The sequence below is a fragment of the Phyllostomus discolor genome, chromosome 1 (assembly GCF_004126475.2).
Source record: "Phyllostomus discolor isolate MPI-MPIP mPhyDis1 chromosome 1, mPhyDis1.pri.v3, whole genome shotgun sequence".
NCBI lineage: Eukaryota > Metazoa > Chordata > Mammalia > Chiroptera > Phyllostomidae > Phyllostomus > Phyllostomus discolor.
Genome location: NC_040903.2, coordinates 73,949,153 through 74,021,241, shown reverse-complemented (window position 1 = coordinate 74,021,241; position 72,089 = coordinate 73,949,153). Strand labels below are relative to the sequence as shown.

General features: G+C 42.9%; 1 protein-coding gene and 1 long non-coding RNA gene across 8 annotated transcripts in view; one reads left to right on the top strand and one right to left on the bottom strand.

Annotated features, from left to right (window-relative positions):
- The window catches only part of SEPHS1 (selenophosphate synthetase 1), a 26,164-nt gene extending 18,777 nt beyond the window's left edge, over positions 1 to 7,387 (bottom strand). For 2 of the 7 annotated variants that reach the window (XM_028505385.2, XM_036024840.1), the window contains exons 1-2: positions 6,448 to 6,778; positions 4,073 to 4,342 (exon numbers count right to left, since the gene is read on the bottom strand). In XM_028505385.2, the coding sequence (XP_028361186.1) occupies positions 4,073 to 4,265 (193 nt within the window). In that variant the 5' untranslated portion in view covers positions 4,266 to 4,342; positions 6,448 to 6,778. Of the gene's footprint in view, positions 1 to 4,072; positions 4,343 to 6,447; positions 6,779 to 7,254 lie in introns of those variants that run through there. The other 5 variants (XM_036024830.1, XM_036024845.1, XM_028505384.2 and 2 more) reach the window with 4 other exon arrangements.
- A 25,305-nt stretch (positions 7,388 to 32,692) lies between these two features.
- LOC118500353 lies at positions 32,693 to 71,818 on the top strand. The gene is made up of 2 exons (XR_004902923.1): positions 32,693 to 33,863; positions 69,771 to 71,818. It is a non-coding gene; the product is annotated as an uncharacterized LOC118500353 (long non-coding RNA).
- Positions 71,819 to 72,089: the final 271 nt, after the last annotated feature.

Genomic DNA, 72,089 nt, shown 5'->3' with positions numbered 1-72,089 from the left:
AGTTCCGGAACGAATTAAAAATGAGTAGCACCAAGGTACCACTGTTTAGACAACTAATAGGCTAATTAGGTATACTTCTCTTTTCCTGAAATTAGTTTAGAAACCATCAAAACCAACTCCTATAAATTATACTTCTTTAAAAACCACCTGTAATGCAGGTAACTTCACAAAATCCAATTGGCCTTCCCACCAAGTAGGCTGAGTAGAGTGCTTTCCTATGCCTGTCTCAAAAGGATGTCACCTGCCCTCTGACTTCACCTGTGCAAGTCCATCGGCCACAGGCAGAGAAAAAGGCAGGATGAAGTACAAAAAGAAGCAAGGGGGATGCTACCTTCTCAATTCAGAACTCCAAAGGAAACAAAGATAAATCATACCAAATTACATGAAACAAAGACCTTGTGTACCTTTCATATTTTGCATAAGTAAAATGCTGAGGCACAACTATTTCAGCACCACAGATGTGACATACCCAATAGAGGCCGGGGAATGGGGCACCTTATTTTCCCAGGTCTATTATTACACTAATGCAAAAAATAAAATCAAGTTTAATAAAAAGTCACAGATTCTGTGAAGACAGGCTGATTTCTTTTTACTGTACTAGATGGCAACTCTTGGTGGAAGATCCAGTTAGGGAACAGAGAGTTTAGTTTCAGAATGGCAAGTCTTGCAAATCTGTGACAATGGAATCCACTTTACCAGTGATCAGTTTCATGTGTATTAGCTGAGTGAACATGCAGACTCAGAAATTTCACTTAACAATTGTTCTTTAGCATTTAAGTTGAAATAGAACAAGAACCACATTTATCTCATATTGATTCTCCATAAATTGATCATTCTAACTGGTCATTCTGAGTGTATGACTATTCACTTTGGAATTGAGATAGTTTTTGTTTTGTTTGTTTTCATATAAAGGACTGCAGAAAGACACACTAAAAAAATCACTGAATGTTAGCTTTAAATGTTTCTAATTTGGGTATTCTTAAACTTGAATTACATATATTTGTAAAGCATTTAATTTTTACTTATACCTACTATCAGAGCATTTTAACCGATGACTCTTGAGCATGTTCCTAGGGCTGAAAAGCAGCTCACATTATCCTTATTTCCTCTTTCACAAGCCACTGGCTACACGTGGTACATGTGAAATGTTTATTCCTGATAGAGATGCATGGTGAGTGTAAAATACACACCAGATTTTACATACTAGTATCAAAAAACCCAAACTTCATGTTTTATATGAATTGTTGAAATAATATTTTCTATTGTTAAATGAAACATAATTAACTTTACCTAATTTTTTTTAAATGTGACTATTAGAAAATTTAAAATTACACATATGGCTTACATTTCTTTTGGACAGCATTGGTCCATAGCAATTGGTTTACAAATCACCTACCGAATTTCAAGGAAGAGAGTGTGAGCCTGAGACGAGCCAAGGGCCTGGAAAAACTAGCGTATCAGGATGAGAGAGGGACAATCCAGATAGAGGTCAAGTGGGCACAAAGGGAGATGTCAGAGAGTGAAGGAAGCCTCAAGTACCAATCTGAGCAATGGGGAATTCTAGAAGGTTTTCAGGAAGACTGAAACCATCCATCAAGAAAACCCAAATCGTCATACCATCACCACTGCCAGGAACTATGAACGCTTGACAGCTCTGAAGTATCAGGCAACAGATGTACCAAGTTCTTAGATACACTTACTTTAACATTTGTTTTAGTTAGAATACATTTAATATCTGTACATTTAACAACTGTTATGGTTCGTCCCTCAATTAATAGCATCTTAGAATCCAGGAAATATGACATTCTTTTAGAAAAAAAATTAAAAACATAAGCACATCTGTGTGTATAAACTGAGACATTCTTACACATACATGTGTATTTATACACACAGTGCATATACATACAATAGTTTCTGGTATCGCAATTTACAAAGTATTATTATACCATTGCATAAATCAGGAAACTGAGGCTCAGGAGGGTTAAGAATGTGCACAGTAGCATTAGTGACATGTAAGTGACTGTCAGGATATGACTCTAGATCTGATTCCAAAGTCAAGTCATACCATCAAGACATAACACTTCTGTACATAGTTTTAATACCATGCTTTCTTCAGTGTCTATTTGCTTGTAATCTGGGATCTGTGGCTACCTCTAGTGAATACCATGAAGGCAAATGCCATGGATGTGCATTTTTCTGGAAAAGGGAGACAACTTTCATTTACTTCTCCAAAACCATGTGTGACCAGAATCCATTGCCTTTATGTTTATATCTGCTTTTCCCTGCCTCTTCCCTTGCTGTTGACATCTGTCCCCTTTTGCCACTGCTAACAATTAGAGGTGATGCAGCTCCTCTCCCCACTCTGAATTCGCTTGGACTTAGAAACCAGATGACTGAAGGCAGAGGAACTGGAAGACATGGATTCCAGGTCTTGGCCCTGGCGAAGTGTCATGGTGCTGCTAGAAGGAGCAAATGATCCTACCCATTACCAAAGCGCTTACCAGTGCATGGCATGCCCAAGTACTCAAAAAGGTCAACCGGGGGAAGTTCTAAAGAGGTATTCATAAGGTTTTTATTGCATTGTTTTGCCCCATTCAGTAGCTTGTTTTTCTTGACAAAGCTATTGAAGAGCTTTTTCAGTATACAGATGCTTCTTAACGTTCCTAAGTCAAAAATACATTTAATACATCTAACCTACCAGACATCACAGCTTAGCCCAGCCTACTTTAAATGTGCTCAGAACACTTATATTAGCTATACTTGGGAAAATCATCTAACACAATGAATATATGAACTGACAGAGTATCAGTTGTATCCCTGGTGATTTCCTGGCTGACTGGGACTGCAGCTCATTGCCCAGCATCACAAGAGAGCATCAACCCGCATATCACTAGCCCAGGAGAAAACTGGAATTCAAAATTCCAGGTACAGTTTTTACTGAATGCATACTGCTTCATACCATCATCAAGTCAAAAAATCATGAATTGAACCATCATAAATTGGGAACCATCTGTATTTTTATTTGTTGACATGCTGATATCCAACCCAACTCATTCATGTGGTATTTCTCCACACTCACACATCAGCTAGGTGAGGCTACTTCAGATTGAGTTCCTGGGAGTCCTAAGGCCCCTAGAGTGTGGACTGTGAGCTTTCCTCTCTCCCAATCAAAGCAACTCTGCTTTTATCTGCCTTATGTATCAGGGAAGAAAGGAGTACCCTGGGTTCAAAACCAAGGTTGTATTCATAATAAAATAATGGGTGAAAATAAATAAGAATCTTATGAAAGAAAGCTGATCAAGTCACACATGGTAACTACAAAACATCCAAATTCCTAGAATACCCACCAAACATTCAAACCACAAAATGATCAGTCTTGCATCACATACTGTCAAACCACACAATAAAAGCTAACAAGATCCCAATAGCCTAGAATTTCTTCCTGAGCTCTATGTTTGGGAAAAGGCAAACCACCAGGAATTCATCAGGAATTCAGTAAAGAAAAAAGTATGGCTCTCAATTCCAGATGACATCTGGGGGCAACCACCATTTCAGTCCAGTCTTCTCCCCTTCTGTGTCTGGTATATTCTTCTTCCTCCCCAAAGGAACTTTTCAAACAATGCATATTTAGGAGAAACACCCAAGTCTCACCACTCCCAACCTGATCACTGCTCTCAGTGTACTGCACACTGGTGCTTAAGCACCACCTTTCCTAAGGTGATAGAGGGAATGCAAGCATTTTAAGGAAATGTTTAGGATAAAGGCATAAAGGAGTTTCTGCTTAATCCTCAGCTAACAAGAAAAATCGATATAAAAATGGTTTTACCATAATATAACTGTCTCAATCGTGTACTTAATAGTTTATAAATGGTTACAGCACATTTCTTGATGCTTCTCAAGCACTTCCTCCTCCAGACAAATTACAATAATGTAGTAAGCTACCATTGCTTTGTCCTTCGAATCTTTCTTACAAAAATTTTGTTTAAAGGCAACATGGTTTTTGACTCTTTGACTACACTGCAGCCAAGATATTTTACGCAGGGAAATATAAGAGAAACAATGGTTCACATACCAAGCCTTGGCATAACTGCTCCCAGAAACTGTTCATCTTCTTGGAAGTGGTTCTCTTGTAAGGATTCCAACAATTTCTGCAGGACATCTTGGGGCACTTTGCAGCCAGTACCCTTCAGTTCTGTGAATCTGGTTAGCCGGAAGCTCTTGTCCAATTCATAACTTTCCGGGTTAAAGGACTCCCGTGTAGACATGGTTCTTGGGTGTACACACCTCACAGCTGGGCTCCTCCCCTTTCTCTCCTAGTCTGCTGGTTTCTTTACAGATCAACCTGAGTATCACCAAACACAAACACCATCAAAAGATTTCTCACTAGTGCCCTGAGTGGTATGGCTCAGTGGATTGGGCATTATCCCACAAACCAAAAGGTTGCCAGTTCAATTCTCCATCAGGGCACATGCCTGGGTTGTGGGGCGTGTGAGGGGCAATGAATTGATATTTCTCTCCTTCTCTTCCCCTTTAAAAATAAGTAAAACCTTAAAAAAAGAAAAAGATTTCTCACTAGTACCTACGAAAAAGCAAGTGAATACATGAAAGTGAAAAGTAAATGTGAAGAGGACTGAAGTCAGTAAGTCTACTGGAAAATGATGATTTGGGGCCATTATAGTTCAGTCAGTGATACATAAGCCAAAGAAGTCATTTTAAAGTGACTGTACCATCATAGGCATCCTCTAGGTAAGATCCAATGTTTGTGTTGTTGTAAATGTGGCTCTGAGGGGTAGCCAGACCTCCTCTGAAGAAGGAACTATGGGCCGACTGGTTTACATGACACAGTGCCATCTTGAAAAGTAAATCACAAAGGTTCTTCTAGTGTGAAGCGTTATGAAAAAATGTCTAGTCACTTCATCTGTCAACTCAGAAGCATTGTGATTTAGAAATTAGATGCTTGTTAAAGTGGCTTTTCTGGATATCTTTGTTATCTCACATAGAAAAATAAAACACCTATGGGATACTCTGCAGGAAATAAATGTTGAAAAGGCATTTGGTGAAACTCTTCATGATGTTAAATTCAATTTTAGAAAAATGTTTTTACTGAGCCAGAAGTACACAACACAACCTAAAACTAATAGGTCATCTCACTAAAGTACACAATTTGAAAACTGGAACTGCTGTTTAACAGTCAAGTACATTTTCTTCACGATAGCGGTGTCAAGTTCTCTGTTACTGCAGTGCTAGTTCCTAGAAAGCACACATCTGCTCAGCAAACTAGTACACACACATCACTGACAAAACATGCTACTGTTCATTTCTGTTTCACCACAGAACTAAAATGATAAATTAAGCTGTACTAAATCAGTAGCTTTATAGTACTTGGTAGCAATGGGACAAGTACTTCCGAGTTCCAAACCTTTGGGGCTAAACCAAAAACTCACCATGTGCTCCCAGGGTTTACAAACCTCCACACTGTATTCTAATGGACATAGAATTACAGACACCCCAAGTTTTAGGGTCAGTTTCCCTTATAAAATGTATGCTCAAGAACATAATTCCCAATTATAGAGTTTTCGATCCTTGTGTAGGACATCACTCAAATAAATCTCACAAAGCCAGAGTCTGGGCCGTAATCCAAGCCGTCTTTACGAAAACATGTTGGGGTGAGCAATGATTTCTGTGTGAAAGCTGCAACGGTGCAACATTCCAAGAAAACAACCTGTCCAAATGGACGGCAGCAAAAGAGCAAAAAGCAAGTGACCGCTATGGGAATTTTTGAAGCCACTGGAGAGTTAGTAAAGTCCTATAGGACGTTGACTTGGAGGAGTTTGGAACAAAAGCAAAAGTCCTTTCCTCTCAAAGTCTCATTTAACTCAGCCTCACTCCTACCAGGAAACAAACAAAAACACCTCACTAGGCATCAAGTTCTTTTCCTCCTCTAATCCCTATCCCCCCCCCCCCCCAAAAAAGGCAGGAGGGGAATCTATGGGACTAACTTCCTTTTAAACATCACTTATATCTTCACAAATTTTTAAAGGGAATAATAAAGTTTAAAACACCTCAAACCAAGAAGGCACTCAAGAGTTGTAAAATTCCAAATGGAACAAGGGACACGAATCACACATTCACAGGCTAACATTAAAGAGTTAAATTCTTACATTTTGGGAGGGAAATGAGGAAGGGGGTCTGTTTGGGAGAAAGAGCAATTAACGTGGGGAAGAGGGGGCGAAGGAATGTGCATAATAAGGGGCTGTCATCTCCAACCCAAAAGCCGCCAGTTTACACCTTTAAAACAATTACATGAATATTTAAAGATAACGGTTAACCCTTTCCTTTCCCAGTCACGTTTAATTTTCTCTCAAAGAGATGGCAAAGAGTGCCGCACGGCTAGGGGAGCACAGTAAGTGGCGGTGGAAGAGGGTGCAGCCCCGGCTCGATACCTACCTACCCAAATCCCCTAAGCCCAGGACATCAACAATGGAGGGGACACGGCGACGTGGGCGCAGCGACCAGGCGCTCGCCATGAAGCACACGTCGAAGTCACCAGAGCATGGGGCACGGAACTGCGGGACACCTTAAAGCTTTGGCTGCCGCCTTTAAAGGCCAATCGGGCCTGGGCTCTTTGTGTACCGCGGAGGGCTGGCCGCGGCCTGGGGAGGCAGCGCGGCGCCACAGGACCGGCCATGCCCGCCCGACCGCCCGCTCGTCCTCCCAAGCAGCGGCAGGGGGAACCGCGCGCGGCCCAGTGGCCGCAGCGGGGCGAGTGCGGCAGGACCCCGGCTCGCTGGTCGGCCCGGGGGTCGGAGGGCGCACGCAGCAGACGAGGCCGGGGGAGGGGGGGGGGCGGATGGCGGGAAGGCGCTGGGCCAAAGGGACCGGCCTGGGTTCTCCGCCGCACGCGCCCGCTGGCCGCCGCCGCCGCCACACAAAAATGTCGGCGGGCGAAAAAATTAACCCCTACGTCGCCGCCGCCGCCCTCCCCCTCCACTCCTCCCCCGCCCTCTCTCCCTCCCTCCTTCCCCGGCCCCGCGCGGCGGCGGCGGCGGCGCGGGCGGTGCTTCTTTTTTAAAGCGGCCCCACCAAGCCCTGGCTCGGCCCCTCTGCAGGCAGTGCTGGTGCGCGCCGGCCGTGCGCAACTCCCGGCAGCCCGGGCGGCCGGGAGGGGGATCCGCACTGCCGCCCGGGGCCTGCGGACGAATATTCCCCTTTAAGCCTGGTGTCGCGCCCCCCCTCCCCAAGCCGGGCGCTTACCGGTTCGCTTTGCGCCCTCCGCCTCCTCCCGAAAACGGGCCGCCGCCGCTCCCACAATGCACCGGGCGCGCCGGGCTCCCTTAAGCGTCGCCTGAATAAAAATGCCGCTCCCGGCGGCGCGGAGGGCGGGAGGGCCCGGGCCACGCTGGGCGCCGCGTGGGCTTGGCCCAGCTCCGCGGGCCCCCGCCGGGAAGGAGCCGCCGCGCTCCGCCGTTCGCCGCGCCAAGGGGCCTTTAAGGGCCGTCTACCTCCCTTTAAGAGGCGGTGGGCTTCGGCCCGAGCGGCACGGTGGCTGCGTGCGGCCCGGGAAGGGGGCGGGGGCGCTGTGCAGGCCGGAGCGCGGCAATGATTGGTCTCGGGGGAGGAGTGGGGGGTTGCAAAGCCTAGGAGCGGTGGCATCCGTTCCCTGATGGAAAAAGGATTGATTTCAAAAGTTGCGAGTTGCATTGGCAGCAACCTTTGGCGCTCAGGCCACCTAATTTTCCTCGACCTGTTGGAAAGGCCGGGAATGTTTTCCAAAATCTGGCCGGTCTCAGCGGCGTTACGCTGTGGGACGCTGTACCTGCTCCCCGCGCGCACACGCTGTGTCGTGCTGGAAGACAACGACCCTGGAAACAATTTTTTAAAAAGAGTGGAAGCGGAGGAAAAGGCGTCTTTACGAAGACGGAGGGCTTAAAATCATAAACGGCGTTTTTGACGAATAACGACTTAGTTGACTCTCCCTTCTATTGTTTAGTCTGGCTCAGGAGCCCTTAGTGAATGTGCAAGCGTCCTGCAAAGTTTCTTGCAGGTTTGATGTGCTTGGTAGAAGTCAGAGCTTACGGTTCCTCTGCAGTTACGTTGTTTACTACACACATCCAAGTGAACATGACAACCTGTTTACCTGTTTGAATTGACAACGATAGGTGCGCTTCATTCATCTTGTGAAGTTAACTTTTTTTCCCAGGTTTTCACCTTTCTAATGCATTGCTGACTCAAACGAAGAACAATGGTTTCAGATCTTTAGGGGCTTCCCTTAAAACCCCTAGGGGTTTTAAGGAAGGAATGTGGGGGACCAAACTTCTAGAGTGGTTCAGCATTTTCCGAAAGTATTTTGGGGCAGGAATGTTTTGACTAACAGAAAGGTGTTTTATGTTGCAAGTCAGGTTTTGCAGGTTATGCATATGCCCTTTTCATTCTTAAAATTTCTGCTTGAACAATCGCCCAGGGTTTTCATCTAGGCAAGGATACAGAAGTAATGCAACCTGGAAGACCAGCTGATGCAGGTTCCTCTCTTTTGTGTCCTTTCTCTGTACCCCTACACTATGTTAGCAAAAAAAAAACATGTGTAGCCTGGGTTCTTTGATGTGATTTGTTGGGTTTCTGTACCAATGACACATAACCCTGTGGCTAACAAACCTGGATTTGCCTGTGAATCCCCCATGATGTCTCATGTACACAATCCCCAGGAAACATTCCAAATAACTAGAATCAAGGCAGGAGAAAACATCATTTTCTTCCCCTGATCCTCTTCCTTTTAAAATTGGTTTTGTGAGATATTGTGGGCTTCGGGTTTTGTTTGGTTTTTAGCAAAAATGTCACAACTAGAAAAAAAAGAGTTTTGGGACTAGGAAAGGTGATGCAACAGAGGTGATTAGGGCCTTACGAGAAGATGCATGTGTCATGCTGAGTAGTTCGGTTTTTGTGTCACAGTCAGCAGAGTTTCAGATTTGTCCTTTTACAAGTTTAGTTTGTAAAAAGGCTGTGCCACATCTGGAAGGATGCCGTGACCAAAGGATGCCTCCTCTGATGAGGAGGTAACTGTACTAGTCAAGCATGGAGGCTGGGTTGTTTAAAGTGAAGCTGCAAGGATGCAGAAGAAGGGGATTCCACGTGTGGTTGGTGGAAGAAGCATAAAAAGACCCTCAGATTTCTACTTTGGGGGGACTCGATGTTACTAATTGAGATAGGAATGTGTTTTGGAGTAAGTTTAGCTTTGGAAATGTTAAGTTGCAGGTGCCTGCCAGATAGTCTAGGCAGAAGGCAATTGGTAAAATAAGGTCTGGCTCTCAGGGTGGGCTCTGCATTTGAGATGCAAATGTGGGTGTCATCAGCATGTAAATGGAGCTTGCCTTCTGGAAAAAGGTGAGATTAACCAGGAGTGAGAGTTTGGGAAAAAGTGAGAGACCTTGGACAGAGCCCAGTGGAGCTCTCAAATGGAATAGCTGGGTGAGCCGGAAGCTGATCCTGCTGAGTCTTCGGGAGGCTAGCTAACAATCTCAGAACATTCTCATTCCTATCCTAGCTCCCTGGTTGAAGCTTTCAGCAGCCCCAGAAAAACCAAGTCAAATTCTGCTGAGCAGAGGCTGTAGACTCATAACTAAGCCACAGATGCCTTCCTTCATGTCAAGCCAGTCCTCAATCTTGGGGTCAGATAATATACCAGATCTCTCTTCTCCTTTCCTTTGTCCTAAATGCAAGCTCCTCTCTATCATTTTCCCAGTCGGCCTTCGTTATTCTCCCCAAAGTCTACACCACACTTTACTGTCCTTAATAGCAAGTGCATTTCAAGAAGAAAATGGATGCCCTCAGAGGAAATCCTCCAGCTTTCCCACCCTAGCCCTCTGACCATCAGGGCCAGTGTCACAGAGGGAAGACCATCTCCCTCCGTTTAACTCTCGTCCCTGCTGTATTCCACCTGCCACCCCTCCAATGAAAGCTAACTCTTCTTGTAGATTCACAATGTATTATGTATTTTCCTTCCATGGTGGAGGGAACTAGAGCTTAGACTAATTGAGTAACTTACTCAAGGTTACCATCTTACTTTGGGTCCATCCAAGACACATTTGAAATGAGCACTTGTGGGGAGGGAATTTATTTGGGAGGTGATCTCAGGAAGCACAAGTCAAGAAGCAGACAAAATGAGACGGAGGGAGACAGCCAGAGAGAGTGTAAATGAGTGGGTTTCCACTACGGGCAGGCAGCGGGCTCAACTGGCACCTCTGAGAAACTGCATGCAACCCCTTCTGGTGGGCAGAATAATGGTACCATACTCCACAGAGATGTCTATGTCCCCATCTCTGGAAACTGTGAACGTGTTTTGTTACAAGGTAAAGAGGAATTCAGGTTGGAGATGGAATTGTTTGGAATTATTTAGTTAAAGGACTTTATCCTGGAATATCTGGGAGGGGTCAATGTAATCACAAGGGTACTTAACAGTGGGAGGTAGTGTCAAAAGAGAACCAGAGAGGTGGTAGCCTGAAAAGGATTCAGTCCAATGTTGCTGGCTATGAAGATGGAATGAAAACAGGAGAGTTCTAGAAGCTGGAAAAGGTAAGGAAATGAGATTTCTCTGTAGAACTTCCCAAAAGGAATGCACCCTGCTGACACTTTGATCTTAGCTGACATAACATGTCAGACTTCAAATCCACAAAACTGTCAGATCATAAATGTGTGCTGTTTCAAACTACAGAGTTTGTGGTAATTTGTCACAACAGCAATGGAAAACAAAGACACTCTTCAAGTCATGCCACTGGGAGACAGGGAGGTGGAGGTGTTTATCTGCTGACTCTCATCCTTCAGTGGCTAAAGGTTGCTCCTGGGTGAGGTGAGTCTTCTGTACCTGTCTTTCACTGGACTGGGGAGACTCAGACTTTCTGGCCCACAGAGGCAGCCCTGAGCACCAGGCAGACAGGTGCTGAGATGGGATCCTGTCAGTGGGCTGGAAACTGTTCCTGAAGCTTGGGGTGAACTCAGAAGTGGGCCAGGCCTCCATACTGTCCACAGCCTCTGCCACAGCACCCAGCTGTAAGCAGTCAAGCCAGGATTTAAACTGGCCTAAGTCTACCTGGAGCCCAAATGCCTACCCAGAGGAACTCCCTGAAGCATTTGAGGCCTTTAAGTGTCCCTCTTCCTTTTTAAATTCTCTGGGTTGGATGTTAGCTCTTCTCTCATCCTTCTTCTAACCTCTTTGGCAGCTTCTTCATCTTTTTTGAAATGTCCTCTTTCACTGTCTTTCTCTCCCACTTACACACCCCAGCACTGATGTTCATTAGGTTTGTCTCTGACTTTCTCATGCTCTTCCTACGTTGTATGTTGCACAGGGCTTCTGTAGCCGTGCTGTTCAATAAATACGGTAGCTGCTTCCCAGCGGGGGCTATGGAGTGCTTAGAATGCCTGAACTGAGATGTACTCTCAGTCACAAAAGTGCACTGGATTTTGGACACTTAAAAAAAGAGAAAGTAAACAATCTCAATAATTTTTATATTGATTCATCTTGAAATATAATACTTTAGAAATGTTGGGTTATATAGATTACATTGTTGTTTTTATCTGTGTCTTTTTACTTTTAATATGGCCACTTGAATGTTTGCAGTGACCTAGGCAACTCACTGTGTTTCTACTGGGCAGCCCCACTGTAGAGGGTGCCCCAGGCTCAGACTCAGGCATTCAGGCGCTCACATGTGTGTTCCACAAACATTCCCAATTCAGCCTGCTCCAGACCCAAACAATCATTTTCCTTCCAACACTGCGCTACGCCCCTCACTGCAGCCCCCTGGTCGACATCTCTTCCATTGACTGTCGGGCAAGACGGTCTTCCTCTGCACTGCACATGCTAGAACCCTGACGTTTATCCTTAACTCTTCCCTTTTTCCAGTATTTTCTATTATCAGTCAATTCTCCCTCCTGCATGTTTTCATATTCAGACCCTCCCCTTCACTCTTGTGTTCCTGCCTTTGTTTATTATCTCATCACTAGTTTGTGGTCTTTTTGCTGTGATGTTTACTTGTTTTCATTCAGTCCAAAGCAATTAACTGCCACAGCATTTATCAAAGACAAACCCAGCTGTGTTCTTTTGCTGCTAGAAACGGAGCCAGAGGCACTCACTTATAGGTGTGCACAGATGACTTTAGGAGGTATGTGGAAGAATATTTTATTTTGATACCTGTGTCTTCATTTTAACACACATTGGAAAGACATAACATCTAAGCCCTGTGATTTAATGGATATTCTTGAGGACAAAAAGTGAGTCAGAGAAAATTTTAAAGAAACAATAGCGCAGGCCAAATTTATAGCATTAGTAAAGTAAATAAACTTAAGGCTCCTTAATATGGGTTTAAAGAAATAAACCTTCATGATCCAGCTTCTACTTTTCCTCTCTGATCTCATCTCTAGAATGTCCCTCTTCTAAATCATTAGCCATACAGCCCACACTGAGCCACTTAGAGATCTCCAGGCTCACCTGTTTCTCTGCGTGGTGTCTCTGCAAGCGCAGTTCCTTTGCTTATACCACTTCACCTCTGTGTCTGGCAAATGATGAGTAAACCTATTCAAGATTCCAATCAAGCTCTGGCTGGTGTGGCTCAGTGGATTGAGTACCAGCCTTATATTTCAAGATGAATAAAATCTTCAAAGAAAAAAAAAAAGCCCAAACTAAAAGATTAAAAAAAAAAGATTCCAATCACGAGTCTTCTCTTTTAAATAGTTCTTTAAAAAGAAAAAGTTTTATTTATTTATTTTTAGAAGGGAAGGGAGGGAGAAAGAGAGGGAGAGAACATTGATGGTTGTCCCTCACATGCCCCCCAACTGGGGGCCTGGCCCACAATGCAGATGTGTGACCTGATTGGAAATGAACCAGCGACCTTTCAGTTTGCAGGATGGTGTCCAATCCACTGAGCCATACCGGTCAGGGCTCCAAAGAGTTCTTCGACTCTTCCAGGTGGAAACAACCACCCCATCCATGGTAGGCAGTATAATAGCCCCTGGAGACATCCACATCCTAATCACCTGTGAAAGTATTATATTGCTCAGCACAAAGGACTTTCAGATGTGATGAGGTGTGTATGAAAGGGTAGCTGTCTGCTGGACCAGCACTGAGGCCACAAAGATGCCTGAGATCTTATTTTTTAACCTTCACTCAGAGGCAGCAGTCCAAAATGCTCACTTGGTTCCATTAGGATAAAACTTTCCCAAACACCTCCCTCTGCCATCTTCCTCCATCTCGGCCCAGGCCAGAACTAGGATTCTCTAGGCCACCCCTTGCTTCCTAGCAGGTTACAAGAGTGTTCATTACCTACCACCCTATTACCTGCAGGCCTTAATTTGCAGCCCTGGAATTGTCTGCTAGCAGGGTTTAAGGCTAGGAGGCAAGTGTCAGAACCCTACTGAAAGTAGGTTTCTGTGAAGCAGGCAGAAGTACACAGAACCAAGAGTGCCAAAGGTAATAGGTTCAGAGCCTGGGAAGGCCAGAGAACTAGGACTTTGGCAGGTCAGGTAGGAAAGTGACAAGGCCTGGCTATGTCACAAAGTTGAGGCTGTATTTGGAACTGCTCATCGAGCTGTGGCAGCCAGCATTGTCCTGGTGGGCAGGTTTGGGAAAGGAACAAGACCCCTAAATCAATTTTAGGCTGCATCTAGATCTTTTGGGGGCACTCTGTGTTTTTCCCTAGGCCCTTGTCTAAGCTCATTCTCATAACCACACATCTTTCCCAAGGACTAAGATTCCAGATCATGGTCTGTAGAGAGAAACTGTCTCGTTTTCATACTGTGGAATTTCCGAGTTATTCACGTTCCAATAAAAATGGAAGCGGCTAGAAAGGCCAATGCATTTTGTTTTCTTGAACAACATAAACATGCTTTCTCTCTACTTCTAAGTATCATTTCTTTCCTACCATCACTGTTGCCTACAAAGTTTGGTTAACAGCAAGCCTTTGAACAACTGGAGTTTTCAGGTGCTGTGCTCAGTATTGGGGCCCTGTAAACAGGTCCAAACCCCAGCCAATGAAGGGGAATTGCTATAATACCAAGTGCTAGGTCAAGGTCTCAGGGTTTTTTTTTTCTTTTTTTCTTGAGGGGACTAGGGGAACCTATGAGTCTTTTGAAGTTCTATGCAAAATTGTGCCCACGTATACCTTTCTGGGAATAGAGTTCCTAGTTTTCGGTGGCTCCTCAAAGGGGGACTGTGACCCCAAAAGTGAGTGATAGAGTGGCAAATGCTTTGTGAGGACAATTTGAATTTGGAAGAGAAAATTTGAGATGCAGGGGGTACATTTTTATCCCATTAATTTATTAAAGCTTCAGTAATTTCAATAATCATTTATTTTTAGTAGTAGTGTTTTACTTTGATAAAACCATAGCTTTTTGGCAAGAAAAAAAATCACAAGAAACTTAAGCCATAGCAATTGGCACTTTTGTGTTTGATTTCAGAAGGGTTGAATTAATTTTTCTAAATGAAGGACACTCATTAGTGTTGACCATAGAGACCTGCAGGTCTCTTCTAGGGTGTTCCTCCTCCCCACCAAACCTGGGCTCCCTCTGAGGCCTGCTTCTGGCAACATCCCCAAAATGTGGCTCTGTGGTTGGGCTGAGGTGGCGGCAGAATGAGACTGTTCCAATTCAGCCAAAGCACTAAAGCCAAAGGGTCATGGGCTAATGAAGCTAAACAGAAACACGCCCTCGTGTGGTCAGTCGAGGGCGGTACTCTCCTTTGAGCCACTGTCCAAATTCTGACTGTACCTCCCAAAATATAACCACATTCCACAAGATACCACCATGCTGCAGGATTGACCACAAAAGTGATTAATTTGGTGCTATAAAGAGAAGATTTCATTGTTTCCACCTAGAGAATATCAAAGGCTACAAAATTATCATTTCCCTTTGTCTTTTTGATATATGAAAGAAGCAGGAGGAAAAACACCTGGTTTATTCCTCTTGTTGCGTTTTCACATCCCTTGTTCTTCTTGTCTCCACTGATTAAAATGAGTGAAGTTTTGCACATAATTTTTAAAAATGCAGACTATCCCCTCCCAAATCGTGTGACCTTTATATCCATCCACCCCTGATTACTTATCCAGTTCTCTAACATTCCATGTTCTCTTTTAAGGGAGGCTAGTCTTGCCTTCCAGCCAAAGATCCCGTCCCAACCATTTCCAGCTTCCTGTCCTCCAGAGATTCTGCAATATAATAAATGAAGAGTCTTGAGTAACTTGGTTTGGGTACATTCTTCACATTTTTCTGAATTACATGTAATTGGCTGTCTGCCCCCCAGTGTTGAAGACCTTCTGCACTTGGTCACATTGTAATGAATCATAATTGTTAGAAGCCAAACTCTCCCTTAGTATTTGGTGGTAGGAGAAAAAAGGCAGGAGTGAGGAAGGAAGAGATGCAAAAAAGATAGGTTGGAACGACATGTATATGCAGCTGTATGTTTCAGGCTTATTGTCTATTTCTTGCTCTAATAATTTATTCAATAAAAATTTGTCCCAGAACTAAGCTCAAAGTTAGCTAGAGTTCACTGTTCTCCAAACAAAGGAGCAGCTATTTATTCAGTCTTTGTCTCAAAATACACCATATTCCTTAATATCTCTCCCGGTCAGAGTTCACTTAGGAAAGGATTATAAACGGAGTCTGTCCTTCACAGTGGTACTGCTTTGGTTTGCTGCTGATCCTGTGTAGGCTGAAAACGGCTCAGGAGGGGACCCATTCTCAGAGTGTTCAGACTTGAAACCAGAGAGACAGGGTGCATGATAAAGAATAAGAAATAAGTAACAGCAGAGGCAAAACAGGGTTTATTTGGACTCTCTCAGAGCATCCACATCTGGAACACAGGACGATGTCTAGTCTTGGATGTTATTCAGGTTTGGTCCTCCTTGGCTCAAATTTCTCTGTGTACAGCCAATCCTCTGTCCTTGTTGGGAATCTGTTTTCCTCAAAGAGAGTGAGTGGGAATGCTTCCATTTCTATGCTTGGCAGGCAGATGCAAGCAACACATGGGTGCTTGGACTAGATGAGCATTAAGGTCCTTTTCCCCTGGAGATTCTGGCACTCATTTGTGGGGGACACCCTGACAAGTTGTTGTTGGTGATTTCCTCTGCTTAATCTAGCCTCCAGTAGATTCTACTTTTCTGAATATTGCTCAAACCCATTCATTTTTGTTCTCTACCAGTTCTTTCTAAAGTCATATTTCATTTGCCTGAGTGGCTTGCAATGGTTTCTGCTATGGATTGAAAGTTTGTGACCCCCAAAACTCATATGTTGAAACCTAAGTCCCCAGTGTGATGGTGTTAGGAGAGGGAACTTTAGGAAGGTGATTATGTTTAGCTGAAATCTTGAAGGTGGAGCTCCATGATGGGATTAGTGCCCTTATTAAAAAGGAAGAGACCAGAGCTTGCTCACTCTCTGCCATCTGAAGATGCAGCAAGAAGGCAGCCATCGACAGGTAAAAAGTGGGCTTTACCAGACACCAAGTCTGCCAGTACCTTGATCTTGGACTTCCAGCCTCCAGAACTGAGAAATAAGTATTTGTTTAAGCCACTGGTCTACGGTATTTTGTTGTAGCAGCCTGAGTTGATTAAGACAGTCTCTAAAGTAATTTCTTTACTTTCAGAGTTTTGTCCCAACCCTCTTACACATCTACATATCTCCTCCAACTTCCATCTTGAACACACCCCAGCCTATAAACCTGGAGGGCCCTCCCATTGCTCATGGAGTCAAGGCCCACATCTTTAAACCCAAATGGCTATGCTAGACCAGTGGCAAAGCACTCATTACTGTATTTTGCTGTATGTAATGTGCGCCCATGTTTTTAGCCCAAACTTTCAGGAAAAATAATTTTTTGTTTTAATTTTAATTCATTTTTTATTTATTTACATTTAGATACTTTTTTGTATTAGAAAAGAATTTTAGCATTTATTTTTGAACATATGGTACAAGAAATTTTTTTTAAATATTGCTTTTTTTTAATTAATTAATTTTTTTTTTTGAGAGGGAAGGGAGGGAGAAAGAGAGAGAGAGAGAAATCAATGTGCAATTGCTGGGGGTTGTGGCCTACAACCCAGGCATGTGCTCTGACTGGGAATCAAAGCTGCGACACTTTGGTTCACAGCCCACACTCAATCCACTGAGCTATGCCAGCCAGGGCTTAAAATATTGCTTTTTGCAGTGCCTTTTTTCTTATTGTTCTGCAATTACAGTTGTCCCCATTTTCCCCCCATTACTCTCCCCTACCCTACCCATGCCCACCTCCAACATTCAATCCTCCCCTCCCTGTTGTCTTTGTCCATGGGTCCTTTATATATATTCCTTGATGACCCTTTCCTTTCTTTGCCCCATTATGCCCCTTCCCTCTGGTTACTGTCATTTTGTTCTTTATTTCAATGTCTTGGGTTATATTTTGCTTGCTTATTTATTTTGTTGATTGGTTCCACTTATAGGTGAGATTATATGGTATTTATTTGTCTTTTACCACCTGGCTTATTTCACTTAGCATAATGCTCTCCAGACCCATCCATGCTGTTGTGAAGGGTAGAAGTTCCTTCTTTCTTTCTGCTGCATAGAATTCCATTGTGTAACTGTATCACAGTTTTTTGATCCACTCATTTACTGATGGGCACTTAGGTTGCTTCCAGCACTTGGCTATTGTAAATAGCACTGCTATGAATATTGGGGTGCATAGGTTCTTTTGAATTGGTGTTTCAGGATCCTTAGGGTACAATCCATCCCAGCAGTGGAATTGCCACATCAAAAAGCAGTTCAATTTTTAGTTTTTTGAGGAAATTCCATACTGTTTTCCACATTGGCTGCACCAGTCTGCATTCCCACCAACAGTGCACTAGGGTTCCCTTTTCTCTAGATCCTCACCGGCACTTGTCATTTGTTGATTTGTAGATGATGGCCACTCTGACCAGTGTGAAGTGGTATCTCATTGTGGTTTCAATTTGCATCTCTCTGATGGCTAGTGATGCTGAGCATCTTTTCATATGTCTCTGGGCTCTCTGTATGTTCTCCTTGGAGAAGTGTCTGTTCAGGTCCTTTGCCCATTTTTTAATTGGGTTATTTGTCTTCCTGGAGTAGAGTCATGTGAGTTCTTTATGTATTCTGGAGATCAAACCCTTGTTTGAGGTATCATTGGAAAATATATTTTCCGATATGGTTGGATCTCTTTTCATTTTGCTGATGTTTTCTTTAGCCATGCAGAAGCTTTTTATTTTGATGAGATCCCATTTGTTTATTCTTTCCTTTATGTCTCTTGCTCTAAGAGACATATCGGTGAAAATATTGTTCCATGGAATATCTAAGATTTTTCTACCTATGTCCTCCTCTAGGACTTTTATGATATCATGACTTATATTTAAGCCTTTTATCCATCTTGAGTTTATTTTTGTGTATGGTGGAAGTTGGTGGTCAAGTTTCTTTCTTTCTTTTTTTTTTTTGCATGTACTTATCCAGATCTCCCAATACCAATTGTTGAAGAGGCTATTTTTACTTAATTTTATGCTTCTGCCCCCTTTGTTGAATATTAATTGACCACAGACAAATGAGTTCATTTCTGGGCTCTCTGTTCTGTTCCATTGGTTCATGTGTGTGTTCTTACACCAGTACCAGACTGTTTTGATTACAGTGATCTTGCAGTATAGTTTGATATCAAGTATTGTGATCCCTCCTACTTTGTTCTTCTTTCTCAAAATTACTGAGGCTATTTGAGGTTGTTTATGGTTACATATAAATTTTTGAAATGTTTGTTCTATATCTGTGAAATATGTCATTGGTATTTTAATAGGGATTGCATTGCATCTATAAATTGCTTTGGGTAGTATGGACATTTTGATGATGTTAATTCTTCCAGTCCATGAACACAGTACATGCTTCCATTTATTTGTATCTTCCATAGTTTCTTTCTTCAGTGTTGTGTAGTTTTCTGAGTATAGGTCTTTTACCTCCTTGGTTAGGTTTATTTCTAGGTATTTTATTTTTCTTGTTGCTATAGCAAATAGATTTTTTTCTGATTTCTGTTTCTGATATTTCATTATGTGTGTACAAAAATGCCTTTAATTTCTGAATATTGACTTTATATCCTGCTGTTTTGCCAAATTCACTTATTAGTGAACCTACTTATTAGGTCAAGTAGGTTTTTGGTGGAGTCTCTAGGATTTTCTATGTACACAATTATGTCATCTGCAAACAATGACAGTTTTGCTTCCTCCTTTCCAGTTTGGATGCCTTTTATTTCTTTTTCTTGTCTGATCACTGTGTATAGAGCTTCCAATACTATGTTGAATAGAATTGGTGAAAACAGACATCCTTGTCTTGTTCCTGATCTTAATGGGAAAGCTTTTAGTTTTTGCCCATTGAGTATGATGTTGGCTCTAGGTTTCTCATATATGGCCTTTATTATGTTGAGGAATCCTCCGTCTTTTCCCATTTTGCTGAGTGTTTTTTTTTTATCATAAATGGGTGCTGTACCTTTTCAAATGCTTTTCCCACACCTATTGATATGATCATGTCGTTTCTGTCTTTGCCTTTGTTTTTGTGATGTATTCCATTTATCGATTTGTGCATATTGTACCATCCTTGCATCCCTGGGATGTGGTACAAGCAATTTTATGTAACCAATGATTACAAAACACAAGAGCCCTGGCTGGTATAGCTCAGTGGGTTGAGCATGGGCTGTAAACCAAAAGGTCACTGGTTTGATTCCCAGTCAGGGCATATGCCTGGGTTGCAGGCCAGGTCCCCCTTGGGGCTGCATGCGAGACAACCACATAGTGATGTTTCTCTCCCTCTCTTTCTCCTTCTCTTCTCCTCTCTCAAAAATTAAAAAATAAATAAATAAAATAAATAAAAAATAAGTAAAATAAAATAAAATAAAATAAACAGATACAAAGTATTTCAGGTATTACCCATGTATAATGCACATCCTCATTTCCCCTCAAAAATTTGGGCAAAAGGTGTGCATTATGCATGGCAAAATACAGTAGCTCATAATTATTAATACCAGTGTCAAGACTTTGGCCAACAAAAGGAAATCCTGCCCTTTGCAGTATCTCTTTGAAATTCTGGCATGTGTACAAGGTACTTACTTACATGTCCTACAAACCAAGCCTAGTTGTCACACTGACCCATTACACAGCCAATGCCATGTACTCTTGTCCCCACTCTTGCATGTGAAAAGTGAATGCCCGTGACCCATAGAGGTCAAGAACGGTTAGTTCATCTTCCATTTTTTTTGAGCTTTAAGTTAAAAAACTAGAAGTGCCAAAAAGTACAAACAGAAATAGGTTAATTAAAGTGTGTATATTAGTACATTAGTGTTTTTCACACCCAAATATCAATGCAATGTAATTGTGATAGTGATGAATAACTAGAAGTTTTGTAGAGGAAAAGTAAATCTGTACACTCAGAAAAGAAAGTATATGAGTTTATGTCCTCAAAGCAAGAGGATTTCTTAAAAACAAGATGCCAAAAGCACAAATCAGAAAGGAAATTATCAATAAATTTGGCTATATTAAAACTTCTGTGTAGCCCTGGCTGGTGTAGCTCAGTGGATTGACCGCGGGCTGCGAACCAAAGCGTCACAGGTTCGATTCCCAGTCAGGGTACATGCCTGGGTTGCAGGCCACGGCCCCCAGCAACCGCACATTGATGTTTCTCTTTTTTTTCTCTCTTTCTCCCTCCCTTCCCTCTCTAAAAATAAATAAATAAAATCTTAAAAAAAAACTTCTGTGTAATAAAAAGCTATTAAACCTAGTGAAAAGACAAGCCACAGACTTGGAATAGATATTTGTAACTCATAAGCAACAAAGGAACATTCTGTGGAATATCTAAAAAACTGCAAATCAATAAAACCAATTGGATAGAAAACATGGGAAAGATTTGAACAAGGAATTCATAAAAGAAGACCTTTAAGTTTCTTATAAATAAGGGAAAGGATGTTCAACCTACCAGTGATCAGGAGAATGCAAATTAAAATGAGAGGTCATTTTATATCCACCAGATTGGCAAAAATTAAAAGTCTAGTGAGACCAAATGTCAGGAATGTGAGGAAGTTGAGGCTTTCATGTTTCAGGAGCAGAAGGTATTTTGGATGCTGTCTAGTATAGCTGAAGATGCACATGTCCTCTGACTTAGTCCTCTTCTAGATGGATGTGGGCACACTGAGACATATACAAGAATATTTGTAATAGAATACATTGGAAATAAATGTCCATCAGAAAGGGAGTGGGAAAATAAATTCAGATCATGGAATGATCTATCTAGCAGTTAAAATGATAAAAACTAAATATCAAAGTGAAGAAATCCTAAAACATGATGTTAAGGGTGTTATGGTTTAAAGGGTATGGAGTTTTAATTCAGAAAGATGAAAGAGTTCTGGAGATGAAGGTGGTGATGGTTGCACAGCAATGAATGTATTTATGCCACTAAACCGTATACTTCAAAATGTTTAAAATGGTGAATTTTATGTATCTTTTACCACAATAAACCCATAGAGAACAGAGTATGTACACCATGCAATGCTTTATATGATGCATTCATGACATGTAAAACATTAATATTCCTACATACTGAATATTTATTATTGAATATGTATGCACATATATACATATATATATATATATATATATATATGATAAATGTAAAAAGACAAGAATGAGAAGGAGTCACACCAAATGCAAGACGTGCTGACTTCTAGGAGGGAGAAGAGGAACCTCTGAGATAGGCACTGCATAACTTCTGTGACATTTTTTTGTTTAAAAAAACCTAAAAAATTCATTAAAATTTTAAGACAAAATGGGTGTTTGTTACACTAGACTGTACTGAGGCAGGCACAATCTTCCCCTCCTGTGAATGCATGTAATACAGGACTTTATCTCTCAAGCTACCTGGTGTGCAGTTGTTTAAAAACAGACCTTATCCATATGTTTCTGGAGGGCCCCCATCCCCTATGTCTCAGTTATTTTGTGAGGTGCTGGGTACGCTGTGAGGAACAGAACAGCCAAGGGTTCTACTCTTTGCATTTTCCTCCGAGGGATGATCTTGTACAATGGTTTCAAAGAGTGGTCCCCGGACCAACAGCATCAGGCGTCAGCCTCACCCACACCCAGGAATGTAGTGGAAATGCACATTTTCATCCTTCCCCCCACCCCAGACCTGCTAACTCAAACACTATGGGGTTGGGGTAATCTACTTTCATAAGCCCTCCAGGTGACTTGGGTACAGACTCAAATTTGGAAACCATTGCTTCTGTGTAATGAAGAGAATGCACCCAATCTGAAGTGGGGTGGGGACGGGTGTCTCTCCAATAGTTGCCTGTGTCCTGAGTGTCCAGGGAGGAAGAGAATGCTCTTCGGGATGCTGCGCACAGCCCTTGCGTCATGGTGGCAAGTGCCACCTCTCAATGAGCCCTTTTGTGCTCACTGCCCTGGGGAACCCCTCTCCCTTCCTTATGCACAGACTAGGTTCTGCCTGGTTCCCCAGGTCAGGCTCAGCCTCCATGGACCCTCCCTCCAAGCTGCCCACCCAGATCATATGTCTGTACGCCCCAATTGCAGGAGCGGTCTTTTTCCCAGAAGTACTACAGCTTTCATGGAAAAGTGGGATACAGCAGGGTACCTGGGTACAGGGGTGTCTGTGCTCCCCTGGCTCACAGACGCTCCACCCCAGTTTCTGCCTAGTCAACATACCATACTATCTTTATTTGGCTTTTAATGCCCTCAGTGTCCTGACCCCAACTGCATTCTTCCCTAAAAGCACCTTAGGCTCTGGAAATAATAGCACTTCCCCTTGTTCATAGAAGATACACTTTCCTGTCTCAGAGGCTTGTATTTGATCTTATTTGTATTTCTTCTCTCTAGAATAGTTTCCATATATAACACCCCCACCCCTCAACATACATAGCTTATCATTTCAGATCAGCCTCAAACTCCATTTCCTCCTCTAGGCAGAGGCCATTGCTTCTTTGTTTCTTTGTGTTTGTGGCTTTATCAGCTCTGCAACCTGCCATTTATCTCTCACTTCTGCCTTGTGTTCCAGTTGTTTATCCCTGTGTCTTATTAGGTCATAAACCTCTGATTCAAACATCGTAGTCAAGATGGTTCCTTTTATAATACTGAGCATATTTTCAAATTCAAATGATATAAACATATGTGTTATTTAAAAATGCCTATGACCTGGCCTTGCTTGCTTGGGTTGCTGTAGGTCTAGGGAGTGAGACAGACACCTATAAAGGTGACAGCAGCTATCATCAAGCCAAGGACAGGGTGACGAGGTCGCCGGGAAGAGAGAGCAGCTGATTTTTCTTGTGAGGAGGTGGAGGTGGAAGACTGCATGGAGAAGGTGATACTGGAAGCTGTCAGAGTGAGGAGATCTCAAAACAAGGGAGCGGCAAAGGACCGAACGCTGAGCCGGCCAAAATATCCCTGTTTTGGGGGAGGGGCACAGGGAAGAGAGAAACGCATACAAGGCAAGGAAGAGAAATACGTACAGTTTCACAGAAACTAAGGCAAGAGTATGTTTCTGTAAGAATGGACTTATAAACAGCACCAAAATCAAAGACAGAGGTCCCTGACAAAGGGTCTTCATTACTGCAAGATTTGTGTGGGGACAACAGGAGGTACCTAATCCTGAGAACAAAGGTAACATGGGTGCCTTGCAGACTCTCTCACAGGCATGTAAACCACCTCTTAGAATGTAACGCTAGTTGCTGTTTGAGCTTCCCTACTTGCGTGATTTAGAATGGTGTTTTTCGATTTGGGGACTGCGGATATGTTTGAAAGATTATTCCCCCCTTTAAAAAGAGTCCGGGTGTTAAGTTGAGAAGCAGTGAATTACAATTTTCCTGCCTGTGGGTTTTGTGCACACTCTCATTCTGGCCAGCAGGAGGCAGCAGAACCTAATGCTCCGAGGATGCTCGCAGGAGTCCGCTCTGGCCCAGGGAAGGAGAAGATGCTCAACAGTTCTGTAAGAACTAAACTACTAATAGCCAAATATCTTCAAACATTAACTTCTATGGGGGTGCCAGGCATCACCGCAGAAATCACAGCTGAATATAACACCAACGATTCTCTCTGACTGGGCGGTGCTCTGACTGGGCCCTGAAATCTGAAAAGCTCAAAGCTTTCTCCAGGTGAGTCTTGTTCCCATTTCTGCAAATGGAAACTCTAGTATGTAAATTCACAAGAGACATAAAATGTACAGTGTGGTAAAGATGCCTGGCAGGTGTCCAGTGTGTCGGTGTAACTAAAATTAACATCACAGCAAACTTCCACCTGTAGGTATGAAAAAAATAGAAAAGGGTTTTTCTGGCAGTTTCCATTTCCATATTATGACCTTAATGTTCTAAAATTGTTTAAAATAAGTATATGACTCTTTTGAGTACATTATGACCATCATTTGTCTAGTGCAAACACTGCATATCACTGTTGGCAATGGCTGGAATAGTATGTCTATCTGCTTGCCAGAGGCAGCAAAGCCAGCAAAGTATAGCAGCCCCTCCCTCTAGATGAGTGACCTCAGAGAGGTGGTCCAACCTCTCTGATCTTCCCAGCACCTACGAAATTGGACTGGTCATAATAGTACTAACTTGGTAAGCTTGTTGGTGAGGATGAAACAAGTACCTGGTACAGAGTGGACACAATAGATATTTGGTGTATTTAATTGGCAGCTGGATGTTTGCTCTCTAATCACTTACAGTATTGAATTAGATACCTTCCAAATGTTAATTCTGTGATTCTATGAGATTTGGTGAAATGATAAAATGGATTCTCATTTTTTAAAGAATTTATTTATTTATTTTTAGAGAGAGGGGAAGGGAAGGAGAAAAAGAGGGAGAGAAACATCAATGTGAGCTTGCCTCTTCTGCAACCCCCACTGGGGGTCTGGCCTACAACCCAGGCATGTGCCCCGACTGGGAATCAAACCAGAAACCCTTTGCTTCTCAGGCCTGTGCTCAAGCCACTGAGCTACACCAGCCAGGGCAATATATGCTTGTTTTGTTTTTTGCCAAAACTACTCACAAATTGAATACCCACATGGAAGTTGCTCCTGCTGATCTTGACCATGTTAAAGCTGTCAGAATAATGAGGTACATCCTCAAAGGGCCTCAGCTGCTTTGCTGCTATCAATTATTGGGCTGGCCAAAAATGTCCATTTAGTTTTTTCCATAAAATAAAAGACACATTTTTCATTTTCACCAATAACTTTATTGATTTGGATATTTTGAGTATATTGGCTATTTCCTGCTATTATTGGCTTCTAGTGGGTGGAGGCCAGGGGTGCTGGTAAATACCTTTCAATGCATAAGACATTCCCATGGTGAAGAATTATTTGGCTAAAATGTCAACGGGACCAAGAAACTTCTCAAACCATTTTTGAGATGTTCAATCAGTCGTAGCACCTTCTTCGTACACTGCACAAATCTTTTATTTGCATTTCAGTTGTGTTTTTACCTTTCTTGAAATAATAAAGCAAAATATACTGAAATGTTGTGTATTTTCTTCCATTTTCAATAGTAAAATGGCTGCACAAAAATTTACCAATTTTGATAAGATTTTAAAAAATGAGCCTTGGTATGATAGCTGTCACAATACAATGTAACAAAATCATTTCAAATGAAGTCAAAGACAACTAATCATGGCTAGAGCCATCATATAGAAAAACGAAATGAATTTTTTTGCCAACCCAATAGTTTCTTGGGGAGTCATACTTCTTGGCAGAACACTGAAGCTATTGCCATTCACTAAATAGACTCCAAATAGCTTGCAGGAATTAATGGACTTGATTTGTGTTTGGACCACACAAAGGAGATAAAGTATATGACTAGAACAGGATGTTTTGTGAAAAATCATTGTGTGGTCGTATGTGTCTGGAAACCATGCCTGCTACAGTCTCTTCTTGGTCATAAGGCGCTTTTGTATATTAAAAGCTCAGAGTAGCTCCATCCCATAAAAATAGAAAGCAAGCCACAGATGCAATTTTAAATTTTATAGCAGTCACGTTAAAGTAAAAAAGGGACAGATGAAATTAATTTTAATAATTTATTTAGCTCAATATACCCCAAATGGTATCATTTCAACATGTAACCAATATTTTAAAATTATTTAAAATGTATACTAAATCTTCGAAATACGGTGTGTACTTTACACTTAGAGCACATCTCAGTTTGGATTAGTCACATCTCGAGCACTTAGTTCATTGGACGGCTGAGGCTCAGAGGATCTGTACCCTAGAGGGAACCACAAGTAGAACCTGAAAAGTTATGGAAAGTTACAGAGGAAATAATGAAAAAGAAGATGAATTTAAGTTCGTTTAAAGGCCAAGATCTCAGAAGAGAGCCTGTATGGGAAAAGGCTTAAATGACAATAACTTAAGATTAAAAACTTGTGAGTTAATGGCCACTCACAGCATTTCTCTAAAACCTGGGGCAGAGATCAGCGGGGGCACCTGTTCCAGAGGCCAGGTGTTAGCATCATCTTGTGTTTATACGCTGAATTCTAGTTTTGTCTGGTGTGTATCTGCTTCTGGAGGACTATACGTTGAAGCTGGGAAGTGTTGGGTGATATTTTTAAATTTGAAAATCAGGTATATGAACTGTAACTACTTCTCAAACTCTTTAGCAAGAGACCATTCTTGTTGCTGTCTCATCCTCATTTTCTGTGCCCAAACTTTGATGTGTCTGTGTGCTGACCTTCTCTTCACTCCCTGTCCTGTTTCCCCATGTGTAGTTCCTCTCTGGGCAGCTTTCTTCCTCTAGAGAGAAAAAGTGACAAACTTGAAATACTTGGTTCCTCCTGACCTGCTCAGGAATACTTCCTTTTGCATGCCTCTGTAAACACTTTTTATGACCGTGTTTTAACCCATATGGTTTTTGTTGGTGCTGCATAATTGTTCTATGAGCCTGAATCATAAGTCAAAGACCTTCGCTCAGCTTTTCCCTAGTGGCTGCTCCGGATGGTTGTGTAGGAAGTAAGATGGCAGAAGTTTAATCAGACTAGGAGTCTTTCAGGGGGGTGTCCAGCTTACCTCAAAAGTCATCCAAAGGATGTTTGCTGTTGTTCCTTCTCAAGTATTTCCCTTGGTCCAAAGTCTGTTAACAATTTAAAAGGCAGATCCTCTTCTAGAGTTACCTAATGGGTATCTCCTTTTGTCATGAAAGAAGGTGCGTAAGGAGCCCGGCCAGGTTCAGATACCTGATCCAAGGTGGATCTCCTGAGAATATTCCTTGAGCACTAACTTCCTGAGTTACCTTTTCAAGTGGGCAGTGCCAGGTAACTAAGCCTGCTATCCAATTGCCCCTCTTGGAAGGCAACAGACATCTGCCGGGCTCGAGGAACCTGTTTTATGTAAACTTGCACAGCTTACTCTATCATTTTGAGACTTTTGTGTCGATCCAGGCTTTGAGTTGAGACCACATGCTTTTGATAAATGTTTTGGCAAGTAATCACTTCCTGTAGCCAGGATTTCTCATTATCCTTTCCCTTTCTTAGCTGTGAGAAAAATATATACATATTTTGTTGATGGTGCTTTTTGACAGTTACTTGTCTGTTTTTTTTGGTGACAGAAATAACTTTTAAGGCAAAGAGTATTGATTTTGGTGACTTTTTCTCCTGTGGTTTAGGTTATTTAACTTCTACAGTGGAAGAAGAAAGGTGAGCAGGAAAAATGGCCTGTAAACAGAAAGAGAGAGAGCAGTTTAGGGCAAGGTGCCCCAGTTGCCCTGTCTGGGCCTGTCTGCACTGCCAACTTGGGGCTCCTGAGACTTCCTGCTGTTTTAGTATTACTGTCTCCTCCCAGTTAGCATTTGCCCTCAGAAGCTGATATTTTCGCTCTCAGAAGCTGGGTAATTTATACCTTGGGATTTTTTAAATTTTAATTTTTAGATTTAATACATATCAAAATTTACCCCTGCAAAGTATTTTTCTGGTATATTCTAAAATTGTGCAATGATTACCATTATCCAATTCCAGAACATTTTCCTCACCCCAAAATAAACTTCATGTCCATTAGCAGTCACTCTCCATTCCACTCACGCCCAGCACTAATCTACTTGCTGTCCCTAGAGATTTGCCTGTTCTGGACATTTTCTGTAAAAGGAATCATAGGATATGTGACCATTGTGTTTGGCTTTTTCACTTAGAATAATGTTCTCGAGGTTCATCCCTGTTGTGGTGTGTCAGTACTCTGTCCTTTTCATGCCTCACTAGTGTTCCATGGTCTGGATGCACCTCATTTTGTTTCCTCTTCCATCGGTTGATGGTCATTTGTGTTGTTCCCACCTTTTGGCTATTATGAATAATGCTGTTGTGAACATCCCTCTACAGGTTTTCGTGTGGACATATGTTTTCATTTCTTTGGATCGTGTTTTCACTTTCTCAACAGCTTTCTTGGAAGCATAAAAGTTTTTTGTTTTGATGAAGCCTGACTAATCTATTGGGTTGGCCAAAAAATCCATATGGTTTTTTCCATAAAATGAAAGACACATTTTTCATTTTCACCAATAACTTTACTGATTTGCGTAGTTTTAGTATGTCAGTGCTCTCCCACGTGGTATCACATTGACTGTTCTCAGTTGTCTCACTTTGATCGCTATCACCTTCAACTGGTCTGCTGGACCGTGGAGCATTGTCCAGCAAAAAACCTGTAGCACGAACCTTGCAAACCACTTTTGATATGTTCATTCAGTCATAGCACCTTCTCTACACACTGCACAACTCTTTTTTTGCATTTCAGTTACATTTTTATGTTTCTTGAAATAATAAAGCATAATATGCCAAAAATGTTGCACATTTTCTTCTATTTTGAATATTAAAATGGCTATGTAAAAATGCACACTTTCTAATGCACACTGATATGACAGCTGTCACAATACAATCTAAAAAATTGTTTCAAATGAAGTTAAAGACAACTAAATGCTAATAGAACCATCTTACAGAAAAAAACAAATGAACTTTTTGGCCAACCCAATATTTTTTATTTGGTGCCTCATATTTAGGATATTTTGAAGCTATGTCACCTCTTTCAGTGCACTTATGTTTTAAACCTTAGCTTTAACTATAGGATGGCAGCCTTTGCCTTTGGTTAATAGAATATAAGCATAAGGATTAAGTCAGCAAGGATTTTCAGGGTCAGGAGAATGCTCAAACTATCTGTATGTTAGAGAGCACTAGGTCACATGTCAGCACCAAGATGAGTGCCTCAGTGTGTGTGTGTGTGTGTGTGTGTGTACCTATGTGTACATGCAAAGAGGCATTGCTTGAGGGTCTGAGGAATATGCTGTGGGACTGAAAAGAAAGTGGACTACAGACTAGAATTGAAATGAAAATGGAGAGTGAAAACACTACTTTTTGTACCTGTGTAGTTAACCCTATTTCCAATTCTTCCTGTCCAAACTGGAGATGATGCCCCTAAACACAGTCTCCTGTCCCTCCCTCAAATTTGTCAAGTTAATTCTTCTCCCTGTCCCTCCTGTCAGAGTCCTTCCCATCCTCCCAGACCTGTCTCCAGTACAGCCCCTACAGAGGGACACTGAAGCCAAGACCCTCAATAGGGCCACATTCACACTTTTATTTGCATGTTTACATCCTGCTGTGTGCACTTCTGTGCCCACACGCTCCTTGAGAATGCCAGGTTTGGAGGGCTGAGTCATGTTTCTCTGCTGCTTCTGTTGGGCAGCAGGCCTTGAACACTGTGGACTCTCAGTTAATACCAGTGGCCTGGACCTGAACATCATCTGCCGACTTCCTCTTAGCTTAGAGCCACTTTGTTTAACATTTTGTGAGTCATATAAACTTGATAGTTTTATCAAATATGACTTTAACCATTATAGCCTTCTGGTTATTTTAAAATCACACACATGCATATATGCATGCACATGTGCACACATGTATATGCACACACAAATGCTTTTAAGTCATGGCAACAGTTTTAGATCATACACCACTTGGAGGCATTAAAGACCAAAATTAGAACAGATGGTTACGAGGGGACCAATATAATAACCATGTACTGGAGAGAAAAGGGCTGGTTAAGTATAGCCACAATGAGCAAACAGAATTCATCATTTGACTTGTAGTAGGCACTCAATAAGTGGTTATCACAGATATGATCTCAAGGACCAAGTCAAAGTAGTGGAAAGAGGACCAGCCTGAATTTGGAAGGCCAGGGTTCTAGCTTGATTGAATGACCCCAGTGGGGTGTATTCTGTCCAGCCCTCACATTGCTCATTGATAAAGAGATATGGGTATTGGCATGTACCCATGCATCAGACATGTAGATTGCAGGCCAAATAAGATCCATCAGACATAGGGATGTACTCTCATTCCCTCTGTCCATCTGTCTCTCTGTTATTTCAACTGATGTAAAATTCATGCAACATAAAACTAACCATTTTGAAGTGGACAATTCAGTGCCAGTTAGTACATTCTCAGTATAGAGCTAACACCATCTCTATCTCATTCCAAAGCATTTCCATCACCCCCAACAGAAACCCCACACCCATTAAGCTGTTATTCCCCATTTCCTTCTCCTCAGCCCCTGGCAACCACGTATCTGCCAGCCTTCTCTGTAGTCTAGATGTTTCCTATAAATGAAATCATACAATGAGTGGCCTTTTGTATATGGCTTCTTTTCACCTAGCATAATATTTCAAAGTTCATGTTGTGGGCTATATTGGTACCACATTCCTTTTCATGACAGAATAATATTCTATTGTATTGTCTTCCTAATATTTTTAAAGCAAAATTAAAGTTAATTACTTGCTATCTGGAAATTAATAGACCAACAGTCTCTGCTAGCCTTTTACAGTGTTGTGTAACCACAGCCTGATGGACGAATGTTACTGCAACAGGATCGGACCTATTAATAACAGTAGTCACAGCCATTGCTAATTCATTTGATAATGTAAGCTGTTCCAATTTAATTCCACTCAAATAATGCCATGGAATTTGGGCACTATGAAGGATCACTGGCAGAAGAAAATAGGTGTGAATAAATTCTCTGACTTTGTTTTGAGGCATGTCCTGTACCACCATTTTGAACTGTCAGTCAACATAAAATCAGTAAAAACAGTCACACGGGCTTCACACTGTTCTGGTGGGGAAAAAATACTCCCTTCCCTACGGCTATTCCATCTCTGAAAATTGTGATTCTGCAGGTCCTTGGTTTACTTATGCCTAAAAGTGCTCAAATTTCCTCACAACAGAGTGTTTGGGGAAAATCCTAATTGTGTGAGACCAGTCAGCTGGAGCATCAGCTCAGAAGCACCCCTTGGGGAAATGAGGATGGGCTTGCTTAGATTCTGAGGAATATTTGCAACTAATACAGGAGAGCGTCACAAAAGAAAACTTAGGTTAAATCCAGGACTCGAGGTCTCTAATGCAACTGGTGCAGGTTCTAGTCACTGGCTGCAAGAGCTGAACTTCCTTTGGGTCTCTCCTTGCTTCAATTTCTTTCATTTTCTTGTGCAGGAATAATAGGAAAAATCAGGGAGAAGAAACCAAGGGCCCCACAGTGAAGATAAGGAGCAGAACAGAACTTCAATGGTAGATATGTGAATGAACAGGAGAGGGAAGAAAACAGATTACAGAACTGCACACGGTCATTGAATTGAGTCATTTGGAGATCAGGATCAAGAAGGGTGAGGATATGCCTTTCAAAGCTGAAGCTTACTCCACACTGGTGGAGTCATTGAAGGGGATTGGGACATACCATTCCAAAGTGTGCCACTTTGGCATAAGGATCATTTTGAGCTGAAGGCACCTGAGGATCAGCAGATTCAGGAAGAGTTCTTTGAACCTCCCCCTGCTTTATCGACCTAAAAGCAGGGCCTATATTTCCCTTTGTGACAGTGTCCCTCTTTCCTGTACCAGGAAGAGGCGGCGACTCATGTCACTGGAGACAGTGAGCCAGCACTGAGGTTAGTCTGCATCCAGGCCTTACTAAAATAACCCTCATCTCCGATTAGCTCCCCACATATCCTAGTGACCTCCCCACAGTTATTATCTCTTAGAGCCCAAATCCCCTTTCCTTTGTTAAAATGACATATAAATATGCCCCCAGTCTAATCACCTCTTTGAGTTTCACTCCTTTTCTATGAATTCCTGTGCTTATAAAATATTAATAACAATTGTATGCTTTTTCTGCTGTTAATCTTTTTTTTTTTTTAATTTGCAGGCCTCCATGTACAGAACTTAAGAGGGTAGAGGAAATGTTTTTTTTCCCTGACACCATGTGTCTACAACATGGGTGGAAGACCAGAGGGGTGCTCTGCATTTTGCCCTTGGAGACCAGGGCGCGTCCTCACAATGTGCTTCAGTGCCTTAGCATTGTGGGAATTTGCCAAGGCTGTTTTTGTGATGACTGTTCACTTGCATTGTTTGGGAAATACCTGTTGACTTGGCATGCTAACAGGAGTTAGTAGAGAACAGCCTTTTTTTCTAGTGAATTTTAGTCATAGACTCAGAATAGAAAATGGAGAAGAGGCAGTCCGATGTTCAGGTGGGACTTGGGGGAAGGGAAGAAAAGCTGTGCTTACTGAGAAGAGTTGGAGGTCCAAAGAGGTGCTGTTATTATTTTCTCCCCTTTTCCTAAAGAATAAAGGAAGCTCACCAACAAAGGAAAGAGGAAGTTATTGATTTGAAGAGAACTGATGGCCCAGTCATTTAGAAAGGATGTTTTATCATCTGAAAAATATTCCAAGGCAGGAATTTTGCTTAGAGAATTGAGAGTACAGAATCTTTCAACTGTAATCCCAAAAGACACATTAGTGAAACTTAGTTTTCCAGAATAAGTGTGTTACTAAGCCTTTGGAGAAGGACAATACTGACACATCTTAAAAAATATTTAGGGATAGAAATGGGAGCCTCTGATTTAATTTTTCAATTGCATTTCACCAACCAGGACAAAAACCAAATACTTTTACATCTTCGGTGCGAAATAACATGTTTGCAGAAGATGCTGTTTTAGTGTAGCTAACAAGCAGCTATGATGCCAGCCAAAATAAAACTGTGAGCCAGACTGAGGTGGGGACAGAGGATTGTGCAGTTGCACATGGCAAGGAGATGGAATAGTCCTTCTACCTCTGAGAGCAAAGCCAGGTTACCAGAGCCTCGGTAGCAACACAGCCTGTAAATACAGGTTGATGGAGCATTTAAACTTGGGGCTCCCGCAACCGACTGTCTAAGTGCGTAGGCTGCAAGAAGTCCTTCCTTGAAGTGGGGAAATAATCTCTGTGTACCCTGCGGGATTAAAGGGCATTTTAGTTTGCCCGGGATCAGAATAGAAGAGATGGGGGAGGTGGGGAGATAGCTCACACACTGCAGATCAAAGAGCAAGAAAGAAACAACACTGGATTATGAGTACAGACAACTGGATTATGGGTCCAGACGTAAAAGGAGAAGTTTGGTTAGCAAAAAGAAAGGAGAGGACTGGGAAAAGAAAAACACAGTGTGACATGTCATTGTGTTCCACAGTGAGAAAGGACCAAGAATCAGTGAAAACTGGTTATTCTTATTCTCCCTAGGCAGAAGTTCCAGTCAAGCCAAGGAATCCAAGGCTGATTGCCAAAGACCGGAGGTAAAAGACTCAAGAAGAGTTCAGAAGTTCAGGAAAATAAAAGAGGATTATCATTCAAGGGCCTGTGAGCCAGAGAAAAGGTGAAGTGGCAGAAGCCCTGGGAGAGGCTGGGGGTGGGGCAACTGTGGGAGGCACCGAGGGCGTGGGAGGGGAGAGGAGCCTCAGGAGGGTGAGCTCCACACAGAGGGGCAGATAGGGAGACAGCGAGGGACCTGAGTGAACAGAGAGGTGGGCCAGCCTTTCTTCTGACAAAGCACCTAATCAACCAAATGAGCTCCTACGAACAGGTAAGAGAGGACAGTGGAGGACAGTTTTAGGGCAGGCTCTATTGTTACACCTTCAAAGAGAAATTCCTGCCAAGGCATTTCAATTTTTTGGTCAAAAACACTTAAATGCAGTACACACACATACACACACTTGAATTTTAAAGAAAACCATGCCAGCTTTGAAAAGGAGAGAGATCTGGGTGTGAGGAAGGAAGGCAGAGAGGTGGGGAGGTAGCAGGGAGTGCCCCCTTCCCAGGGAGTGCAGGGTGATAGGAGATAATGAAAAAGATGAAGAGGTAATAAGAAATGTGGTGAAGGCAGGGCAAATTAGAGAACTAAATTACTGCCCAGAACAGGAGACAAATCTACAGGAACATACTGTCAGCCAGGGCGAAGGAGGAAAATCTGTGGAAATGATGAATATAAAAGAGCAAATGAAGACCAACACACACTAAGGAGCAAGTATCAGGAGCACAGGCAAGGCAGGTCCTGATTAAAGCCTGCAGCATGAAGGGCGGTTGAGGGAAGGGAAGGGAGTCAAAATGTTGCCTAAAATGAGGATAAATAAAACTAATGAAAAGAATTCTTAAAAGATACAATTTTTAGTATGCTCAGAGTTTTAGACTTTGTTAAGATGTTACAGATGGGACAGGGTATTTAGATTTAAAGGCCAAAATTAGAGCTTGAAAGGTTAAAGAAAAAGATAAAAAATGCATTTCTTGTTCAGATAGTCTTACTGTTGATTTAAAAGAGCTTTTCAATATTTTTTAAAGGATTTTGATACATTTTAGAAAATTGAAATGACAGCAAAAAGCAGATTCAGGGATCATTTTTTAAAAATGTATATTTATTCTGTTTCTCTCTATCTCTCTATACACACACACACAAAATCACATATTCTTTTCCCAAACATTGGCAGCCTTCATTTTTCAGTATGCATTTCTTATGAGTAACATTTTACATGCCCACAAAACCACTATCATGCTTAAGAAAACTAATTCCATAATATCTATAGGCAGTCATATTTAAATATCAGCAAAGCCAAGAATGTTTTTATTGTAGCTGATTGTTTTTTTAAAGTAAGAATTACATTTGGTTCTAATTAAGTTTCACCCATTGCATTTGTTTTATTTCTTGGGAGTCTATAGTCTTTTTAGCCCAACTTTATCATTTTTGACAAGATAAAAATACTGTTGGGGTAAGCTCATTTACCCAATGCCATTGCAAGGAACAGGTGCCCCCATTTTACTAATGTAGGATTTTATAGGTTAAGATAGCTTTAATATTTAGGATAATGAAAAAATGGTAGGGTCAAGAAGTCATCGTCATGCAGGAATGACTACTCCTCTCGTAGCAATACGGAGCGCCCCGAGTGAGTCTGAGAGTATACTAGACCTTTGCATCCCTGTGATACTTATGCCTTTGGGAGCCTCCGCAGTGCCTGTCTCAGAGGGGAAGCTCGCAGCAGTTAGCCAGTCTGCCCCAGGTCGGGCGGCTGGCTGAGGCCCCAGAGGGACTCTGCTGGGCCTTTTTACCACCTCATTGCCCTGATACTCAGGTGCACGCACACATGCTGTCTCTGAGTATATTTTCAGATATTATATTTGTAAACTGTTTGTAACTTTTAGAAGGAAGTTTTAAAAACAGATGGTACACTCTTACCTTGAAGTAGTTCTAGTGGTTGGCACCAAGAGGAAATCAGATGCCACTTTGGAGAAAATACAAAGGCAAGGTAAAATCTTTAGCCTTTGGTGTTTTGGCCAACCAACTGATGGGAGTCCTAGACCATATTTTGAAACTAAAAAGAGACTGTAGACCACTTAGTGTCTTTTTTAAAAATATATTTTATTGATTATGCTATTACAGTTGTCCCATTTCCCCCTTCACTCCCCTCCACCCTGTACACCCTCTCCCACCCACATTCCCCCCCTTTAGTTCATGTCCATGTGTCATACTTATGAGTTCTTTAGCTTCTACATTTCCCGTACTATTTTTGCCCTCCCCCTGTCTATTTTCTACCTACATTCTATGCTACTTATTCTCTGTACCTTTCCCCCCTCTCTCCTCCTCCCACCCCCCTGTTGCTAACCCTCCATGTGACCTCCATTTCTGTGGTTCTGTTCTTGTTCTAGTTGTTTGCTTAGTTTCTTTTGGTTTTGCTTTAGGTGTGGTTGTTAATTATGAGTTTGCTGTCCTTTTACTATACATGTCTTTTCTTTATCTTCTTTTCTTAGATAAGTCCCTTTAGCATTTCATAAAATAAAGGCTTGGTGATGATGAATTCCTTTAACTTGACCTTATCTGAGAAGCACTTTATCTGCCCTTCCATTCCAAATGAAAGCTTTGCTGGACAGAGCAATCTTGGATGTAGGTCCTTGCCTTTCATGACTTGGAATACTTCTTTCCAGCCCCTTCTTGCCTGTAAGGTCTCTTTTGAGAAATCAGCTGACAGTCTGATGGGAACTCCTTTGTAGGTGACTGTCCCCTTATCTCTTGCTGCTTCTAGGATTCTCTCCTTCATTTTTACCTTGGCTAATGTAATTATGATGTGCCTTGGTGTGTTTCTTCTTGGGTCCAACTTCTTTGGGGCTCTCTGAGCTTCCTGGATTTCTTGGAAGACTATTTCCTTTGCCAGATTGGGGAAGTTCTCCTTTATTATTTGTTCAAATACGTGCTCAATCTGTTGCTTTTCCTCTTCCCCTTCTGGTATCCCTATAATTCGGATGTTGGAACATTTAAAGATGTCCTGGATACTCTTAAGTTTCTCCTCATTTTTTTGAATTCTTATTTCATCATGCTTTCCTGCTTGGTTGATTCTATCTTCCTTCTGGTCCACTGTATTATTTTGAGACCCAGTTTCCTTCCCTTCACTATTGGCTCTCCTCCGTGTATATTCCTTCATCTCTTTTATGGTAACCTGCATCTTTTCATCTAATTTGCACCCAAAATCAATCAATTCCGTGAGCTTTCTGATCACCAGTGTTTGCACTGTGTATCTGATAGATTGGCTATTTCTTGGTTGCTCAAAAGGATGAGTCTTGGGGGACTGATCTGTTCTTCTGTTGGAAACATATCTCTCCCTGTCTCTCCTTTTTTTTTCTTTTTTTCCGGTCTGGTCACTCTTGTTACGGTGGGCAGCAGAGCCTTAGGTGTTCACCGGGGCTGGGCACCCCAGTCGCTAGATTGTGACATTATATGTGGGGGCTGGGGTGGGAGCTGGGACGGGAGGGAACAATGGTGGTAGTTCTGTTCTCTTGGGATCTCAGTCCCTTCTCTGGGATCCTGGGCTGCGAGCTCTGCCCTGGTCCACAATCACCGCCTCACTGGGTCCACCAGCCGCAGCTTGCATACTCAGGGTCCACTGCTGCGTTCCTGCATGCCCCGGATGGCTTACGTGCCAAGTTCGTGCCAAGTTTTCCCCGACCTCTGTGCACCACCAACCCGTGCCTGCCCGGCTGCTCCTCTCTGCCCCTCCTACCAGTCTGGATGAACGGGTCTACTTCAACTTCTTGGCTGTCTGACTTCCATTCAGATAAATCCTCTGTCCGTTCTGGGTGTTATTCTGGCTCTAAATTGTTGTTGTTCTAATCTTGGTTGTACGTGGAGGTATGGTACGTCCACCTATTCCTCCATCTTGCTGGAAGTCTGACCACTTAGTGTCTTAATGGTACAATCAAGGACAACTATGAAAGTGAGAAATACTGATTGTGTTACCAAGTGAACCTAGATTAAGAGTAGAATTAATAAAAGTGGATCTTTCTTTCTGCTTTATTATTATTTTTTTTTTGTAAACTACGTGAAGCTGCCAGAAAGGTTGGGGTAGATACTATACTTTATTTACCTTTGCGGTCCCAGGGCTAGTGCATAATTCAGAATGTACACACTGTTCAGATGATACATTATTCCCTGGGTGCATTCTCTGTGCCAGGGGCTGTGCTGGTCCTTGCCCTGAGGCAAGAATCAGATGGACAGGCGGTTTCCACTCTGCTGGGTAAGCCTGAGGGAAGATGGGGGGAAGTACCTAGTGTCCAGAGCCTGAAGGAGGGTCACCTGACACAGTCTGGGGAGGAATAGGAAAGGCTTCCAGGAGGAGGTGCCATTTTAGTGACACTGAGTGGAGTAGCATTTCAAGCATGCTAAACTGAATGGGACAATTTTCTTTTAAGTGGCCTAAAGCTACAGGGAAAACTAAAGTATTTACACAGACCTGTTTAAATTGGCAAATGATGTCAATGGTTTGGAGCTGTAAAAATATGATGGCAGTAGTAGCCTTTATGTAAGAAACAGTGACTGGGACAGGGAGGAATACCCTTTTACACATTTTGAATTATCTACTAAATTTTTTGAGTAATTAAAAATGAATGTATGAGGGGGAACCCCCCCCCAAAAAAAACCCCATAATTTATATATAAAAATTGTGTATGCTTACATATCAAACTTCAGTCACTTTCAAAGCACTCTCCATTTGATGCAGTATACCTGGGTAAATACCTCCCACTGACCTGCCAACAGCAATCAAGATTCAACTACAAGAGGAAGGTGTACTCAACCCACATGAAGGGTGCACCTCCAGTACCCAGCTTGGGTGATAGGGGAGGCTGTGCCATTGGACCCTACAGGACATTGACTACATTAGGCCACACTACCAAGACAGGGAGTCAAAGCAGCTCTACCTAATACATAGAAACAAACACAGGTAGACTGCCAAAATGAGGAGACAAAGAAACATGGCCCAAATGAAAGAACAGATCAACTTTCCAGAGAAAGAACTAAACAAAATGGAGACAAGAAATCTATCAGATGCAGACTTCAAAACATTGGTTATAAGGATGCTCGAGGAACTTAGTGAGGACCTCAGCAGCATGAAAAAGATCCAGTCAGAAATGAAGGATACACTAAATGAAATAAAGAACAACTTATAGGGAAAGAATGGTAGAGTGGATGAAATCAAGAATCAAAATAATGATTTGGAATATAAGGAAGCAAAAAAAAAAAAAAACCAATCAGAACAACAAGAAGAAAAAGAAATAAAAAAAACCCCAAGGTAGACTAAGGAGCACCTGGGACAACTTCAAACATACCAATATTCACATCATAGGGGTGCCAGAAGGAGAAGAGAAAGCAAGAAATTGGAAATCTATTTGAAAAAACAATGAAAGAAAACTTCTCTGTTTGGTGAAAGAAATAGACATGCAAGTCCAGGAAGCACAGGGAGTCCCAAACAAGACGAACAGAAAGAGGCCCACTCCAAGACACATCATAATTAAAATGCCAAAGGTTAAAGACAAAGAATCTTAAAAGCAGCAAGAGAAAAAAGTAGTTACCTACAGAGGAGCTCCCATAAGACTGTCATAAGCTGATTTCTCAAAAGAAATTTTGCAGGCTAGAAGGGACTGGTAAGAAACGTTAAAAGTGATGGAAAGCAGGGACCAACAGCCAAGATTGCTCTACCCTGCAAAGCTATCATTTAGAATGTAAAGGCAGATAAAGAGCTTCCTGGACAAGAAAATACTAAAGGAACTCATCATTACCAAGCCATTATTACATGAAATGTTAAAGGTAGTTATTTAAGAAGAAGAAAATCAAAACTATAAACAAAATGGCAATAAATACATATCTACCAACAACAGAATCTAAAAAATAAACTAAGCAAACAAGAAAAACAGACAGCATCATCGATATGGAGAGGGTTTTGATGGTTGCCACATGGGAGAGGGATATAGGGGAATGGGTGAAGAGGTGAGGGGATTAAGAAGTACAAATAAGGGATTAAGAGTTATAGAATAGCTATAGGGCTGTAAAGTACAGTATTGGAAATGGCTTAGCCAAAGAACTTATACCCATGACCCATGGACATGAACAGTGGTGCAGGGATTGCATGAAGGAGTGTGGGTTGCTGGGTAGAGGGGGGCAACGGGGAAAAAGCTAGGACAACTGTAATAGCATAATCAATAAAATACAATTTTTTAAAAAAGAGTCTTCAAAAAAATTCACTGAAGCTGAATGTAGCCTCTCATAATAACACCAGCTGGTACACTGATATAACTGGGTTCCTAGAACACTCACCTAGCTGGGGAAGCTGGTACTACAATGGTCCTCTCCAGAGGATAATCCCAGACTTTTTTTTGTGTCCCCCCCTTGAAGGTAACAGACAGGGAAGGCCATAAACACCTCATCCTTCAATTTACAAAACTTGAGGATGCTATGAAATTGACATTTATCTAAAGGAAAGAACTGTGCTTTCCAATCAGTGGTCACTCTGTGGGCTGTTAAGAAAGAGGAAATGGAAATTAATGGATTCATTTAAAAATCTTGGCAATTTTTAAAAGAAAACTTCTAGAAACAGAAATGGAGGAAAAATCTGGGGGAAAAAAGAGGAGAAAAGAACACTGAAGGAAATATGGTAAATGCATCACTGAAACAATATTTTCAATCCTTAGTTTTATATGCTTGGTGCACTTCACAATGTAAAACAAACAAAGGGTAATTTTGATGAGGAATTTCTGTTAAGGCCACATGTCTAATAAGTTTATAAGATAACATTCACATGTGAATTTTTTAATGGAACTATTTATTTTTACTTCAAAATATTTGTGTTAGGGAGACACATTAAAAATAGTATAAGTCTTTTTCTGACCTAGTGTGAAATATGAAGGTGCTCTGTAGCATCCAGTGGCTGCACCTGGAGAAGCAGAGGGGTTTGAAGGGGACTTTTCAGCTGTCAGGATGAGATGATGGACAGGAAAGGATTGAGATATGAGAGTGAGAGCTGGTGAGGAAGTCCTGGTGCTGGAGACGTTCTTGCTCACTGCAGACTGGTAGTTTATCCCATTCATGATTTATCATGAACTTAGACCTGAATTGCCTCACATGGCTATTGCTGTGCTAAAGACAGATTTAGAAAGAATAGAATAGGTGAGGCAACAAATTGCAGCAAGTTCACAGAACATTTTTTAGCACTTACTATATTTGAACATACTAAAAGATATTGACAATGGCAATGCCAACTCCCACTTTACCGCAGTTGATGGTGGGTAGAGCCATTGAGCTTTCACTCTGGATTGGCTTTGTTTGCATCTATGAAAAGTCTTCTGTTGAAAAACTTCTGTGTTATGTTTCAGCCCACATTTCTCAACCATCTTGCTAAAGTTCTGACCCAGTATGTTTAATAGTTTTGTTCTGATTTACTGGTTTAGAAAAAAATTTACTTAATCTTACATTAACACAAGTGTGCCTTAAAAAGATTCATTTGTTATCAGTGTGTAGGTTGTATTAGGAAGGTGGACAGGGAGGTGAGGAAGGAAGTTTAAAGAGACTGTAATTGCCAGTAGTTGTGTAGTCAACAATGATAGTTGGCCATGTAAGATGATACAGGCAGGTGGAGAAGATTGAGGTGAGGGAAAACTTAAAAATAGAGCAGCTAGCAGGCCATTGCCAGTCTTGGTGTTGAGGCAGAAACTAGACTAAGTGTGGTTGAGGAAAGAGCAGGTGGGGAGAAGATGGAGACAACAGGCAAAATCTTCTCTATCAATCAGATTGATATGAAGAGAAGGGAAGAGATAGGATGGTGGTGTGGGAAGAGAAGGATTTTTTTGGATTGGGTAGTTTGAAGACAGTTGTAAAAAGAGAAGGAATTAATACGTTGGGAAAAACAAGATATGAGCAGAGAGGAAATAACTGATGGAGTAGAATCCTAGGGAGTTTGGAAGGGGACACCATTAACAGCACAAGCACGGAGGGGAAGGAATCCTGAAAGGAAGAAGGATCTTTGTTTTTGAGAAGAGAAGAAAGATGACAATATAGATGGAGAGTCACAAATATATTAATATGTAGTGAAAGTGTGTTGAAATAGGTCACTTCAGATACTCTCAAATTTTTTAAAGCAAGGCAAATCTGAGGATGAGGAACAGAGTGAGCAGGAGAGTCCATTAACCACACCTTCCAATGTCTTAATTGTGTACGTGCTTTTTGGTGCCCTCACACCCTTCACTGCCCACTGTGTCTAGTCTGGTGAACCCTACCTCTGGGTAAATCCAGTGACTGTTTATGTTTATCTGTGCACACACCAGCAGCTGCATGACACTAAAGAGAAAAGCACATAGTTATGCCAGGCATACATTTTAAAGGCTTCTAGTCCTAGCTGGAATATCAGTATAACCATCCATTCTTTATGGCCCATTCCCCAAAGCTTTGGAACCCATCGAGAGAAGAATGAACCTGTAGTTGAGTCAAGTGGAGACCTACTTTTCAAATCATGAGTGTTTCAGATATTCTTCTCAAGGCTCTTGGTAATAGAATACTTTTTAAAATTAATAAAAACAATGCTTTAGAGGCCCTGGCCAAGTTGCTCAGTTGGTTAGAGCATCGTCTTGATAGCCAGAGGTTGTAGATTCGATCTCAGTTCAGGGCACATACAAGAATCAACCAATGAATGCATAAATAAGTGGAAAACAAATCAATGTCTCTCTCTCTCTCTCTCTCTCTCTCTCTCTCTCTCTCTCTCTCTCTCTCTCTCCCCCCCCCTCTAAAAATCAATAAATAACATTTTTAAAAAGCAGTGCTTTAAAAACAAAATTTATATATTTTTTCTAGGAAAAAAAGACTAGAAGATGATACACTAAGTATTTATTTATCTAACAAATATATACTGAACACTATTCCCAGTGTTTGGGAGACAAATTCCCTGCATTCATGGACTTTAATCTATACTGAGGGAGACAGACAATAAGTAATAATAATAATAATAGTAATGCAGAACTATAAACAAAAATAAGACAGTAAGAGTACAAAGGATGTTGGAGAAGGAAGAGTGCTTATCTCAAGACAGTAGTATTACAGATGATTTATATCTTTTTCTTTGTGTATTTCTTTTATTTTCCAAATTATTTATAGTAAATATGCCTTCCTTCTGTAAAAAAATAAAATTGTTTTGGAGAAGTGTCCTATTAAGTGGCAAGGACAGATTGGCAGACTTCCTTTACTTTCTACCTTGTTCTTTTTTGACAAGGTTGTCTTTGGTGTGGTGTTTACTGATCCAGCGTATGTGAGGTATAATTTTCATGGGAGGACAGGAAGGAAAAAGGGCAGGTGAATTTACCACTTTTTCTTTATTTACCTTCCCCTGTAAGCAAAGTGTAAGAAATGAAAGGCTGACCAGCCAGCTCTTGGGAAGAAATAATTTGGCAGCTGCAATCCCAGCTGGTCCCACTGCTCCTTGGTTATGTGTCTCACCACAGCAAAAGAGGGCACCTCTTGGATTGTCAGAAGAACCATTGACTCGACCACAGGCTACTGGTTGACAGTCCCTGCCAGCAGAGCCCTTGTACCTGCCTGTGTTACTTACCCCTGAAGGACATCTGCAGCCTCTGGCTTGGAGCTCAAGTAACTGAGCCTGTCGCACCTGTCCGTAACTTGATTAGCAGTTATCAAGTTCATGGAGCAAAGTCATGTAAGGATGATAAATGAATAAGGAGCCACTTTGGAATTCAGCATAGGGAACCTTAGGGATTAAAACCAACTGTAGGCTGGTGTTTTTAGAGAAACACCACCTGGATATGCCAAGGAATAAGGATCATGGTGTTAGGAGAGATGTTGGAGAAAGATGCTAGAGCCGTACATGAAAGTTCTGTAGATTCTTAGAATTTAATGTTGTTGTAACTCTAGATATCACTTACTAGGAAGTACAGATGCCCTTGGGATATCCTAGGTTTTTTTCAATGTTTTAGGATACTGTCCAGAACGTTATCTGCACATTTAATAGATGATCAAATAGAAAGCTTTTCATTCCATAATTAGAAGAACAAAAAATGTAAAATCTGTGCTATGGGTGTCAAGCTTGATAAGACCTGGTTCCAGCCCAGAAGACATCAGTGTGATACGGATTGGGCCTGATGCTTCAGGAGTACAGAGAAGGAGCAAGATGTGGGAGGCAGCAAACACAAGATTGTGGTGTCTAAATACAGTCCCACTTGTGTCACACAGGTGTAATTTTCACAAATTATATAATTCATATGTGCATGAATTTGCAGGGTTGTTCTCACAACTTTTTATAAAAGGACATCACTGTTTTACAGCCCAAGTCACTCAATGAATTCCAATCTGATCACACAGTAGTCTAACACAGAGTGGGCCCCTCCTGCCAGCTGTCAGCACTTGTACCCACGCTGCAGGGCTCTTTGATGTGGAGCTCCAGAAGTCATGTGGATCAAGTGGAAGGTGACTCAGTGCATCATGCTTACTGAACTATAATAATATAATAAGGTTTTACATCCATGTATCAGTTTCCTATGGCTGATGTAACACATTGCACTACCTTAGTAGCTTAAAACAAGTCAAGTTATTATCTTATGGTTCTGGAGGTCAGAAGTCCAAAAGGAGGCTTAGAGCTAGAATTGAGACGTTAGCAGGGTAGCATTCCTCCTGGAAGTGCCAGAGGAGAATGTTTCCTTATTTTTCTCAGTTTCTAGAAGCTGTCTGCATTTCTCAGCTCTTGGCCTCTTCCCCCATCTTCACAGTGTGTTACTCCACTCTGCTTTCACCCTCTCATCTCTTGTTTCTGACTCTGAACTCCTGTCTCCCTCTTTTTTCAATCGTCGTAATATATATATATATATATATATATATATATATATATATAACATAAATGTTGTCAGTTACTTTTTAAAGTGTACAATTTAATGGTATTAATTACATTTACAATGTTGTGCGATCATCATCACCATTTTGTCATAAAATATATATAACAAAATTTGTCACTTAATCATTTTTAAAATGTGTAATTCATTGGCATTAAATACATTCACAATGCTGTACAACCATCAACACTATTTCCAAAACCTTTCATCGCCCGAGCATAAATTCAGTACCCATTAACAGTAAGTCCCCCTTCCCTGACTCCCAGCTGACAGTGACCTCGAATCTGTTTGCTGTCTATATGAGTTTGCCTGTGGCACCTATGTCATGTAAATGGAATCTTAGACTATGTCTTTCTGTGTTCGGTTATTTTACCTTATGGTATTATTTTCAAGGTCCACCCATGTTGTAGTATATATTAGAACTTAGTTCCTTTTATAGCTAAATAATATTTCATTAAATGTTTATGGCACATTTTGTTTATTCGTCTGTTGCAGATACTTGGGTTGTTTCTGTTTTTTGGCTATTGTGAAGAATGCTACAATGAATGTTGAAATACAGTATCTGTTTAAGTTCATGCTTTCAATTCTTTTGGGTATAAACATAAGAGTGGAATTGTGGGATTATTTTGTAATTCTGTGTTTAGCTTTTTGAGGAATTGCCTAACTGTTTTCCCTAGTGGCAGCATCATTTTATATTTCCACCACCAATATACTTGGGTTCCCATTTCTTTAAATTCTTGCCAACATTTATTACTGCCTGCCTGTCTGATCATAGTTATTCTAGGGGATATGAGGTGGTTTCTCATTGCAGTTTTGATTTTCCTAATGGCTAATGATGTTGAGCATCCTCACTTGTTGGATATTGGTGTATCTTCTTTGGAGAAATGTCTACTCAAGCCCTTTGTCCATTTTTCAGTGGGGTTATTTCTTTTTTTTTTTGTTAAGTTGTAGTTCTTTATATATTCTTTGGATATTAATTTTTTATCAGACATAAGATTTACAGATTTTTTTCTCTCCCATTCTTGGGTTGTTTTTTCATTCTCTTGATAGAGTCCTTTGAGTACAGCAGCTTTGCCTCCCTCTTTTAACAATCCTTGTTGTTATACCCAATAATCCAGGATAATCCTTGCATCTCCTGATTCTTAATTTAATCACATCTGCAAAGTCTGTTTCATGGCCATTTAAGGTAATATATTCCCAGTTCCAATGATAGGATGTGGACATCTTTAGGGAGCCATTATTCTGTCTGCCACAATCCATTTCAAAATATGTCAACAAGGTCAGAAAGTTTGAATGTGTTTAGGCAAAAAGGTAAAAGCAAGCAGCTTTGAAAGAAAGCATCCTGCCCTGTGTACAGCTTTCGTTAGGGTTTCTGCCCTGAATCCCCCCTTTCTCTGCCAGGAATAAGGGCCACTTAACTTCCCTTTTCATTCTGAAAATGGGTCTAGTTGTGATTCCTCTCTTCCTCATATGTGTCTTAAGGATAAGAGATAAATAGACCCAGTTTGGTGCTTTTTGTCATCTGCACGAACCAGAAGTCCCAAATATAAAATCCAAGTGGGAGACTGTTGGGAAAATGGGAGCACAGTGAATGCATACATATAAGCCCCCCCTGCAAAAAAAAATAAGGCTTATGTTTGGATCTGTATCAGAAGAAAAAATAACAGATCTGTAAAGATTAGTGAGACCATGTCTCTGACAACCTTGGACCTCTTCAGAGGAGAGGTGCTTCATAAATATAAGCGCTTCTAGGCTACTTTTTACTCTTTTTCCCTACCAGTGGCTGTATTGTCTTTTTATTTCCCATATCTTTCACAGCACCCTGCACCTACTGGTAGTAAGAATTGTGCTTGGGTGGAAAAGTGGGCAGGGGTGAAGATACCCTGGTAATAATATAGGACCAAATGTTAGGTCAGCATCAGGGAAAGAGCCTGACAGATTATTTCCTGATCTACAAAGTCACAGAACCTGGAAAGACAGCTATTTTCCAAAAGCCTTAAAAAGAAATGTGTGTACGTTGGACATAGCCATTTTGCTTATAGGAACCTGACCTAAAGAAATCATCAGAAATGCAGACAAGGATATATGTTAAGGTGTTTGCTGGCTTTGCTTGTAATTGTTAAATACTGGAAGCAACCTAAAGATCCAACAACTGGAAATGGTTAAGTAAATGGTGGCATGAAACACCATGTGGTACTATGCATGGTAGTTCAACATGTCAGTGAATAATTTTTTAGGATATTAGGAAATAAGTATGATAAAAAGTAGCAGAAAAAAAGAAAGCCTCCAATTTCAATATAAAGGGTGTTCTCACTTGTCATTTCTGCCTGGTGGCATCCGGTGATGCCAGTTTGGCCTTCCTGCAAAGGCTGTGTTCTCTTGCTTGCTCTCTTGCTATTTGTTGCAGATGATGGGAGTATGTTGGGGTAGTTGTCTTGCTTTTGGGGATGGACTGTAGAGCTGAAGTATTAAAAAAAATAGGAGAAACCATAGCTAACCACTGCTGAAATTTGTACTACTGTAAATGTTGTTTTTGAAATTTTGTTTAAAAGCTGTGAGAGTAAAGATGAAGATTTCAAAAACAATGCAGTTTATCTGCCTCCTTTGCTAAAAATTTAGCTATTGGATTGGCCAAAATGTTCTCTGAGTTTTTTTTTTTTTTCAGTAAAATGAAAGACACATTTTCATTTTCACCAATAACTTTATTGGTTTGGATACCTTGAGTCTGTCAGCTGTCTTCCATGTGGTACAATGTTGATTGTTCTCAGTGCCTCAACAATTAATGTCTTGGTTTGATCACTATTGACCTCAGCTGGCCTACCTGACCATGGAGCATCATCCAGTGAGAAATCTCCAGCATGAAACTTTGCAAACCACTTTTGACATGTTTGATCAGTTACAGCACCTTCTCCATACACTGTACAAATCTTTTTTTGTGTTTCAGTTGCATTTTTACCTTTCTGGAAATAACGAAGCATAATATGCCAAAAATGCTGCTTATTTTCTCCCATTTCAACATTAAAATGGCCAGCTCTAACTTTGCTTCATAAATAAGAACTTCTGACTTTTTGGCTATTGACTTTTAACAAGTAGCCAGGTATTTCTCCAGAAAAAGTGGATTTATTTGGTAACAACAAAGAATTGCAATTTGGAACATGTGGTCTAATGGCGGAACATGTGGTCTAATGGCGGAACATGTGGTCTAATAGCGGAACATGTGGTCTAATAGCAAACCATGCACAACTCCAGAAACAGGATACTTTGTGGGCTTGGAAGGGGCTGTTGTAAACACAGAGGCCATTGGAAGAAACTAGAAATTCAAAGTATAGAGGCTTCTCATTGGCTGAGCTGATACTGGGCAAGGAGGAATCTTTTCTTCCTCCTCCCACTGATGTATTGGAGCAGTGTCACTTCCTGTCCAAGATGCAGGTATGTCTGTTCCTGCTGAGGTTGGTTCCTGCTGAGGTCAGCGTTGTATGCTGAGTGAATGCGAGTTCTCTCTTCTAGCTCCCAACCATGAGCATTCTGTGGATGAATGTTCACGTGGTCCAGCCACCTCATTGTTCCCAGCTGCAGGCCTGGCATTTCCAAGGCAGTGGCACTGCATCTGTCTGAGAGGTTTCATTGAAAACATAACACAAGAACCTAAAAAATAGCACAGTAATTGCCCTTCTCCAACATCAAGGAACTGCAAATCTACGCCCCAGCTCCCCCATCTGGGGATTGGGGTGCTGTCCTCCTGGCCTTGTGGGCTGGCTGCATCCAGGCTGGATGCTCCTAAAGGCCAGGAATGAGTCTTCGGACAATCCTGGCCTTTTCATTCACAGCAGGAGACTGTGGTATGTATTTCCAGGGCTATGGTGGTGGTGGTCCTCTGGTCACAGAGCAATTTCTCCAGTGATGATAAAATGAGATCACCCATAACTGTCCCCCCTCCCATCTCTCCTCGCTGGCTGACTTAGCCCCTCTGCAGTGCCAGGCCTTGCCGGGAGCCATGTTGGAATATGGTGAGAGGCCAGGACCTTGCTGCTTGTGCCCTGTAATTCAGCCTTCAATTTAAAAAAGGTCATTTTTTAATGCGAAACATGCATTCTTGTAGTGTATGATGTAATTTCTATTGACAAATAGTACAGTATGTTTAAAAAAATAAAAAGGTTGGGCTCTGGTACCAGACCCCCTGAGTCCAAATGCTGGCCTAGCCAGTTAGAAGCTGTGTGAGCTTAGACCTGCTACTTAATTTCTCTGGTCTGGTCACTTGTTTCCTTGTTTGGAAAATGGGATTGATAGTATTTGTACTTTAAAGATTGTTAAGAGGGTTATATGAATTTTAAACAAGGAAAGGACTTAGAATGGTGCTGGGCATATAGGAAGTGTTCAATAAATAATAATTTTTATTGTGGTAAAATACATATAATATATTTTGCAATTTTAAACATTTAAATGTATAGTTCAGTGGCATTAAGTACATTCATATTGTGATAAAACCATCCCCACCATCCATCCCCCGAGCTTTTACCATTTCCCAGACTGAAACTCTATACCTGTTAAGCAGTGATTCCCCATCATCCTCTCCTCCAAGCTTCTAGCAACCACCAGTCTATGAATTTGATTATCTTAGGTTCTTCATATGAGGAAATCACAGAATATTTGTTTTTGTTTTGTTTTTTTGTGACTGGCTGATTTCACTTAGCATAACATCCTCAGAGTTCATCCATGTTGTAGCCTGTGTCAGAATTTCCTTCCTTTTTAAGGCTGAATAACAGTCCATTGCACATATATATCATGTTTTGTCCATCCCTCCATCAACAGACATGTGAGTTGTTTCCACATTTCAGCTACCGTAAATAATGCTGCTATGCACACGAATGCACAAAACCTGTTCAAGTTTTACTTTCACTTTTTTTGGTGTATACCCAGAAGTGAGATTGTTAGATCATATGGTAATTCTGTGTTTAATTTTTGAGGAACTGTCATACTGCTTTTCACAGCAGCTGCAGCATTGTTCTCTTGGCTTTAAATACTTGCTACAGGCTGATGAATTGCAGCTTTATACCTACGACTTTATACCCTGTCTGAGCTGTATATAGGTGTATACAATGGCCTTCTTGGTCTTGTCGATTAGATGTTTCACAGGCCTTATGAGATTAAACATGTCCCATAGTGAACTGTTCTCCCACCCCTACTTCTCTCCCTTTTTGGTAAATGGCATTCTAAGCACCTAGTTGCTTAAGCTGGAAAACCTCAAGCAGAGTCAGCTACACAATTTGCCAGGTCCAGGGCAAAATGACAATGTGGAGCCCCAGCCAAGATCAGGGAAGGTTCACTGCCCCAACCCGCCATGGGCAGGCCACCCCAAAGGGACTGGAGCCTCTGTGCTGGGATGTGTTCACTACCCGGACCCAGGGTGCCCCTCCCTGAGGTCACTGCCAGCTCAGGGTGAGGAAAGCTTTTGCACTGGTCACAGGTCCATGAAGCTGGCTATGCCCGCAGCTTTCACATTCACGTCATCAGCAAGACCTGTGAGTTCTAGCTCTAAAGTAAATCTCAACTCTTTCCTTCTCTGTACAGCAAGCCCCCATCACCTCTCTCTACTATAAAAACCACCCAATTGGTCTCTTTCACTCATACTTGCCCCCTCCCACTTCTTTCCACACAAAAGCAGGAGTAATTGTTTCCACAAATAAATCAGTCCATGCTTACTACCCAGTTTTAAGATACTCATGCGCTCCTCTCTGAGGCCTACAAGACGTGTGGCCCCAGCTTCCTTCCCTGACACGCTTCTTCCCTCTGTCCTCTCTTCTTCTCTGGGCATGGTGTCCTGCTTTCTGCACCGTGAAGATGCCCAGCCTTTGATTAACATTATTAACAAAGTTTTTCATTCTGGGCACCATTGTCATTTTGGGTAATCCTTTGCATAGGGGTTTATCCCGTGCACTGTAGGATGTTTAGCAGCATCCCTGGCATCTACCATTAGATGCCAGTAGCACCTGCTCTGAACCATCACACGTGACCACCAAAATGTCTGCAGACACTTCCAAATGTTTGCTGGGGGTAACTCCTCCCTGTTCTTTGGGACACATCCTTGGAGCCTTAGGAGACTGGTCCTTCCCTCTGGTAGATTGTTGCCCCCACACACCCTCTACCACCTTCCTGCTTCTAGCACTTTCTTGTCTTTCAGGTATAATTTAAATGTCAATTTCTTCAAGAGGCCTTCCCTGACCAATCAGTATAAAGTAGCTACTCAGCCATATTCTTGTCTATTTTAACCTGCTTTATAAACACCAGTCTGTGATATCCCTTTTGTTTGTTTGTATGTTTGTTTGTTTTTCTTTTAATTATTTTTTCCCGTTACCACTTATCCCCTTACATCCTCTTCCACCTCCACCCGTCCCCTCTCCCTAATTATTTATTTGTTTATTTTACCCTTGCCCCTACCAGGATGCAAGCTCTTTGAGGGCAGTAATTTCCATAGTTTTGTTGAGTACTGTATTCCTAATGTTACAGGGGGCATCTGGTCGGATCACTAGGCAGAAGGGAGAGAACACCAAGGCAGGTCAGGAAGTATGAAAGGCAGTGGGACTGAAATCACAGCCAGCACATGGTAGATTTCCATACCCCTGGGTAAAAAAAAAAAAAAAGAAAAAAGAAAAACTAGCATGGATCATGACACGGCAGGAGGATGCATGGGCTGGAAAGGTTGTAGCCTATGTGTGCTGTGGGGGTTCTCATAGTGGCAGAGGAGGGACAGAGGTGTTATGCAGGCTGACAAGCATGACAGGTGCTCACTGGGGTTGGCGGGGAATTTGGATGTTAAAGTCCCAATGCCATGTATGGGATTATAGATCCAGACTTTTAAAGGGAGGGTGTGTGGAGACTTGCCCCTGTTTTCCTTCTCCTTGCTCACCTGGTCAGAGGGGTGGAGCACTTGTGGGACCCTGCTGGCCCTGGAGACTGCGTGGTCTAACAGGAATCCCAGGTTCCTGCTGGTGCAAGAAGCAGCGGCCTCAGAGGGGGCTGGTACTGTGCTGTGTGTTCCTGCTCAGGTGGGTACACAGACTACACGGTTAAGCTGTAGGCTGGAGGGATGGGAGGCAGGCGCTGGGCTGGTGGGCAGGAGGGGAGAAAAGGGCAGCACACCACAAATAGGACTCTGGTGAGTGTGCAGACTCTAGAAAGGTGCATGAACCCGGACTGTGACCAGGAACCTGATAAGTCTAGTGTTCCCAAAGGACATAGTTTTAAATGGGAAAGAAACTCAGGGCACAGCCTAGGACTGGTCTGGCCTGGCAAAGGGTGGTAGGGTTATTTTTCTTTGGGAGTTTTAAAGGGAATGGGCTCTAAGGCAGAATCCTGCCACTCTTTCAAAATTACGTAGCTTGGAATAAATGATCTCTTTCCCTTTTCACCAAACTTCTGCCTCCAGAGTTTGCCTGTTGGGCAGCAGTAGAATCCCACTTGCTCTTCAGTAATGCTAACACCTAGAATGGACCTGGTACATAGTAGGTGCTCATCACATATTTGGTGAATGAATGAATTCATAATATTTTGAACCCCGTATCTTGTTTCTGTGTCCTTATTAGGTCATTGTCATTAATTTCTAGTTCTTCCTCTTCTTTCCTTTTTATGGCCTCCAATTGCCCCTCCTTAGCCCCATCTGCTCCCTTTTGCCTTTTTTCTCTCCATCATTCCACAAGTGGTATTTCCCTACATTAATTTGATTTAACATCTTTTATAACAGAAACACAGGCTAGACATACCTGACACAGATAAAGTTTTGGTGACGTGGGACCCGAGTAGCAGGGTCTGATGGTCTGGGCTCTTTGCACTACACAGAACAGGAGGGTCTCCCAGGAAAGAGTCCCAGGATTGACCGGAACCAGAGAGGACAGCCCTGGTGGGAGTCCGGCAGAACCTCTCACTCTGTCTCTTGTCTTTCCTCTGCTCTGAGGGTTGGCATCATTCTTCTCTCTTATTACAGAACAGTCCCTTACACCTCTCAGTTCATTGGGAAAAATGTTGCTGCTAACAACACCTCCATGGGTTTTATTGAAGAAATGAGGCAGATTGAGCTAAAATGTCTTTATCTCAAAGTCCAACCACTGGGGGGAGGACTCCTTGGTTCACTTAGGGAGGAAACTGTCATTATTGAGTGCCTGCCATGTGCCAGGAGCTCTTTAGGTAAAGAGCATACAATGGAGGGCAAAACAGACAAAATGCTGCTGTTACAAAACTCACACTCTGTGACACCACACTGACTATAGGTAATGACTAAGCACCTACCAACAACCAGGCCCTAACCTTGTGCCAAGGGCACAACAGTGAGCAAAACACACATACAATTGCACAGAGCGATTAATTAATTCATTTAGGCAATAGTCTAGATTGCTACATGAATATATAGCAGGAGGGACTTAATCTGGTTTGAGGGACTGAGGAACTTTTTTAAAATGAGAATTACATGAACAGTGTTAGATTTACAGGGGTGTTGTGAAGATAGTACAGAGAATTCCCCCAAATTCCACACCCTGTTTCCCTTATTATTAATATCTGTTGCAATAAATGAAGCAATATTGATATATTATTATTAACTAAAGTCCTACTTTATTCAGATTTCCATAGTTTGTAGCTGAGATCCCATATCATAGTTGTTCCCTAGGGCTCCTCTTGGCAGTGGAAGTTTCTTGGACTTCCCTTGTTTTCAGTGACCTTGGCTGTTTTGAGGAGTACTGGTTGAGTGTGCTGTATTATGTGCTTGTACTGGAATATTTCTCATGATTGGACTAGGGTGAGGGTTTCTGAGAGGAAGAGCATAGAGGTAAAGTGCCATTTTTATCACATCGTTTCAAGGGTGCGTACACACCATCAACATGACTTGTCATTGTTGATGTTGACCTCGATCACCTGGTCAATGCAGTTTTTGTCAGGGTTCTCCAGTGTGAAGGTACTTCCCCTCTCCTTTTCCACACTACCATGCAGCCCGAGTGTGAGGGTTGTGTGTGTGTTATGCTTCACCTCCTTGGCAGTGCGTTTTGTTTTTAAGAGCTTAATTGAGGAATAATTTACACACCACAAAATTCACCTGTTTTAAATGAAGAGTTTGATGAGTTTAGTAAATTTATATTCTTGTGCTTAAGGAAACGGGTCTTTGAGGTAATAACCAAAGGATGAGGAGGACTTTAATTAGCAAAGAAAAGGAATGTTTCCAGGCAGAGGTGACTGCATGCACAGACCCTGAAGGGAGCGTGGTACATTTAGGAAACTTGGGTTAATCCTGAATCACCTAGAAAAGGTAGAACATGTCACCATTCTTCATTTAATATGCTTCATAAGTATTTTCTTCAAAACATTTTAAAGCCAACAGCATTTTATTGGCTAAGGGTAAAAATTCCAGTTCTGTGAAACACTGGGCTGTCTAGAACAATCCCTCCCTGATGTTTTATTCAAGGCTTTGCTATAACAATAAGTAATTGTTAAGATAGTAAAATTCAGAATGATCTCTGAGGGGGAATAAAATTGTAATAAAATTTCCTCCTTTTTCAGGTCTTGTTTAAACAAGAATATAAAGTATGTGCACTATTTCCTTTCTGAGAAGTCCAGATTTATTTCCCTTTGGAATAAACATACCACAGCAAAGTGAGAATGAAAAGGTAATTCAGAGGTAGAAGAAGGGAAAGAAACTAACTTAGAAATAAGTCCTCATACCAACTTAGAATCTGAAAAAATCCAGTTAGCATTTCCACGTATGAAGTATCCAAGAGGTGCTGTCAGGACTTCTGTGGACACTGAAAACCCCTGGCATGTATGAGTGCCACATTAGTCAGGACTGGCAGGGCCATGGTGAGTGACAAAGAAACCCCACAATACATCAGTCATTGTCTAGTGTGGGTCAAGTTACTCTTGCTGGTGGCTCTTCTCCAATAATTGATTCCGGGGTTAAGGCTCCATCTGTCTTGAAATGGTTTCATCTTAGTCATGTGGCCTTAAAAGTTTGCCATAGAAGAGGAAGAGAGAATGTGGATGATGACATAGGCATGTGGATCATGTCTGGATGGGGTGTACATCACTGCTGCCCACATCTCCTTAGTCAGAACCCAGCTAGTGAGCCCAACCTAAGTGCAAGGGAGTCTGGGAAATGTAGTCTTCTTGTGTATGCAGGAAGAAGAATAGGGGATTTGGTGAGCATATAGTATTGTCTTTGCCACAAGCTCTTAATTTTTTTATGTGATGCTTTTCAAATTATAAAATAATACATGCTGCTGTTAACAAGTGAAATGGGTATATAAAGGTGAAACTAATCACTCCCTACCACCGGTCTCCCCTCACTTCTCCTTCCTGTGTATCCTGCCACACCTTTCTTCTTGCCCAAATAACTGTATTCCATGTATATGTATGATTCCAAAGAAATGGACTCAAAGACAGTTTTGAGTTAGAAGTCTTCATGATAATGCTTCTGAAGTTGCTGAGAAACACATGAATGACATGTTCACCCAAGGGGTACCTCATGTTGACAGAACAGCAATAGAATTTTGCAGAAATTTAAAATTCAGTGCTTTTGTTTATTTTTCCTGGCTGACCGCAGGTCTCTGGCGTTCAAATCTGCCTCCGGGAAGCCTCTCTGGTCTCCCCTTGTCACTGTTAGGGGCTCCACCTCTGACTGGTGGAACCAGAAGGAGCTCTGGCATTGGAAAGGTCTGGGTTCAGATCCTGGCTCTGCCTCCTACAATCTCTGTGACTTTGGACAAGTGATAAACTTTTCCAAGCCGAGATCTAATACCTATAGCTTGTGTTATTTGCAGTACTACAAGATAAAATCTGCTCTTATTCTGCCAGGTTGCTCGCTCTCTATGACATCTTCATGTCTACAACTACAGACTAAGGCAGCTGGAATTTAAAATGTGTACAGTGTGACTGAAAAGCTGGGGTCATCCTCTACAAAACACAGTGCCACACGTTGGGGAGGAAAGGAAGAGAAAATACAGACTTGCAGGTGTTTGGGCTGAATGGGGTTTGGAGAAATAACTTTGGAAGGAGAGATGTGTGGGGAAACAAAGACTGGGAGATGTGGAAGTTATTAAAAACATGTTGAGACTGGTGAGGCCATTTTGCTATCCGTTTTCCTCCCCGTTAGTTATGCGTAGCTCCTGTCCATAGGAGCAGAGCCCTGCTGTGGCGGACTGCTTCTGTTAATGACCCGATGGAACAGAAGGTTCCATGGAGGTGTCCCCAGAGGTGTCCCCAGAAGTGTCCCCAGAAGAAGGGACGGGGCTTGTTCTGTGCTTTAAGGCTGTTTTTCAGTTTAACGTAGCAGCAGTCTAAGGGTAGAGGAGCCCCATTAGGGGCAAGCAGCAAATTCTGCCAATGTTGAGAGGGTGGTGGAAAGAAAGAGCTACAAGCAAAAAATTAAAAACAGAAATATGCTGTTGAAGAACTCAGCAAAATGAGGACTGAAGACAGGGACCCAAACGTGAAGACTTGGGTATCGACACAAACGGCCCAAAGAAAAAAACTGTAAAAGGCCCTTCAGTAACTGTTTGGTCAAAAACAAAACAAAAACAAAAACAAAACCCAGAAACCGTTTCAGGTGTTTCAAACAAGGAGGGATTTAATACAGGGGTTTAAGTCATAATGCTGGTGGAAGGGCTGGGAGAGCAAAAAGGCAGACAGTGGTGTCGCCAGAGACCAGAAATGCAGGAAGCTGGGGATGTCTTCCTGGACTTTACAAACTTTTTATCACCTGATGCTTTAAGAACAGCTCTATGGCTTCTCTGGCCTTTGTGCTGCCAATAAGTAGGGGTTAAATTATAACCCACGGTGCTCAAGGCCATGACACTGGTAATGTACTAATAGGCTGGGAGAAGTGGCCCATGGTGTCTAAAAACTTTGACCTATCAGTGGCCGTTTACACAAACGGGCTGATAAGTCACACCCTTGGTTTTGCCTTTATCTGACTCAGGTCAGGGGTGTGTTTGTACGACCAGCTAATATTCGAGTAAACCGAGGGGTCAAGTGGGCTGCCCTGTTAGCTGTTTCAGGGGGAGAGTGGATCTATGCTCCATCTGACAGCCAGTCTGACAGCAGTGTTGATGCCCATTTTCATGAGCTGTGGGTTCCGTAAATTTTTGGAAGGAAACAATTTGGGGGATCATGAAGGTGTAGTGAGGGGGTTATTTTGGTTTCTAGCACACTGTGGCGTTCTCTCTCCAGGATTTGCCATGCTATAGTTTGTCTGTCAGGCTCCTCCCTCTTCCCCCCTCCTTTCTGAGTTGTCCTTTCCTCTGTTGTGCCCCTGGATCTGCCCTCCTAGCACTGGCACTCCAGGCCTTGGCTGGGTGAGCTGCTCTTGAATACTGGCTTATTTCTCCCACGTCAGCTGTTGTCGTGGATGCTCTGGTGTTGCCAGGGAACCGAAAGAGGACCCAGCTGCTCTCCCCATTGATAATAGCTCATTTGACAGAGTCAGTGTTCCTGTGACAAGGTACTAAATGATGAAGTTTTCTGTTCTTCAGCCACTTCTTGCTACTCTGGAGTAGGCAGATTGAGCATTTTCGCAGTGATGTGTATATCTCCTCATGGGTCACCTAAGAACAGTGACATTCTAGGCAGCTTCTTAAGGAATATGTTCAGGAAGCCTGGGGTGACTTCTCCTGAGTGTGATCACTGGGAATGCCAAGACACAGGAGTCCCTGCCAGGCCAGTGAAAGGAACATGGTGTCCCCCCTGCTCTGTGATTACAGTTTGCAAAGCATCTCACACCGTAATGCACATTAATTTGGTCCTCACACACATTATTTTTCACAGATGACAAAACAGAAACTGGAAAGTTAGGGAACTTATGCCTGGTCACATAAGGAAGAGCTGGGCCAGGAATCAAGCCAAGATCTTCAGACTCTGACCTATAGGCCCTTCTCCCTGTACTGGGAAAGGGACTAGTCTACAACGATGTAGTGAGTGTGGGTGTTTACAGCACATTTGTCCTTTGCAAGGCCATTCAAAAGACAAATTTACCCTTGGTGCCTGGGGAGGAAGGAAAGGAAGAAGATGGGATAGAAGATGGAGAGGTTTAAATGTGCCCACATGCTGACCATGAATTGTGCTTTTCCCAAGCCTCTGTTTCACTGGCTTCACTGCCCTGAGAACATTCAGGGAGACTTGTATTGTAGGTAGGTAAGTTTGGACTATTGTCAATCTGTTCTTTTATCTAAGCATTTTGCATCATTACAGTGAAAGAATCTTGTTCATTTTAATGTGTAATTTATTTATCTCTCTCAGTAAAGATTGAGAAAAATAGCCTGATGAAAAAAGCATGGGCTTTGGAGAAATGATAATAGCTCACTTTTACTGAGCTCTGGCTATGTAGTAGGGACACACCTAAGTGCCTGCGTACTAAGTCATTGAATCCTCGTAATGACCCTGCAAGATACATGCCATCATTGTCTTATTGCACAGATAGGGAAATAAAGATATAGAGAGACGAAATAATTTGGCCAAGGTCACACAGCTAAAAGTAGCAGAATCAGGGTTTGAACTCAGGCAGTGGGATTCCAGAGCCCAAGTTGTCAATGACTCCTTTGTAGTGTCAGGAGATCACTCAGAGTCTTTGAGCTTCAGGATCCTCAAATGGTCAATTAAAAGGACACCTGTAAAGCCCCTGACACACAGTAAATACTCAGACATTGGCTGTCATTATTGTTGATAAGCCTACTGTGATCATGCTTGATGCCTGCCCAATGGTTCCTCTGAGTTAAAACTGAGGTGTGGATCCTGACAGTGTGTAGAGAAATAAGCATCTTGGCCTCATTACTAAGTAGCTCTGTGAAGTTGGGGAAGTCACTTAATTTCCCTGCACGTGTCTCTCATCTGTAAAGTGGAGAGAATACTAATAATACTTCTCTAATTGGGCTGTCATGATATCGGTGAGATCATGTGACCATGCCTGACACATGATCCAGTATGTCCAGTAAATGTTAGCTTTTTTAAAAAACATTTTATTTATTTTATTTTTAGACAGAGGGGAAGGGAAGGAAAAAGAGAGGGAGAGAAACATCAATGTGTGGTTGCATCTTGTGCGCCCCCTACCAGGGACCTGACCCACAACCCAGGCTTGTGCCCTGACTGGGAATCGAATAGGTGACCCTCTGGTTTGCAGGCTGGCACTCAATCCACTGAGCCATACCAGCCAGGACAGTAAATGTTAGCTTTTATTATTAAGGGTACATTTTTGCAAAGGAAGCCTCTTGTGAATGGTGGAGATTTGAAAGCAGGGACTGGTGGTGAGGACCCCTTCCATTGGGGGAGCTATTTCAGCACATTTCCCAAAGGTAGTGTCTTTTGACTTAAAAAATATATGTACAGAAAAAGCAGATTTGTTGTGTGTATAAATTGAAAGAATGGTTTGCGCCTTAATCCCCTAAACCCTTTAGCAAAGGTAGTTGGAGCATGTGTGGTTTTATGCTCCCATCTCCCCAAGCAGGCTCGTCCCTCTGACGCTAGAATTCATGTATGCTCAAGAGGACAAGGGAAGGAGGACTGAAAATATGTTGGTATTTCTCTGCTGTGACACCCCCAGGCCCTACCCTTCTAGTGTGTCAGCCACAGCAGACCAAACTTAAGTCTCCAGGATTCAGGCCTCATCTGGGTTTGCCTGGAGGGCTGGTGAGGCCTAGCACCAACCCTGAAGTGCAATTTGTAACACAGCAAGGCTGCTCACCATCCTCCTAGACATTTCTCAAGAATTTAGGAGTGCTTGGGGCCCTACACAATGGCCTGACACTGGCAAGGCGTGGGGGGTGACTCAGGCTTCTCTCCCCTTTAGTGAGAACATATCAGCAGATGGGCCGTATCTGCGTCCAGGCCATTGCAGAGCAGCCCCTGCTTTGCTGCACATGGATGAGTAGGCCACAGGACTGGCGTGGGGTATCTTCCTGGAGCCACCAGGCCTTCAGAGGTTGGGGCAGCACATATCCTTGTAGAGAGCCAGGGTTCAAGTTGGAGAGAGTACTGCATGCCACATGGTTGTGAGAGGCTCACCAGTACCCATGAAGTGCCCCCTGAGATGTCCAGAAATGATGACAGAGGATTTGAGGTGGCTAGGGAGTCCTACAATATAGGTAGGATGGGAGCCAGAGGACTACGTATGACTTTAATGAGAAATGTCTTGTTTGGGCTGTGTCCCTGGCAGCAAGCACAGTCCCCACCCCCACCCCCAAGGAGTGGCCACCCAGAGGCAGAAGAGCCTAAGGCCATTAGTGAGTGGGAGCAGCAGGCTGTGGCTTCAGGGCTCTGAGAGCTCACCTTGTGGGGCCTATACTTGGTTTGTCTCCCCAGAAAGACATTCTTGCTGCTCAGTAAACCCCAGATGAAGGGATGGCAACCTAAGGCGTGGGTGGCAAAGGTGGCAAGTGGTCTGACATCGTTAGGTTTCTTGGGGCAGGGCTAGGCCTTGCTCGCCTTCTATTGTCTTCCTGTTACAGGGTGCAACCAAGCGGGGGGGACCCCAAATGGGCATTTGAAATGGGGTCCAGAACTCAAGGTGTCCAGGAGATTTTAAGATGTCTTCACCCCTTCCCCCACAGGTGTGAGTTGGGGGAAGAGGCACACAGAGCAAGAACATGCAGGGCAGCTTTGCAGCTAATCCATGGCATGGTCATTTAACATACCTATAGCCTTTGGCTGGTCACTTAGATATGCTAAATAGCTATGGCCATGCTCAAGGCCAGGGGGATGGAAAAGGACCTCCCCCCAAGATGGGACTGGGGGGCAGGTTCCCTGAGTTATAGCACCTGCGTGGGAGCTTGGAGAAGATTGGCTCCATGACATGGGGTCACACCTGCCCAGACCCATGCTGGTGACCAGAAAACCTGGAGAAGACAGCAAATTGAGGGCAAGTGTGCCTGAGTGTAGGAGGAGTCGGAAATGGGGCTGCAGAGGAAGATTGGCATGGGGATTTAAACCCATACACGGCAGCATTTGAGGAGAGAACCACGCAAATTTGGCAGAGTGGGGACTCTCCCTTCCCATAGCTTTGTAGGGAGGGAGAAGCATGTGGTTTTGGTTGAGCGGAGACTCCCGTGGCCCTGGGAAAGAGGACCACATGCCTTTGCCAGAGTGGGGACCCTTGCATCTTTAGAAGGGGGAACCACCACCTGGTTTTAGCAGAGATCCTGGCGACTCAGCTGAGGGTGCCAGGAACCCAGGGAGGTCTCCCAGGCGAGGTGGAGTACTAACTGGGAATAACCAGAGGACTGCCTGAGCCATGGACTTCTATTTCCTTTCCTGAGATACAGTACTCTGGACTGGGCAAAGGGGGAAGGAAGGAAGGACTGTGTCTGTTTGTGGGTGTTTTAAGAGACTTTAGGATTTTTGATAATGACATTAGGTCACTACTTTAAGTTTGTATAGCATTAAATAAACATTTCCTTTCCTTTTCACAAATCTCTGGCATTGAGAGACGTCTTTCCTCTGGCAGCGGACATGACAGACCTGGGGGCTTTTTTCTCAGTAATACTATATCGTCCCAGGCCCCCCTTGTTTGTTCTGTAACATTCCCATCCCTCATCGGCACCATGTGGGTTATGTTGCTGCTTGTATTGGACAGACAAGGTCAGACATCCTTCCTGGCTACTGGTTGGTCCCCAGAGTTGTCTCTGTCCCCCTCTCTCCTCCCATCTTTGTCCCCTCTAGTGCTTTCCTGGGGGACTCCATGATGTCCCACCTAACAGCCACTGAGCAGAGAGTGAAAAGAAGGCCCAGTGAGGGAGAAACAGAAGGAGTGGGAGGTCATGTGCACAGTGAATGCCAGGTGAGGAAACTCAGCCAGTGACTGACTGCTCACCTCACTATCGGCCTCGGGCCTTGGGGTGGAACGCTGCCGCTCTGCTGCCCTGGCTGCCCGCGTCTGTTCTGTAAGCAGTATCAGAGGGCGAGCGTTTCATCACCAAAGGAAGAGGTAAGAAGAAAAACATCCCATAAACATCGTCACTGCCAGGGCTGACACTGGGAAATCTTTTGAACTTTGAATCTGGATCCTGGACTTGACCTTTGAAGGCCAGGGAGGGCACTGGTGGCAGCAGGAAGTCGAAGGCTTCAGGTTTGTACCATCCTTGCTGAGCAGCGAGTCGATTCTGGACGTTGGGCACTGTCAGCAGGCCCTCGGTGCCCCGGAGCAGTCCCAGGCCCTCCAGGGTGGGGCACGCTGCCTGAACCCGAGGGCCTCTGTCCCCTCATCAGGGCTGGCAGTGCGCAGAGCCCCAAGCTCGGGAGGACCCTGTACTTGGTCAGTGTTCTGCTGCCACCTGCTTGATATTTTTAATTTTTCTTATTTAATTCTTTCTTGGCACAGCAAAATATGTGTAACATATTATTTTACCATAATGAAAAATGAAACCTACATCATACAATTTGCCATTTTAATGTATACAACTCAGTGGCATTAATTATATTCACAATATTGTGCTACCATCACCACTGTTTCCAAAACTTTTTCCTCACTCCAAGTAAAAACTCTAAACCTATTAAGCAATAACTCTCCATTTCTTTCTTCCCTCAGCCTCTGGTAACCTCTATTGTACTCTCTGTCTGTGAATTTGCCTGTTCTGGATAGTTAATATAAATGGAATCATATTGCACGATATTTACCATTTGTGTTAGGTTTACTTCTCTTAGCACAGTGTTTTCAAGGTTCATCCACGTTGTGTCATGGGTCAGAACTTCATTCTTTTTTATGGATGAATAACTATCCATTGTACGTATAGACCAGTTTTCGTTTACCCATTCCTCCATTGGTGGACACTCTTGAACTGTTTCCATCTTTCAGCCATTGGGAATGATGTTGCAATAAGCGCAGGTATGCAAATCTCTAACCAACTCCCTGTTTTCAGTTCTTTTGGGTATATACCTAGGAGTTGTATTGCTGGGTCACATGATGATTCTATGTTTAGCTTTTTGAGGAACTGCCAAACTCTAAAATTCTTAGTGCTGGAACAAGGGGCCCTGCATTTTCATTTTGCACTGGGCTCTGCCAAGTTACGTAGCTGACCCCTCCTGTCCCTCAGGGCTGTTGTCAGAGAACATCAAGGTCTGAGGCGTATCTGAATTACCTTTGGTGCACCAGCCCTGTATAAGCAGAAATTAGCCACCACACCTATCCTAGAGCCCACTCAGGTTTCCATCCTCCTGTGGGCAAACATGGCTTGCTTATCAGTACCTGTCACAGTGTGGAAGGAGAGTGGTTTGTTAAAGGTATAATGACTGAGGACTGACACCATCAATGCCCACATAGCTCACTTGTTTGCACTAACGTGACCACTACCACGTGGTCTTCCCTAATGTGACTTCATTACGCTGTCTTTGCCACCATGGTTTTACTATCACAGAAATTCTTGTCCAGGAAGAAAAAAGTTGCAAATAACTTTATTGTTTCAGGAACTTCCCCAAAACCCACTTAAAACTGTTTAACTCTTTAACAGATAGCATCAAATGACTTTTTCCTCAACTTGCTCAGCTCAAAATCCTGAATGATTGTATCATGAGCTTTACCCAGTCCGAATCCACCTCACTCTGAAACACCTACCTTAAAGCAGATGAATATCCTGACTTTGGAGACACTGTCAAGATTGCCAAGTAGTAACCTCTCTTGTTGCCAAGAGCTTTGTCTTATCAACAGGGTGTCTTGGTGGTATTTTTTGGAGCCTGATTTAATAGGCTGCAATATTACCTTCTACACTATGCAGTTGCTCCACTCCATCCAATATCTCTCCATCCATCTGATGATTTGTTGAGAGCCTACTATGTGTGAGGCACTCCTACACACTAGTTCCGTGATGACAGAGACAGACACAGCCCTTGTTTTTATAGAGCTTCCCCTCTCCTCCACTCTCACATCACATTCCTGTGGCTAGAGAAAGTGGAGACTAAGAGTCATTTTCAACTTGAATTCATTTGAAAATGGAGCTTCCCATAGCAAACAAGCTGGGTCCCTGTTTTTTGTTTTTGTTTTTAATCCTCACCTGAGGATCTGTTTATTGATTTGAGATAGCAAGGGGGGGGGGGGAGAGAGAGAGAGAGAGAGAGGGAGGGAAACATCGATGTGAGAGAGAAATATGGATATAAGAGAGAAACACTGATTGGTTACCTCTCATACACACCCCAACCATGGATCAAACCTGCAACTTCGGAACATGTTCTAACCTGGAATCAAACCTGCAACCTTTTGGTGTACAGGTGAAGCTCCAACCAACTCAGCCACCTGGTCAGGGTGGGTCCTTGCTTTTCAAATCTGGATTCTGGAACATGGTTGGGGAGGAAAAACTTTTCCTCTACCCTCCTAGGTTCAGTGCTTGGGGGTGTGCAAATTTAATCAACAAAAAACAGATAAATAGGAGAAAAGGAATACATTATTAATATTAATATTTTCCTTGCATGAGAGTTCATACAAAAGGAGTGTAACTCAAAGAGGCAGTTAGATTTGACTTGGTGGCTTATATGCCATCTTTAACAAAGAAAAGTAGGTTTGGGCTTCAAGGATGATATATTGCGGAGAAGTGATGAGAATATATATGGGGAACTAACAAGATAAGGATTAATTTAGTAAGATCTGTTTATGAAACTCATCTTAATGACTCCTCTCTTCCTGGTACAGGAGAGAGAAGACACTTTCACAAGGGAAATTCATGCCCTGCTTTTAGGTAGAAAAGAGGAGGGAAGAGAACTCTTTTTGCATCTGTTGATTCTCAGTTGCCTTCACTTTAAAATAATCCTTATGCCAAAATGGCATATTTTGGGGTGGTATGTCCTGATCCTCTTCCACTTGATCTTTAGAAGGCCAGGTAGCAAGATGATCTTAGAAAGCCAGGTAGCAATGAGTGTGTCAGTCAGAATGAGGACTTGACTTGTCAGTGCTGTGCTTCCTTATCTCTAAGGTGCTTCTTGTGTCCTGGTGCCACCCTGCCTAGTCAGTACGGGGATGTGTTGACCTGAGCCTCCCCAGCGTAGCTGCTTTTAAGCCCAGCGCCCAGTGATGATGACCCACCATCACAGCATAGGCGAGTCCCCAGAGGGGTATTTCCAGGATCCGTGATCAATGGGGGAAGCAAGGAGCCCTACCCGAGGCTTCACCAAGAGGCAGAACCTGCCAAACCAGTTTGTAAACCTGCTTTGGTCACCCAGGGGTAACTGCTGTGCATCTGGATGAACACAAGTCAGGATGCTCGAACAATTCTCTCAATGTTTGGGTTGCTTTTAGCTTAAAAAGGGCTTTTACTTTTCTTCCCTTTTTATCTTTTTTTCGTCTGGTTCTTAAATATGCTGCAGCCCAGGGTATTTATCTTGGGAGCTTCAGATGGCTCACACTCCCCTCCCCCACTCCCTCCTGTGGCTCCTTCCCCATCTGATTACATCTTTCCTTAGTAATGGGGTTTTGACCGGCCTTTTGTGTAAAGCTAAGACACAATGGGACAAGAATATTCGCTCTTATTTTTATCGCTGTGTTTTATTTTCTACCTTGTTTTTGTAAGTGTGCCTGTTTCTGATTTTGCTCCTGGCCAGGAAAGGGGCCTGGGATTCAGGGAGAAGATTAGATGGCCTGGTGTGGCGATTGGTCTTTAAAAGAAAGAAGCAGAAGTTGATCACATGCCGAAGCTCAGGGCCAATGCAGAACTGCCTCCCAAGAGGCCAATCAATTTCAATTAAGGAGATTAAAAGCCCCAAGCACAGAGAGGCCCTGTCACGGGTTTCTGAATGCCGGCTCCTCCAGCAGCCTGAAAACAGACAGTGGGCCCCGAAGTGCTGGACCTTGTCCTCTGGGCCAATGTCAAGTGAGGGAGTGAATGCAAAGAAGAAGCTGGCTGAAGGGGTTCAGCAATGTTTCACGGGGCCCTACTGGCATTTGGGGAAGGACTGACCTATCAGTGTCCTCACCCCCTGTAAGTCTACAGACCCAAGTCACTAGGCCAACTCAACCCAGCCTGATGGCCCTACACACTTCCTTGGGGCAAAACCGGAGGCCTGGCGACTGCCTCTGACCTGCTCTCTAAGGGTGGGACAAGGCTTCTGTGGCCCCTGGCTGGATAGCTGGTCCTCCTAGTCTGTACCTTCCTATTCCTGGGGCATCACCAAGCAGTTCCAGGTCCCCACTGACCCTAATTACTGAGGCTTCCTAGAGCCCAGGCTACCACAGGGCAAGGGTTGGGTCATAGCAGGAGACCTGGTGGAGGAGAGGGGCTGTGGTATCACACAGGCCCGGGGCTGAGCCTGAGCCACCATGTGACCTCTCTGTGCTTGTTTTTTTTTAAGACTACTTGACTCACCAGGGCATCCAGTCTCCACCCAGGCAACCAAGTGAGCCTCACTTTCCATGTTTATAAAAAGGGAGCTACCACCTGCCTCACAGGTGTTGCCAGGCTCACAGGAACTGCTGTGTGTACATAAAGTGTAAAGCATGTGACATCCCCTAGCCACTCCCCTCTGCCAGTAGCCATGCCAATGACAGTGGCATTGGGAAGACAGAGTGCTTAAATTATACTCAGTTCCTCAGATCTGGTGACTTTATTGTTCAATAGCCAATAGATTAATGATATTGAGAGGAATGTACTTGTCCACTGTAGCTGCTATGTAAGTATCGAGGATGTGTTGCAGGGGGCAGGAGAATGGGGTCATCAGAGGAGGAGGCTGCAGGGATGCAGGGGAGGGGCAGGGTGGGAGGGAGGGAGGAAGGCACTCCAGGAAGGGGAGTAGCAGGAGGCTGATGGAAACCACAGGTACTTGTTGGACAGGAGGAAATGGGCCTGGTGGAGGCCAGACACAGCTTTGTGGACAGGAGCAACTTCAAAGACAAGTGTAGGGATTCTTGGAAAACTTCAGGAAGCTGAAGCCATTGTTCACCTTGCCTGACCTTGGGGCGGGGGGAGGGCAGGTAGATGAGGTCCTCCCCAGGGACTGGCTATTTCTCAGGGTGCCTCTTCTTTCTCTCTGTAGCTTATCTTGTGGCTACTTTTCTATTAACAGGACCATCTGGAGAATGAAGAAGGCAGAGGGAGAGGCTTGATTCCGGCCATCTGGCTGCTTGTTTGGTTACCTGTGGGACAGGAGGGACACGGATGGAAGTGACTGCATTAAGAAGTGTGGGGTCACATAGCTCCAAATCCTATGGGGGGAGGCAGCAGGGTGGTTCATGGATTTGCCCAAGGTCACCTTAGTTAGTAGCAGAGCCAGGCTCCTGCTGTCCTACTGTACCCCCAGCCTTTTGGACATACCACTTCCCCCAATGTAACTGAGAAGGAAGGACTAGAGCTGCAGGCTGAGGTTTGTTGTGATGAGCTGGGATGGCTGTTCAACTTTGAAAGCATCTGGATCTTTTTCTGAAATAACAACGAATGGATTGCATTATAGAAAAATGATCTTTTCTTTATTACAAATTTATTTTACAACTGTGGAAAAATGGAATTTATCATTTATATTGAAGAAGATATAAAGATATATAGAGTTTAAATTGTGAAGGAAGGAGGTAGAAGAGTATCCAAAAGGAACCTCCCCTGGAGGGGGGCCCAGCTTTGTGGGAGGAAAGGGGCCGTGAGCTCCAGTCCTTCCTTCCCGAGATAGAAAGTTGTGGGCTGGCCAGGCACAAGGAGGCACATCAGAAGGTGGGAGGAGAATGTGGTGTGTTGTGCCCTGGGACCTACTTTTAAGCACAGCACCTTGGAGGAGCAGGTTTGTATCCTGGGGAACTGGCTTTGTCTTGTCATGTCATGGGAACCAAGGCCAATTTTGACAAAGACCCAGGGGAAGAAATGCTGCCAGCAGAGTAGCACCAGACAGTAGGAGGCTTTCCCTGAGCCATGGCTCCTTGAGCTGTCAGAAGCAGACAGAACCAGGGTGTCAGTCCTTTTGGGCTGCCATAACGGAATACCACAGATGGAGGGGCCTCAACAACAGACAGATGGAGGCTGGAAGTCTGAGATCAAGGAGCTGGCTGATTCCATTCTGGCAGAGGACTCTATTCCTGGCTTGCGGGCAGGCACCTTCTCACTGTGGTCTTTTTTCTTCTTCATATAATGACACTAATCCCATCATGAGGGTCTTCCCTTCATGACCTTGAGATGGTATAGTAAGAAGCTAGGACAATTTCTTGACATGTGGAATAGGGAAACTGATTCAGAGAGCTGAGCAAACTGGCCCAGCAAATTTACAACCAGGTATAGAAGGTCACCTCAGAGATAACATCCAGACCTCAGTTGTATTAATATTTCTCTGGGCTCCAGGCCCAGAGAAGCAGCAGAACCAGGTGGGTGATGCCAGGACAGCTACAATGACTAATGACCCCCTGCCCTGGCACTGACCAATCAGTTGAGACTGTGACCCTGACAGAGCACACCTGGAAAGCTGATGAATAATCTGCTGACACCCTTCCCTGACACCTCTCCTAAGATTCCTGCCTTCAAGGGAGAAATACAAACTCAAGACAAAGACCTAGCATGGGCTTTCCCTCTGGGGAGCAGCCTCCATCACTCCCTTTCCCCTCTTTTTCTCTCACTTCTTCTCCCACAGGCATGCATCTCCTAAATGCTAAGGGTCCCTGCCAAACTTGCAATCAGGGAAGTAATGGGCAGTGGCAACTTGTCTCAGGCTCATCCCCTGAACCTGTCCTCAAGGTCCCTTTTCTCTGACTTCCCAGTGAGCTAAGGTAGTCCAGCCTGGGCTCTCCTGTTGCTCCTTCTATGCTAAGCCCAGCTTTCACAGATGTACCCTCATAGTCACCTGGGCGCATACTGTGAAGTCTTTCCTACATGAAGCCATGAACCCATACACTACTGGCTGGCTCTAGGCAGACCTGCCCAGAGCCAGGCTCTCTATTCGGTAACAACCTCATTGAAACTTAAATTCCTCCCAAAGATCCTACCTCAAAATTCCAACACACTGAAGGCTGAGGCTTTGACATATATGCTGGGGTGGGGGTGGACAAACACCCATAGTGCTGGAGCTCTGTGCCTCTCCATTATCTTCCTGTCTCCTCAGGTAGTTTACAATGGGCAGTGCTTCTCAAACTATCTGTGGTGAAGAACCTGTTTGTTCTTATTTGTAATGGGGTACGATGTGTGATGAGAAAAGTGAAATTACTATGTGAAAAAAGACTTATGAAATGCAAACTCATTTTTTATTATTATTATTGGTTTCCACCAAGATAGCATTGATGTTAAATTGATATGGATGCTTCTGAATGCTCACCCCTACCTCTGTATTCATCTTGTCATGGAGCTGTGACCAAGCCTTCGAGGGCCTCCTGCATGGACCACCCTTTGGGTGGCATGTTCCGGAGCCCCATGGAAAGCACTCAGCCTCTACAGTGATGGGACTCTGAAGCTTCCAGAGATAAGATGTCATGGGCACTAGAGATGTTCCCAGATGCCCAGATGCTTGAAACCATGGATATACCAAACTTTATATACGAGGTCTGTCCAGAAGGTTTCCAGCCATGTAATTTGAAAAATAAAATATTTACTGAAGAAGATACAAGCTAAAAAAAAACATTGTACAAAGGATAATGACACCTCAGTCCCCTTCAAAGTAGGCACCTTGGGACCTCACACAGTTCTCCCAATGGCCATCAGCTGCCCCCCATTGTATTTTCCTGAATCTCATTGGTAATCTGAAATCTCTTCCCTTTCAAAGGTGATTTTAGTTTTAGGAAAAGCCAGAAGTCACAGGGTGCCAAATCTGGGTTGTAGCAGGGCTGAGTCATCTGGGTGATTTGATGTTTCACCAAAAAAAACTGTGCACGAGACATGATACATTAGTGAGTGTGTTGTTATGATGAAGCTGCCAATCATCAGTTGCCTGTAGCTGCAGCCTTCTGAATCTTCTGAATAATTTCTGTGGAGGAATGTTCAAGTTTAACACAAAATCTGATGCAGATTCATTGCTCTACTTGCTCAGTCATTTTGAATGTGATGACCACACAGTACACATGCTCACTCAACAGTATCTACCACCTCCCACTGACCAGTGCAGTGAAGTCATCATTGTTCACACATGCACATTCCAGTCCACTCTCTTTGGTTGCCAGGTTGCACTGATATTGTGCAAACTGTTCTTGTTATATTAACAATGGCTGGACTCTTCCTACATAGACCTTGTATACTATGTTTTTGCCTGTATATATGTACCTATGATAAATTTAATTTATAAATTAGGCACAGTGAGAGGCTAACTACTAATCATTAAATAGAACAATAATAACAATATACTGTAATAAATGTTATATGAATGAGATCTATCTCCCTCTCTCTCTCTCTCTGTCTTTCAGGTAACAGACCTGATCACTGAGATGTTACTAAGTATCTCACCAGCAGGGAGTGTCCACAGCATGGAGACCCTGGACAGAGGGATGATTCACATCCTGGGTGTGACAGAGCAGGACAGCACATGATTTCATCCCACTACTCAGAAAGGATTACAATTTAAAATTTATCAGTTGTTTGTTTCTGAAATTTTCCATTTAATATTTTTAGACCTCAAGGGACTGCAGGTAAGTGAAACCATGGAAAGCAAAGCTGTGGATAAGGGAGGACTCATCTAACAGCATTCTATGGTGGCAAAAGCACTGGCTTTAGAATCAGAGACTGGAAGACAAATCTATCTCCCCCACTGTGAGCTGCATGAATTTGGGGTGAGCTTTAAGCTATACATGCCTCAGTTTCTCCATCTAGCAAATGGAGATGATAATATCTTTCCTTAGGGAAGTGGTAAAACTTAAAGGACACCATGCCTGGAAAGCACTTGGAACAGTGCCTTTTTCCTCTCTGTTCCCCTTCAGAAAAAGACTGGGTTAGGTTCCTGGTGAAGAGTCAGGACTGCTCCCCAGGGGAGAGATCATGACCATGAGCTTTACAATGACAAAGGGGCCTTTTCCACAAAATCACTGGATGTTAGAGCAGAGGATCTGGATGGGTGCAACCCCTGGGAATACAGACATGAGAAAAGATTTCCCAGGAGAAGCTTTCCGTGGCAAGAGAACTGGAGAGAGAGCAGCAGGATGTTAATCCAACCTGGTTGACCAGAAGGCTCAAATTTCAAACCTTCCATTGGGATTTGCTGGGGGTGGTAGCCCTGATGGAGGAGAAGACAGAAGCTTCAGATTCTTCCTGTTCCTCCAAATGTCCAAGATAAACATGAGGCTCTTAAGCACCAAACAACTGGTGTGTCTCCAGCTCAGTAAGCCTCATAGGCACTATCCTGGGACGTGGGGCTACACGTCAGGAGACCTGGGGTCTCTGAATCATCAGTAAAGGCCCCTATATTAGTCTGTTTAGGTGGCTATAACAAAGTCCCACAGACTTGGCAGCTTAAACAACAGAAATTTATTCTCTCACAGGTCTGGTGGCTGGAAATTCAAGATCAAGGTGTGCGTGGAGTTGGTTCCCTCTGAGGGCTGTGAGAGAAGGATCTGTTCCAGGTTCCTCTCCCTGGCTTGTAGATGGCCCTCTTCTCCATGTGCCTTCACATCACTTTCCTTCTGTGCATGTCGGTGTCCAAATTTCCCCTTCTAATAAGGACACTAGTCATGTTGGATTAGGGCACAACCTATTGACCTAATTTTAACTTTATTATCTTTTTAAAGCCCCTGCCTCCAAATAAAGTTGCCTTCTGCAATACTGGGAGTTAGGGCTTCAACATGAATGTGTGGTGTGTGTGTGTGTGTGTGTGTGTGTGTGTTGAGGGGTGCAGTTTGGTCCATAACAGCCCTTTACCCAATTGTCCTAAATTTCATGAGCATGGAAGTAAGGGGTGAGCTGCAACCCCCAGAATCCTCCTGATTTTAAGCAGATTAAGGCTTAGAGTAGAACTGTGCATCTACCTTGCAAATGTACCTGAGTATGTGACTGAGGCCATGTAATCTTTCCAGGTTGAATTTTATTTATAAAGCAGAGAAAATAAAAGTAACATGTATTTATCTCCCCAGGTGTTTGGAGTCTTCTGTTATGATTGCGGTGATGATGCATTGAAAAACCAAACAGATTGGTCCTTAGGACTGACGACCCAGAGGTAAATCCACCACCACCACCATCACCACCACAAAACAAACACAAGCTTTCACATCACGAGAAGAGAAAATTATGATGCCTTCTTTATTGATGCTGTGAAAGGAAAATGACATTAGAGTCTATTGATTCTCTTTTGAGATCTAATAATATGCTTTATTTAGGTCTTATTCACATACCACTTTTTCCATGGGTCTTTCTTGGGAGCTGAAATTGGCCAGTTACAAACAGAATTGGTTCTGCAGTCCTTTGAAATCACTGAAGTAGACATGTTTTAGAACACAAAAGATTCCAAGCTTTCTTTGGGAAACAAAGCATAGTTGGAAAAAATATCTCATCTCTAAACAAAACTGAAAGTATGCCTCACTTTAGATTCATTTGATGACATAATCTTTCTTGGGACTAATCTGTTTTAGAATCTATTTCTATTGGCACCTGTGAACCAGTAAAAAATCCAGAAGGAGAGAAGCAGTATAACAACAATTCAGAGAAACAAGGTTGTTCAATTTTTTTAAAGCACTGAATTAATGTTTGCACCACCAAGTCAAATTATTTATACACATGCCATTGGTTTTGCATCTCTA